The following is a 53,071-nucleotide window of genomic DNA, read 5'->3' as shown; positions in this document are numbered from 1 at the left end:
GATACACAAGAACTGCTCCACGGATGATCTATTAGGGATCTGAACACCTCAGTAGATTTGAAGTAGTGATGAGTGAAGTTATACTTCAAGATATTTCTAACAAGTGAGTTGGATATGAAAATATCTGTGATTTCTACTAGTGAAAATGTCATGGGTTCTGTGAAAACTCCTGGAGTTTGTTGCCTACATTCATTATTGAAAGAAATGCTCAATTCCATTTTCAGGCTAGTGACCATAAAGGTGTATTTTCCCCTCATTCGTGTTCTTGGGACCCAGTTTAGGACTCTGTTGTAGAGCTTTGCCACTCATACTTCCTTTTCCATGGTTAGGCACTAAGGTGACAGTGAATGACCCATGAGCTTAGTTGTCACAGTTATAAGTACCTAACCATGGTGATGTCAAGGGTAATAGATCACAAGTATACTTCTAACATAGGATTACAGAGAAGGGAAATGTAGGTATGCTCCCAAACGTGTGACTTTTCTAATAGTTCCAGAGTATGCAGGAGAGTGATCATACAGGGTTAACCTGAGCTGGGCCAGCAAGGGAAGGATGCTTGGGACATTACAGGGGCATTCATGGCCAGAGTCCCATTAAGACCAGCAGAGACCTTGAGACTGAAAAAATGATTTCTCCCTTCTCCCCCTTCTATGTAATTAAAATTTAAAACTATAGCAAATCATACAATAATTATTAGGCAGCCAAGGTTTTGATTTTTCCTGTGGTGACAAATTTGATACTTTGGGGAAAATATCTAATTATATTACCAAAACCATTGTTTGGATACCTCTGCTTTAAGTAGCCTATTGGGTAATTCAGCTCTGGTTAGGGTATTGCAAATGAGAGAAATCCAGTTTCATTTTGGAGCTCAGTCAAGCTCACTGCCCAAAGGAGCAGAGTTCCAGTGATGGTACCTGGCTGTGATGGTTTCTCTTCCTGGATCAGGCATCTGCTGGGTGGCCTGGACAAGGAGGGCTGATCCAGAAAGAGCACACTTTGGTGTGAGGTGTTGTTCCTGTCATAACCAAGGCACCAGGACCTGTGTTCTCCAAAGGTGATGGAAGAGCATAAGCTTTACAGAAATCAACAGATAAATGGCACTCAAGTTAAACATTGAATAATCACATTGAAAAAGCCCAAGAAAATGTGCAAGTAGTGGTAAGAACTATGAACCAAGGAGGCCCATCCCAGTGTATTTGACATAAGCCTTGGGTAGCTTGACAAACACCTTATCAAAACTGAGAGAGGGTGGTCAGCAGGATCGGAGTAGTTCACCTGGAAACAAGGGTGATTCCTTTAGACCCCCAGGAGACTAGAAGAAAGGTTCCCACCAGTTCCTAATAGGAAAATACAGATATGTACTCTAAAGCCAGCACTTCTCAGGCACCTTAGGTGGCTCTGTTGGTTAAGCATCTGACTTTGGCTCAGGTCATGATCTTGTGGTTCCTGGGTTTGAGCCCTGCTTCCGGTGAGCATGAACCCTGCCTCTCTCTCTTTCTCTGTCTCTCTGACCCTCCTGGGATTCTCTCTCTCTCTCTCTCTTCCCACCCCCTGCCGTGGCTCACTTGTTCCATAGATCTGTCCACTGAAAGAGTCTAGAAATAATGATGCTCCAGTAGCAAGAAGTATGACTAGTATTCAGGTCTTGGTCTTTAAGAAAGATTCCTCTCAGTAAAAAGAAGCCAGACTTACTTGGAGAAATGGCTGATTCCATGTCTGGGGCAAGGAAGGTACAATGTGAACCTAGGACATTTTCTTGTGCCAGAAAGTAAGGAAGGGTTAAAAGCAAAATGATGAAAACTTCAAAGGACACAAAATCCAACTTGAAGGGGTCTTATTGGCCAAATTTGGAACAATTTAAGCATTAAAAAAAAAAATGAATGAATTATAACTCATTGAACCAGTAACAACCCATGAATCTATAATGTTACTTAAAAAAGGAAGTGGGAGAGGTGCGTGGGTGGCTCAGACAGTTAAGCATCTGACTTCTGCTCGGGTCATGATCTCGTGGTTCATGAGCCTGAACCCCACGTCAGGCTCTGTGCTGACAGCTCAGAGCCTGGAGCGGCTTCAGATTCTGTGTCTCCTTCTTTCTCTGCCCCTCCTCTCCTTGTGCTCTGTTGCTCTCTCTCTCAAAAATAAATAAATATTAAAAAAAAAAAAGGGAAGTGGGGGGAGAAAAGAGGGATAAGAAAAGAGAAAAATAAAAGGGACAAGAAGAGGGAGAAGAACACCAATTAATAATATAGAAAGAATAATAGAATTTAACAAATCATTTTGTGCTCCAAAATAGATTTAGACAGTGACCATCAGTGGATTAGGTGAATTTTCTTAGGGAATGGAATATCCCCATGGTGCCAATGGATCACCCCACAGATTGTTTTCTAATTGCAAAGGGGAAAAGTACTGTTACCATAGACAGACCTGGCACTCATCATCTTAGACAAGTGACTGAACTTAGTATCGTTAACAATGGGGCATTTTGATCTTATGCTTCCCGATGAAGTGCGGCATGAAGCTCAGGGCATCACTGATGGAGTGCAGGCTTCCCCCTCTGTCTGAAAGTAGACTGTTCCTTATGAAACCTTTTGTAAACCCAGATGGCTTAAAGTGGGAAGTATCTCCCGCTTTCTGAAAGTTTGCCTTATGCCTCTTCGCCTTTTTATTTTATTTTATTTTAAATTTTTTTTCAACTTTTATTTATTTTTGGGACAGAGAGAGACAGAGCATGAACGGGCGAGGGGCAGAGAGAGAGGGAGACACAGAATCGGAAACAGGCTCCAGGCTCCGAGCCATCAGCCCAGAGCCTGACGCGGGGCTCGAACTCACGGACCGCGAGATCGTGACCTGGCTGAAGTCGGACGCTTAACCGACTGCGCCACCCAGGCGCCCCTACTCTTCGCCTTTTTAAAAGACCGTGCCATTAGTACAGTAATAATTCTTTACATAAAAGAAAAATTCCTCTTCGAATTTCTTTTGGTTAGCTAAACAGGTACTACGCTAGGTCTTTCGTGAAGTGGCATAATGTGAACTTTCAGAAAGTAGGGAATATTGTATTCCCCTCCCCCCCAAATTAGTTTAAATCAAGTTAAATTAAGCCTTCTGACCTCACTTCTAGTTTGAAGTTTACAGTCTTGTGATTCCATTTTAAAGAATCAAAGGCTGGGGCACCTGGGTTAAGCATCTGACTGCAGCTTGGGTCATGATCTCTGGTGTCTGAGCCCCATGTCAGGCTCTGTGCGGACAGCTCAGAGCCTGGAACCTGCTTCAGATTCTGTGTCTCCTTCTCTCTCTGCCGCTCCACCACTCACGTCTCTGCCTCTCTCTCTCTCAAAAGAAAATAAACATTAAAAAAAATTTTTTTTAATGTCAAAGAGAGTAATTATTTACACTTTTGGTTTTTAGTCGGATTCTTATTAAATCTCTTAATTTAAAAATCACTGTATTTATAAGTTTGATTTATTAGATTTGTATTCATTATTTAGATTCCCAGGAAAGCTTTAATATTAATCAAATTGTTATATACTTATGAGGAAAATAAAATATCAGATTTATAAATGTACCTTAAAAGGTGTTAGGGAGTTTATGTAATAACATTTATAAGTGGCACCAAATAATATTTAAAGACCTTCAAAGTCATTTTTAAAATTTGTTATATTTATAAAAGAACAATAAGAATTCTAAGTTGAACTTAAAACCTTAAAGTAAGCTAAGTTTTTAAATTGCAACACCAATACATTAAATATTAATTTTTAAAACTGAAGTAACTTCTGGGGCACCTGGATGGCTCAGTCGGTTGAGCGTCCAACTCTTGATTTCAGCTCAGGTCATGATCTCACGGTTTGTGAGATGGAGCCCTAGTCAGACTCTGTGCTGACAGCGTGGAGCTTGCTTGGGACTCTCTCTCTCTTTCCCTCTCTCTCTCTCTCTCTGCCCATCCCCCCCATAAATATAAATAAGTAAATAAATAAATAAATAAAGTGTCTCTAAACTGTAGCCACCACAAACTCCAGTCTTAAAAACAAACATATAAAAACAAAAAACTAAAGTAACCCCTGAATAATCTTTTTCTTTTTTTTTAAATTTTTATTTTATTTTATTTTATTTTATTTTATTTTAATATGAAATTTATTGTCAAATTGATTTCCATACAACACCCAGTGCTCATCCCAAAAGGTGCCCTCCTCGATACCCATCACCTACCCTCCCCGCCCTCCCACCTCCCATCAACCCTCAGTTTGTTCTCAGTTTTTAAGAGTCTCTTATGTTTTGGCTCCCTCCCTCTCTAACCATTTTTTTTTCCCTTCCTCTCCCCCATGGTCTTCTATTAAGTTTCTCAGGATCCACATAAGAGTGAATAATCTTTTTCTATGCACAAAAGCTAACCTCAAGGGCATCAAAAGACTCACACTGACAATTTATACTTGAGGTCTGTGGCTCCTGGATAATGTGCACAGCATTGCATGCTGGAACAGGAGGGGCCGGGTATAACAGGTTAAACTGCGCTCAAAGGAAGAAAAACACAGCCTTCCTTCTTGTAATTATTCTCTTGTTCTGAAAGTCCCATTTCCTCTCTGATGGGGAAGTGGGATGGTGGAATGAGGGCAGATCACCGAACATAAACTTTCCAATTCGTGATAACCAAAGACAACTTTTGAGTTACCCAATATTTTCTGTGTTAGGTGCTCGGTCTTTCAGGTATTTTCCTCTCTCCCCTATCCCTTAGCCAAGATGGTGTCTGGGAGGGGAAAAGTTTGGGCATCCACATGGCATTTGGTGAAGTGATGACTGGTCCAAATCAGGATTTTGTTTTGCCCAGTGGGCCCTTACTAGGCTCTGGTTGCACTGCTGTATCCCATTTAGACCAGGATATTGGTCCCTGCTCTTGCTGAATCCTCTTGGCATCCAGTGGCAATCTGGCATAGACTTGGGTCTCTGCAGGTTCACTAGGCCTTTCTACTTTTGATGGCACACAGGAGGCACCCTACAAAAGGATACCTCCCATTGTCTCAGGGAGCCCTTCCAGACTCTGCTTCTGAGCTACTCTCTTTGTTCTGCTTATCTCCTACTCCAGACATTTCCCTCGGGATTAAGTTCTCCTGCCCTTGAACCATGTCCTGTGTATCAGACTGAGAGGTGCCTTATTGGTCAGTAGGTCTTAAGTCTTCCTTTGCTCCTGCCCCAGAGTCCGGGGCCAACCCTTCTTATTCCAAGCAGAGTCCCTGGCCTGGCTCTGCAGAAATAAAATATATCAAATCTATGAATGCCCTGCATTGCTTAAGAATTCACAAAACAGCATTTGACAAAGATGTAATAAAAATTGTTAGGATCTATGAAAGTTATAGGATATTAATTCTTTTAAAATAAAAATGCTAACTTTCTTCCTGATAAAATTAAAACAAAAACAAACACTTAAATGTGAAATAATTTGGAAGAGACGTTTACCTATAGATCAGAGCCACTATTAGCCAAATCATGCCTCTATGAAAATTAGAGAGGAGCTGTTGCCTCTGAGGAGGATTGCAGCCTTAAGCGGGGCTCCCACGCTGGCAAAGGAGGTGGAGTCCACACTAAATTCAGTTCCCACTCAGCCTTCAGCTGGTTGCCCCTAGGCAAAACATCCTGCGCAACAGTATACTGTGGCCTGATGAAAATGATGTCTCAGAGCAGAGTTTTATTAACTGTCTACCTTTGGGCAAACACCTCAGCCCTTAAGACTTTTCTATGTTTCATATAACAAAGTGGAGCACTCATTACTGACCTCAAAGGCCCTTTTTATCTAAAAAATACCATGTTCTAAGTGTCAGCAATTTTTTTAAGTGGAAATCTTCTCAGAAAGCAGAGGAAGTAAGTACCAAACACTAGCCACAAGAAGGAACTGATTGGAGAAGTAGAAGTGATATGAACTCACAGGAAAAAAAGTGATCCGGTTCTTCTAGGGTTCATGGTAGTCAGCAAGAATTGGGCGTGATCAGATACATGTCCTAGACTTCGGTGAGACAGATTTGACATTTTTTGATAAATGTGAGGAGTCCCTGAACAGGGACCCGGAAAGGGAAGATGACAAGTGTCCGGAAGAAGTGCTTCAAAATTAAGTTCTAAATCTTGTAAACAAGGATGATGTTGGGTAGGAAGAAAAGGGAGAGTTATCTAAAGAGGCATGCTTGGCAGCCTAGTTCTCTAGAAAACTCAGATATCAAAGAACATTTGCAAAAGATGGAAGAGGATTAATTTCAACTGCCCCTGAACTGAAAGGCAATTGTCAGGAAACTCGATCCTTAGAATGATGTGATACTTGTGAAAAATTTCAAAGGCAATAAAAAGGACTTACAAATCAAACTTATTGAGATATAATTTATATACAATAAAACACATACATTTAAGCGGGCAGTCTGATGAGCTTTGACAAGTGTATACAGCCATCAAAATACAGAACATGTGCAATGACCTGAAAGTTCCCTGTGCCCTATTGCACTCAGTCCTCCCCCAGGCTTCCTGGGAGACCACTGATCTGGTTTCTATCACTATAGATTAGTTTTGCTTATTCCAGAATTTCCTGTACATAGAATTATACTGTCTGCATGCCCCACTTTGTTTTCTTAGCATAATTGTGGAAAGAACTAAGAACAAAGAAAGGTTTTGCCCTTGGGGCTGAGGATTTGGAGTTCATCAAAAATGAAGAAATGTGGAATTCCTTTATATTGGGTTAGGATGGTCTGAGATGAAGGAGGACTTTTGAGGCCATGTGTGTAAAGCCCATGGACCTTAAAATTGAAGCCTCATAAAACTTCATCAGCCTCTGGCTGCTGCCCAACAAACTTCCACCATTTCCCCACTGATAAGAGGGAGGGAGGAATTGGTAAGAGATTATTTAAAAACAGTATGGTACCACCAAGGCCGGCTGTTGATAGCTGGTTTCAGAGTTTTGACCATAGATATCACATAAGGAAGAGACAGCCTCTAATCTAGTAGATTTTCAAGAGGAGCTGAGTTGGTTTTTTTGTTTGTTATTTTTATTTATTTTTTATTTAAAAAAAAATTTTTTTTAACGTTTTATTTATTTTTGAGACAGAGAGAGACAGAGCATGAACGGGGGAGGGGCAGAGAGAGAGGGAGACACAGAATCGGAAGCAGGCTCCAGGCTCTGAGCCACCAGCCCAGAGCCCAACGCGGGGCTCGAACTCACGGACCACGATATCGTGACCTGAGCCGAAGTCGGACACCTAACCGACTGCGCCACCCAGGCACCCCTTGTTTGTTATTTTTAAAGTAGGCTCCATTCCCAGCATGGAAGTCTGGCCTTGAAGTCACGGCCCTCAGCTCAAGACCTGAGATGAGATAGAGAGTCAGAGGCTTAATCAAGTGAGCCACCCAGGCACCCCATCAAGAGGAGGTGAATGTTCATGCTATTTGACCAAACCAATTGCAATTGAATGCGGATACATTTTGCTGTGAGTGTCCCCTAAGAAATTGGAAAGAAACTTCCCATCTTGTCCCCTGCCCTGAGTACAAAGACACTTAGAGTTAAGAAATCCGAAGTATCTCAACTGGGAATGATGGCTCAAGTAACAAAGGTTCTAGGACCTCACTTAATGGATTTCGAGGCAAGAACCAAAGCTAATGTCTTGTATGGTGGAGCAGTGTTCCCATGGGACACCTGGCTCTGATCCCAGGACTGCAAGCCTCACATAGGATTTGCCACTAAGAAAGCCAAAGAAATATCCTAGGACAAGGTCCAAGAAATTCTGAATATTCTAAGGCATTAGAATTTCACAAGAGAGGACTTTCCTCAGACGAGAAAAATGAACAGCTAACAAATAGGAAGTCGCCAAAGTGTCATTCCTATTTTCTTAACTTTTCAAGTTTGTTTTGAGATCAGGAGACTTGGAGTCCTTATCTCACTGTGTCCCCTAATTTGAAGAGTGTGATTAATTAAGGTGTCAATCAGGACATGGTGAACCATCTTGAGATACCTGAATATTTTGCCATCATGGAAACCCACAGCTACCTCTGGACTAATTATTGGGAGGGAATTGTGAGAGAGGATAATGGGAAAAAAGAATCTCTAAGGCATCATCTTTGGGTAGAAAGAATTTCTTCAATAAGAACTTACATGTGTATATGTATGTTTGGCATGGAAAATACTTTTTTTTCTGTAACCCCATTTTTAGTATTAGTTTCTTGTAAAGAGTTTCCTAGAAACAAGGTGGGGATTTTACTAGATTATGATTTGAGGACTATCTTATTTTGTGATGCTTTGAAAGATTGTCCCCTACTTGGTCAATTTTGCCATTAAGACCTCTATGTCTTATTTCCTTTCCTGTTCCCACAATAAAGATGGGATTTCTGTATCATTAACTATCTTCCTAGCACACACATCTCTAAAAAAGAAAGCTTTCTCGGGAAACAACAACAACAACAACAACAACAACAACAAAAGAAAAGCTAGACTAGGAAATAGGAGCTTTGATTGTCAGTAGATGCAATGACAGAGAAAATATAAACATGGCTGCTGCTCCCAAGGAGTTTATAATTAGAATTGTAATGCATATTGAGAGTTATCAAGCTTAAGAGTGTACTAATTAGCAGAAACAGAATATTATTCACTTTCTTTCAAAATTATAAGTCCTATTAATGTTAACCAATTGCCAGATTTTAGTTACCACTTCTAAGAAAGCATTGTCAATACCACAATTAATTTATTCTAATAGCAATGTTAAGTGTTGGATTGTCACAGACTATGAGTCTAGAGTTCTCTCTTGTCCAGCAAGAGAACAGATGCAGAATTGAATACAAGAGAGGCTAACGTCCGGGAGGAGACAAGAACCTGGAGCAGAATGGCAAATTTGGTTGTTGTTGTTGTTGTTGTTGTTGCTGTACCAAATGTGGTTTTATTGATTCAACAAATTTGTTTAAAAGAAATACATTGAGGGGCGCCTGGGTGGCTCAGTCAGTTTAGCCTCCGACTTTGGCTCAGGTCATGGTCTTGGGGTTTGGTTTGTGAGTTCAAGCTCCACATTGGGGTCCCTGCTGTCAGCGCAGAACCCACTTTGGATCCTCTGTCCCCTTCTTTCTGCCCCTCCCCTGCTCGCACCAGCTAGGGTGAAGAATCAGACTTCAAGCACCAGAAGATGGTTGTACAATTATTATACATCAGCGAGAGGTTACGTTGTTCCTAAGAGGAAAAAGATGGGAAAAAGGGGAAGAGACAGAGGATGTAAAGTAGAGAGGCAAGAAAATGCTGCAATACGGGACAGTCGGGTCTCTATCTGTGGGTTAGGGTAGGGGCATGACGGGCTCTGACTGGCCCTGGAGAGATGGCTGTGCACTTCCATCAGTGACATCATGTAGAAAGCTCAAAATAACCCAAGGTTGAAGTATTTATACCACAGAAATCAGTAAATGCTACAAATCAAGGCTCACCAACTTCACCCATCCTCCAAGTGTTTGTTAGAACACTTCTGGGTCTGGGGTAGGAGTATAAATAGAAGCCAACATAACATATGTCTAAGTATTTAAGAGTTGTAAGTCAGGGGCGCCTGGGTGGCTTGGTCAGTTAAGCGTCCGACTTCGGCTCAGGTCATGATCTCATGGTCCGTGAGTTCGAGCCCCGCGTCGGTCTCTGTGCAGACAGCTCAGAGCCTGGAGCCTGTTCAGATTCTGTGTCTCCCTCTCTCTCTGCCCCTCCCCTGTTCATGCTCTGCTTCTCTCTGTCTCAAAAATAAATAAACGTTAAAAAAATTAAAAAAAAGAGTTATAAGTCAGGGTTTATTTAACAAAACTGTTAAATAAAATATATGTTACCCTCCTACTTTGACAAGTATACTTTTAGAATGATCTGGGAGTGTAGGTTCCAATTTAGCATCCTCAGACTACTTGGGCTCCATAACAGAATATACAGACCCAGCTGGCTCCCTGTATGAGCCTCCCTAGGTTGTAGGCAGTGCCTCTTCTATTTCTACCCATGGCCCACTGTGAAGGGCCTTGTGTACACATATAGGGACAGCCTGAGCTGCATATCTAAGCTCTGTCTACACCCCCTTCATAAAACATGTGTCTTTGGCACCATTGGGGGCTATGAGTGTGTACTGTCCCTGGGAAGCCTGCCCTTGTGAGGACTGAACCAAGAAAGAGGCTGTACAAGTCCTGAGGTAGGCTCAGAATTGTTTGGGCAGATAATCCTGGGTTCTCAGGCACCCGGAACATGATATAGAAGGGAGTGGTGCAGGACCCACGTGGGCATGTCTCCTCAGCTTCACAGACTCCTTGGCCTGTAGGGAGGGTATAGTCAGAAGAGGGCCAGAGTAAGTCTCTCTAAAGCACAGGGTATATAGTGTAGGCTCTCTTCCTGCTACGTCTAAGGAGGTATTGTGCTGGGCATTGCTCAATGGACTCGTCTCTATGGATCCTCCAAATTCTAAGCAAACTGTACACAAATTATGAAATGCCTGGGTTGCTAGGTCACCCCCCCCCACACACACACACACGAAACTGGAGAACAAGTGAGTTCTGAGTCCTTGGTTGAGACAGAATGAAATAGAGGCCATATATATAGACACAGAGCATCAGGAGCTAGAAGTTCCAGCTAACCTGAATTGAAAAAAATTATTTTTTTCCACCTGTTCTTGCTTTTTCGGGGACCTCAGTCCACCAACCATCTTCTTCCCTATATCTTCCACCCTAATTCTTCAATGGTCCCTTCCTGTCAGTATTTACATATGTTTAAACTTTTCTCATTTGAACTCAATGACAACAAAACTTCCTTAGACTAGTTCTCTACTGTCAAGTCTTGTCCTATTTCTTTCTGAATACTGAGAGCCAAAATTCTTGAAAAGTTGCCTCTATTTCTTTCTTTAACTCTTACCTTAAATCTGGCTCTTACTGTCATTATGCCATCAAAATTCAGAAGACCCTTCCTTTGTTTGACTTCTCTCTGGAATCTGGAACGATGCACTGTTCTCTCATTTCCTGATATTCCCCCTCTTTAGCTTCCAGGAACTCATTTTTCTGATTACTTTCTAATTCCCTACCACCTCTCCATCTCCATGGCAGCCTCTCTTCCTCCCCCGTGCCTTAAATGCCTGCTGTCTTCAGGGCTCTGCCCCAGCCCCTCTGCTCTTTTCACTCCATTCTGTCTCTAGGGTAATCTCTGTATGTGGATGAGTCCCCAGCTTTTATCTTTAGACCGGATCTCTTTCTTTTGATTTCTAAGCCTGAATATTCCACTCTGGGTCCACCTGGAAATCTTGCAGTCACCTGAAACTCAACATATCCAAAACTGAACTCATCTTCTTTCCCCTTCACTTAGCAAATGCCATCCTGTCTCCCAGTTGCTCCAGCCAGAAACCTATTCCTGGTGTCCCCCTCTCTCTCACTGAGCTCACACTGAGCATGTTGCAAACTGACCTAAATCTAATTGGCTTTTAACAACTGTTAGATTCTCAGTGGCAGATGTTGAAGGTCTTCAATAGTTAAGAGGCTGGTGAGGATTGCATGTTGTTGTGCCTGAAATTTACTTAAAATTTGGCATGTTACTCTAGTATCAAGCCTCAGACTAAATTCCGCTCCACCTGTCATTTTAGCAAGCAGGCACCCTGTTTCCATAAGCTCAGCTCAATCCATTAGGTATTGTACTAGTTGAGATAAGGCGAAGCTGATGTAACAGAGACCCAACAATATTATAGTAGTTTAAAGCAACAGCTTAAGGTGAACATTTCAAGTTGGCAGGTGGCTCTATGCCATGCAGTCACTCAGGGACTCAGGTTCCTTCTAAAGTGATGCCCCACCATCTTGAGAGACTTTTGTTCTCCGCAGGGCCTAGGTCCTAGCCATCCAAATGGGAAGAAGGGAAGTCTTAGGTCTTAGGGTTTAGGCCCAGAAATCTAGGCACACATTCTTTCACTCACATTCCATCAGACAACATGTAGCCATGTGACCACACCTGTTAGGCAGGCTGTAATGATTGTGTAGCCACACACCTAGGAAGAAGGGCAGAATGGATTTTTTGATGGGCACCGGCTGTTTCCACCACTGGCACACTGCCAAATTATCTTGTATGAAAAGGTTAATCAAAGCAGATGCGATAACATTGTACAGGCAAGTTCAGCTCACTTACGAGTCAGAATAGGTAGCAGAATCTTCCTTCGGGTCTAGATCAGAAGCAGAGCCAAGAATACCATTATAAAAGAATTGGTCTTCTGGGCTTATAAATTCATATCTTCCTGTACATATAAGGGCAGAGGTACCTTTACAGTATTGCTAGTTGATATACATATCTTAAGTATCACTTGCTTTGCCAATTAAAAATTATCCTATCATTTCTTAAGCTTATTAACAATTAGTCTATTGAAATGGAAAGTGTTGAAACACTTCTAATAGGTCCTCTGGAATATGAAGACCCGATAAAGACATTTCAAGTATAGCCTGGAGAGTAAATTCCTGATTAAGGGACTTTAAATGCTGAATTACTTTCTCTAGATTAAAACTAACACACACACACACACACACACACACACACACATATATGACAACATTGTCCATGCTCTTAATGTATATCGAAAACATTTACACACACACACACACACACACACACGGGAAATATAGAAGATAAGGTATCACAATAAAGATAGTAATTAGCAGGTAGGGTCCATTCTGTCCAGTTATCAACATAAAAATATTTCTAGAGAGATTGTATAATTCAGGGTCTTATGAAGACAAAGATCTATATGGAAATATGTTGTGTTTCTATACACTAATAATAAAGTACCAGAAGTAGAAATTTAAAAACAATCCCATTTACAACTGCACCAAAAAATAATAAAATACGTAGGAATAAGTGTAACTAAAAAAGGCAAAAAACCGGGGCACCTGGGTGGCTCAGTCGGTTAAGCGGCTGACTTTGGCTCAGGTCACGATCTCACGGTCTGTGAGTTCGAGCCCCGTGTCGGGCTCTGTGCTAACTGCTCAGAGCTTGGAGCCTGTTTCAGATTCTGTGTCTCCCTCTCTCTCTGACCCTCCCCCGTTCATGCTCTGTCTCTCTCTGTCTCAAAAATAAACAAATGTTAAAAAAAAAATTTTTTTTTAAAGGCAAAAAACCTGTACTCTAAAAACTATAAAACATTGATGAAAGAAACTGAAGGTGATACAAAAAAATGAAAAGATATTCCATGCTCCTGGATAGGAAGAACAAATATTGTTGAAATGTCCATACTACCCAAACCTATCTACAGATGTAATACAATCCCTATCAAAATGCCAACAGCATTTTCCACAGAATGGAACAAATAATAATAAAATTTGTATGGAACCACAGAAGACCCCTAATAGCCAAAGCAATCTCGAGAAGGAACAAAGCTGGAGGCATCACAATCCCAGATTTCAAGATATGCTATAAAGCTGTAATCAAAACAGTATGGTACTGGGATAAAAGTAGACACATAGATCAAGAGAACAGAGAGCCCAGAAATAAACCTATGCTTATATGGTTAATTAATTTATGAAAAAGAAGGAAAGAATATCCAAAGGGAAAAGACTTATCTTCAACAAATGATTCTGAGAAAACTGGAGAGCTACATGCAAAAGAATGAAACTGGACCTTTCTTACACCATACACAAAAATAAACTCAAAATGGATTAAAGACCTGAAAGTGAGACCTGAAACCATAAAACTTCTAGAATAAAACATAGGCAGTAATTTTATTTGGCATTGGCCGTAGAAACATTTTTCTGGATCCATCTTCTCAGGCAAGGGAAACAAAAGCAAAATTAAACTATTGGGACTACACCAAAGTACAAAGGTTTTGCATAACAAAAGAAACCACTGATGAAAAAACCCAAGGCAACCTACTGAACTGGAGAAGATATTTGCAAATGATATATCCAATAAAAGGTTAATGTCAAAGTATATAAAGAATTTATAGGGGCTCCTGGGTGGCTCAGTCTTTTAAGCGTCTGACTTTGGCTCACTCAGGTCATGATTTCACAGTTCATGAGTTCAATCTCCGTATAGGGCTGTTAGCACAGAGCCCACTTCAGATCCTCTGTCCCCTTCTCTCTTTGCCCCTCCTCTGCTCATGTTCTCTCTCTCAAAAATAAATAAACATTAAAAAAATTTTTTTAAATGGACCTGAATAATCACTTTTCCAAAAAGGACATACAAATGGCCAACAGACACATGAAAATGCTCAACATCACTTATCATCAGGGAAATGCAAATCAAAACCACTATGCAATTATCACCTTACATCAGTCAGAATGGCTAGAGTCAAAAAGATAAGAGATAACAAGTGTTGGCAAGGATGTGGAGAAAAAGGAACTCTCATACACTATTGATGAAAATATAAATTGGTACAGCTACTGTGGAAAACAGTATGGAGGCTCCTCAAAAAATTAAAAATAGAATTACCATATGATCCAATAATTCCACTATGGGGTATTTATCCAAAGAAAATGAAAACACTAACTTGAAAAAATATATGCACCCTTCTGTTTATTGCAGCATTATTTACAATAGCCAAAATACGGAAGCAACCCAAGTGTCTATCAATAGATGAATGGATAAAAAAGATGTGGTATATAAATACAATGGAATATTACTCAACCATAAAAAAGAATGAGATCTTGCCACTTGCAACAACAGGGACGGACCTAGAGGGTATAATGCTAGGTGAAATAAGTCAGTTAGAGAAAGACAAATACTGTATGGTTTCACTCATATGTAGAATGTAAAGAACAAAACAAATGAACAAAGAGAAAGAGATAAACCAAAAAACCAAGACTCCAAAGAACAGAGAACCAACTAGTGGTTACCAGAGGGGAAGGGGGTGGGGGATGGGTGAAATAGGTGAAGGGGATCAAGAGTGCACTTGTCATGATAAGCACTGAGAAATGTAGAGAGTTGTTGAATCATTATATTGTCCACTTGAAATGAATATAACACTCTTAATTATACTTCAGTTAAAAAAACTGGAAGAAGAAGGAGGAGGAGGAGGGATGGGGAGGAGGAGGAGGAGGAGGAGGAGAATGAATCCACTCCTCGCTTTACACAATTCTAAAGGTCTTTTTGTCAATTTCCAGTTCCTCTCCTCTAAGGAACTGGCCGTAACTGTTAACCTCTGTGGCCAGAGGAATATTTCCGGGATGGCCTGGATCCTTTGTTCATTGTTTTACGCAGTTCTCATTGCAGTTTGGGGATGTCCACTTCCTATTTCTGGATCTTTATTATAAGTAAAAAGTGATTCTTGCTTTTTTCCTTCAACCCTTGCTCAAAATACTCTGCAGCCACTGAGTCCTTCTTGATTCCTTTGTGTGTAATTGTATTATTGCCTCTGAAGGGAAAATCTGACTGATGGTCAAAGCAAGGACTCTGGACCCTGATCATGGGTGGCAAAATCCCAGTGTTGTCATTTACTCCTTGCATGACCTGGTGCCATTACTCAACTCCCTCTTCCACTGTTTCCTACCTGTGAAATCAATTAATAAGTGCATAGTGCTTAGCCCTATAAGGGTGTTGGCTACTTACTTTCTCCTGATAGACCTATAGGTTGTGAGACCTTAAATCTTCTCCACATTTTACTTTTATTTTAAGAAGTAGGGGCGCCTGGGTGGCGCAGTCGGTTAAGCGTCCGACTTCAGCCAGGTCACGATCTCGCGGTCCGTGAGTTCAAGCCCCGCATCAGGCTCTGGGCTGATGGCTCGGAGCCTGGAGCCTGTTTCCGATTCTGTGTCTCCCTCTCTCTCTGCCCCTCCCCCGTTCATGCTCTGTCTCTCTCTGTCCGAAAAATAAATAAACATTGAAAAAAAAAAAAAGAAGTAAACCAGTAACAAATACTTTATACTTTATCAGTCTTAATATGTCACATGACCTACCTCTCCATTAAGTAGCTGCAGGGTGTAGGTGATGGCTGCTGGGGTTTTTTTGAAGTTTAACAGGCTTGAACATGTAATTCTAGCATGAAAGAAAATTGCTTTTTTATTGCCCTTTATCTGTTGTTTGTCTTCTAAATATTTACCTGAGTATTAGTCTTTCTATACGAAGAAATAAAGGGGTAAAAAAAAAAAAAAAAAGAGAACTGAAATAATTTTTTAAAGAAAAAAGCCTCAATGGGCAGTTGTTGAAAGAAAGTCTGAAAGTTTCCACGTTGCCTATGCATTAAGTTTTCCTATATACTATTTGTTCCCCTTAATAGTCGTAGACTTTTACTGGTGCTAAGATATGCTGAAAATTCTGAGGACATTTTGAAGTCAAGTTTGTATATGACGGACTTTATGTAATTTGGGCCATGAGGCTGCTTCACATTAACTATTCATCCATTGAGTTTATGGTAAATATTTTACTATCTGATTGGAACCAGTACTAATGCCTAAAAGATATATAAAATTTACGGTGTACTTTATCAAAGAATTACACATAGATTAACATACTTAATTCAATTCTGAATTAGAGCCCAAATCAGGTAAGATCTCAGCAACTCATTTTTCTGTTTTCTTGTATTCCTAGGCAATGCCGCTGTTGGAATCATGGCAGGACAATGGATTAGAAAGATTCTGGTTTGCCTGGGATTTCCCTAGTGGTAGCACAGAAAGTCTCCTATTGCAGGAAATCCCTCAGTCCCAGGCAAATCAGGACCTTTGGTCACCTAGCTAAAGGGTAAGGAGGCCTTGCATGCCAGCCTCAAAAGGTCTGAGTTTATTGGTACAGCAGCACTGTGAACAAATAGGCATCAGGTACTGTCCTCCAAACACAGGTTCCTAGAAGCCTCTTCTCCCGAAGGAGAAAAGAGGAGAAGTAGCCATATTTATTTCCCTCCAAATTGCAAATTTGCCCCCAAGGATCTTGAATGCCGTGTACCTTCCTCAACACTCACATCATGGCGACCTTCAGCTGGACTTACATGTCTTTCAGACCAGGGCTGAGGTTTTTATCACCTTGTGCCCCACACGGAGACAAAAGATAATAAAGGTTAAGAGTAGGGGAACTCAAGCCCCCGCTCTGCCCCTTACTAGCTCAGAATTCCTCTTCCTATGAGGCTCTGGTTAGATCCACCCTGCATTTGAGGACCTCTGAGTCTGCAAATTCACTTGGCTCAAGAAACTGAGTAAAAAAAAGGCAGTGACTTGCCACTGAAATAACTCAAGCCCGGTTTTGGCTTCCACACTTAGAGTACTCCCTGTAGTGCAGCTCAAGCCATATGGCAGCTGCCCATCTATTTTGATCACTTAGCTGCTGCCAAGATTTACGAGCCAAAGCATTCTGATTACTGATATGTCCCTGCACCCTTTGTGATAAATATGGCCACACACCTTGCCTTTGGCTATCAAATGCTGCCAGTTGGCCTTTGATACTCTGGGATCCCATCATCCCCGGTGAAATCCCCAACCCTTCCTCATGATGACACCTCCTACAGTCACGGCTCGCCTATAGAAAGAGAGCAACGGCAGAGCTTTTCAGGGATGCAGTTGCCTCAGTGAAGGGAGTTGTCTTCCAGGCATTTTCCCAGAACACAGATGGGAGGTGGATGTGCAGGTTTATACCGTAAATCCAGTCCAACATTCCTAACTCTCGAGGGCTTTGCCTGGCCTCCTCCACATCATGCCAGGAAACTCTTAGTAAGTGCACTCCTACCAGTGAATTTGGCCTGACTCGGCATTGTATTCCACACTTCTTGTTCTCATATTTTTAACATGAACTCCCACATACATTCCTCGGGTTTCTGAAGCTATATATTAGAAAAATATGGCCGTTCTTTGGGTATGTAAACTATTTCTTCCTGGGTCAGAGTGTGTACCGGGCCTGTTGAATATGCTGAGATTTAACTCTAGTTATGCATCTAGTCATAATAGGAGGTGGTTGGGCTGGGCCTTGAGGAGAATGGAGTTGAAGATCACTTTCAAGAAGTCTGCCCCAGATGAGGTTTTCACAGGTTAGGCAAAGGAAGATTAGTTTGCTTGGACTTAGTTTGCAAGCTGCTTCCATAGGAGAGAGGCTCAGAAACTGTAAATGCAACCATTGTCTTAATTCAGCAACCCATGCAATTAAATTTTATGTTACTTTTCAGCAATATCAGCCCTCTGAGTAAAAAGAAAAGATTATTTTAGGGCCGTCAGGGAAGTTTTCTGGTTCTCCAACTGTGACTTGAGCTGAGAGCTCAAAGAGTCGAGTTTGTCATTTTCTGAGTATTCAAGTGCACTCCCAAAACTCGATCTCACACCACACTCCTTAGAGCCGTCAATTGCTACAACAGTCAAATGCGATGACCACTTGGGATCCTAAGACACGCTTCAGTTTGCATTTCATCACAATTAAACACAGGTGATAGTAGGCCTGTGAGGTCCCAGCATGCCAGGGATCAGTAGCTTCCCATCTCCCATTGGCAACAAGCTCAGCACTGTGCTATAACCAAAAGGCATGACCAAGCCAACCCCCACATCCCACCTTTACAGGTCTACCTCCTGGGGCTGTGCCCAGTGCCAATTCTGTGTCAGTCAGACTGTAACGGGAGAGTCCAAGCAATGTTGGACTAGGGAAAAGTTTACTATAAAGAATTATTCATTATAACAGGGTGATAACTATCAGGAATAAGGAGAACGCTAAAGAATGCCCTAGGGAGGAAAGTACCCAAAGAAGACACCAACTTGCAAGGAGTTCCTCTCCTGGAGCTGGGACTCAAACCTGGTTGGGGAGTGGTTTCAGCCCACTAGATGGTGGCCAAGTTGCTGGGTGGCCCTTGGCCAAAGCTGGTCTATAGATACTGGACAAGCAGGGAAAACCCTTCTGGAGGGTAGGAGAGCTGGACTGGCAAGCAGGAAACATCCTCTGGGGTACATGTGGATAAGGCTGACAAACCACTCCAGAGTGCAGGAAAATGGAGGCTGGTAGATGGGACTGTGCAGGATTTAGGCCATCACGAGCCCATTTTCCAGCTGAGAGTCTTGAAGCCTAATGTCAGGATGGTTGCAGCTCGGTGGTCGCTGCGATGGGGCTGACAGCTTGCTTTAATGTGCACTCTGGTTCAAGGCTGATGCTCTTGCTGTTCTTTCTTCCTGGAACCTTGTTGCTCTGGCTTTCCCCATCACATCATTCAAGCCTCTGTCCAACTGCCACTCAGAATTTGTTCCCTGGCACTCTATCAAACAGCCTGTGTTCCCTGTAACTCTTACCCTTTATCAAGCCTTGTATTTTTCTTCATGAAAACTTACCACTATGCCAAAATATATTATTTTAAATAGCATATTTATTTATTTATTTACCTATGCACATTTATTTAATGATTCACTCATTCACCAGCTCTAGGAAGGAAGGGACACATCTTGTTTGTTGAGGCATCTTCAAAACCTAGAACAGTTCATGGTATGGAATAGGTATCCGATAGACATTGATTATGTGAATGTCTGTAGGTGTCAAAAAAGGGGTAGTTCTTCTGCAATATAAGGCCATATGCAGACAGACCTATAGCCATAGAATTTTAGCCCTTAACTGAATTAGCACAGCAACGAAGTGTTTGCACTTCGGTTATTCTCACCCCAACTTGATGAAAATGAGTTCCATTTGCTTTGTGTGCGGTATAATTAATATACAGTAAAATTTACTTTTGTGTGTGTGTGTGTGTACAGCTCTCTGAGTTTTGACAAATATATACAATTTTGCAAAATCACTGCAATCAGGGTATAAAACAGGGGTGCCCAGGTGGCTCAGTTCGTTGAGCATCTGACTCTTGATTTTGGCTCAGGTCATGATCCCAGGGTCATGGGATCAACTTCCAAGTCAGGTTCCATGCTGGGTGTGGAGTCTGTTAAAGATTCTCTCTCCCTCTTCCTCTGCCCCACTCACCCACTCTCTCTCAAATAAAATAAATAAATAAATAAAAATTTTAAAAAAGATATAAAACAGCTTCATCATTTCCCAAATTTCCTTGTGCTCTTTTGTGTTTAACCTTTCCCTGAACTCCAGTTACTGGCAACCACTGCTCTATCTTCTGTCCCCACAGTTTTGCCTTTTCCAGAATGTTCTAAAACTGGAATTCTACAGTTCATTGCTTTTGGAGCCTGGCTTCTTTCACTTAGCATTTGAAATCCACGCATGTGACTGCATGTATCATCAGTTTGTTCCGTATTATTGCTGATACACACACATACAGCACAGCACAGTTTGCTAACCTTTCACTAATTGAAGGACATTTGATTTTTTCCAACTTGAGCGATTATGGATCAAGTTACTATTAACACTCATGTACTGGTTTTTGTGTGAACCTAAGTTTTATTTCCTCTTGGGTAAATACGTGGGTGTGGGATTGCAGGGTCATATGGTCAATGCATAGTTAACTATAAGAAACTCTTTTTTTTTTTAATTTATTTTTCAAATTTACATCCAAGTTAGTTAGCATATAGTGCAACAATGATTTCGGGAGTAGATTCCTTAGTGCCCCTTACCCATTTAGCTCATCCCTCCCCCCCACAACCCCTCCAGCAACCCTCTGTTTGTTCTCCATATTTAAGAGTCTCTTATGTTTTGTCCCCATCCCTGTTTTTTTTTAATTTTTTTTTTTAACATTTATTTATTTTTGAGACAGACAGAGAGAGACAGACAGAGACACAGAATCGGAAGCAGGCTCCAGGCTCTGAGCCATCTGCCCAGAGCCCGACGCGGGGCTCGAACTCGCGGACTGCGAGATCGTGACCTGAGCTGAAGTCGGACGCTTAACCGACTGAGCCACCCAGGTGCCCCGACCCCCATCCCTGTTTTTATTGGACTGTTTTCCAAAGTGACCACACAATTTTGCCTTTCTGCCCGCATTTTCACTACCACTTTTTATAATGTAGCATGGCTATGGAAATAAGATCAGAAATGTGACCTTTTTGTTCTGCTTGATTTGTCCCTATTTCAAGGCTTTACACTTGTGGTTCCTTCTTTCTAGGACACATTTACATGTGTTTTTGTAACTTTCATTGACTTTTGACTGTAGACAAGGGCCTGTCTACACACATAATAAAGACCAGCCAGAAACAAAATGAAGAAAACCAGAAACATGAATGGGGAAAAATTATAAAGCCAGATATCTTTTTCCTAGATTCTTCTGCATATCCTGAGACCACAACAATTTTCAATGAATAATTAGTTTGTGCTAAAAACTTTCTCATTGGTAACATGTTTTAAAGTGAATTTAAAATATTTATAGAGTATTTAGTTTTAGTACTAAAATACTGATCGCAAGTAGAAACTCACTCTTGATTCTAAAGTGTTAATGTTGTCCTTATCTATCTTGGAGGAAGTAACATAAACCAAAAGCAATCTGTGTTTATGAGGCTTTCCCGAAACACGGCCTGACCTTGGATACCAGTAATTCTCTCCCAGATACAGTTTCATATTTTTGTGGCCTCAGTACAAAGGAAGTAAGAGTCATGATAACTTACTTTCGTTACATTGCTCAATGATGCCTAAGGCAAAAGTTAAATAATAACCTTAATTTTTAAAAGAAGATTCTTAGAGTTTCAAACCAAGGAAAACAAATCCAATTAGCATTTGCATTGTTACTTTTGATTTCTTTACACTGAATTTACACTTTATTAGTGAGTAGACTATCCCCTTGAAAATTCATCCATCATCTTAACAAGTTCTTCATTTTGTGTTCCACATTCCCCATTGCCAATAAACCAAAACCATTTAAGAAGCTCAGGCTTAGGAACTGAATGTAAAACTGTTCTCCTAAAATAGCACCTTGAAATCAGCTGTCTCTTAAGTAGTTCTTCCTACATGTCTTTTAAAAAGAGAGAGAGTTTGGACAGGAAAGCAAACCTGAAAATGCCTGCAAATGGAGACAATATTTAATGAACACATCCTGCGCTATTAAAAGCTTCACATATATGATTCATTCAACAAATATTTAGTGAGCACTTACTCTGTGCTAGGCACTACTCCAGACTTTGGAGATAAAGTATTGATCAAGACAGAAAACATCTGTGCCCTCACGGAAATTAGATTCTAGATGATGAGGTCAGACAAGAAAGAAGTAAAAACAAATTATATTGTATGTCCTGCTATGGAGAAAAGTAAAGCAGAAAAAGAGAAAGGGACATCTGTCTATGGAAAGTGTGAGGTTTTAGAGAGGGGAGACAAGGTTTCACCGAGATGATGCTATGTGGGCAAAGACTGCAGACTGCAGGAGGGGGAGGGCAGCCTGGATGGAAACGGGGAGAAGCCCCTTCGTGGGAAGGACAGTGATGCGAGGGAAGGCTGGAGCCGCTCTACAAGGCAGAGAGGGATGGGGTGGCAGAGTCAGGAGGTAACAGGTGGCTGGGGCAGACGGGCCCTGACGGCCATGCATAGGACTTTGGCCTTACACTGGCAGAACTTGGGAGCCACTGAGAGGTTCTGAGTGGAGGCATGGCAGGTGCTGGCTTATGTTTTAACAGGATCCCCCTGGCTCTTGTGGTGAGAACAGAATGCAAGGGGCAACAGAAGACCAGTTAGTAAGTGCTAATCCGGGGACAGGGGGTGGTACAGTTGGTAAAGGGGAGGTGCTAAGAAAGGTGGGGTTCTGCATACCTTCTGAAGACGGAGCCAAGAGGCTCTTCTAACGTCTTGGATGTGGAATGTGAGAGAAAGGGAGGAGTCGTGGACTAACCCAAGGTTCTGGCCAGATCAACGGGAAGCATGGATGCCACTACTGAGATGGAGTGAAGGGTGGGAGGAGGTGTGAGGGGGAAGGTCGGGAGTTCAAGCAGGTTAGGCTAGAGGTGCCTCTTTGGCATTCAAAGAGAAATATCAAGTAGGCAGTTCAGTATCCAGTTCTCCCCAGTTCAAGTTCAAGGGGGGAGTTTAAGCAAGATTTAGTTGGGATTAATAAACATATAGACTGCATTTAGTCCCGAGACTGGAGTTTATTTTCTCGCGCAACCCTCACACTGCCACCGTGAGGTAGATATTATTTTAATGCTCATTTTAGATATTAAAGAAATTGAAGCCAGAAAAGTTGAAATATTTTGTTCCAAGTCATACAGTTAGAGACCATATGAACTTAAATGGTCATTCTTGGAGTGCCCAGGTGGCTCAGTCAGGTAAGCCATAGAGTATTGATTTTGGTTCAGGTCGTGATCTCAGGGTTCCCGGGATTGAGCCCCTGAGGGGCTCTCTATGCTGGGCATGGAGCTGCTTGTGATTCTCTCTCTCTCTCTCTCTCTCTCTCTCTCTCTCTCTGTGCCTCCCCTGCTTGCTCACTCGCTCTCTCTCTCTCACAAAATAAATAAATAACCTTAAAAAAAAAAACTCATTCTTACCTCAATTCTCATCTGACAATAACTTGTGACTATAAGTAAATTATTTCTCCAGGCCTTAGCTTCCTCACAAACAAAATTAGGGGATAAACAGTTTTCAGATGGGACTGTGTGAGAATTAATTTCGAGGCTCCGGAGAAGTCCAGCGGGGGCTTTTTTCAACAAGAAAGGGGTGCTCAGAAGGGAGGATTCAGGTATCTCCATCCTCTGCTTTCATCTGGGTTCATACATTGGGGCCATGTGTAAGATTTTACTTGAAAAATGTACTGCTGCTGCCTGTTTCACAGCAGTTAGAGAAACCCACTGGTCTCGGTGGTCTCTATGACCCCTACCTGCTGCAACAGTTCCATTTCTTCACCCGAGAAGCAGTCAGTGCCTGCTCATGCTGGTCTAGTCACTGTGCTCTCTGCTCTTACGATTCTAGCTCAACGTTGAGAGTGAAGGAAAGCTGGGGAGCGTTTCCTATTTTCTGATTAAAGTGTCAATAGATGAGGAGGAATAACTGAATATCTCTATATCTAAGTGGAACAATGCACTATCTTGCCTTGTAATTGGCAGGGATTCAAAAATTGTGTCTTAGTGTTGGCCAGACTCTGAGGAAAGAGGCCCCCATGTACCGCAGGTACAAATATAGACCCTTTCTTAAAAATGTGCACACCATCATGCCTCACCCTCTACCCCCACCATACACTCCCTGGAAATACGCACACAGAGCTATTCTGCTTCTAGGAAGTTATCCTACGGAAGTAACCAGAGATGTGCCCAAAGATATGACTCTGTTCGCAGCACTAGTGTTTGTGAGGGAGGAAAAAAAGTAAAAATCCTATGTAATCAATAATAGGATTAATTAAATAATAATAGTACATACATATGATAACCTATGCAACCAATAAACGCTCATATTTTGAAAGGTTTAGTGACATGGGAAAATATTAAGTAAAAATAGATTTTGAAAAAAGTGCAATGTGACTCCAATTTTATTAAAAATATGTCTATATGCCTACTAAAAATCTAGAAGAGTATCAGTCTGGTAATAGTGCGTACCTTTGGACGATGAGGTTAAGCCACCAATTTTATTTTTTTGTGCTTCTCTGTGGGAAGTATTGCTAGACTTCCCACAACTTACATGTTACGTTTGCATTAGGAAAAAAGTGCAGTAAATATTATTTTAAAAAGAAGGAAAGAAAGCTATGGGCAACATTTTATTTCATGCCTTTTATCAATTTTTCCCGAGGACAAGAAGATGGTGTTGCTATTTCCCGTCATATGTTTCTGATAATGAGGAAGGTGTGGCGATTCATTGCCCAACATTACAAGAAGACTTTGGACATCGTTGGTTAAGAAACTATGTTGGCTTCACAGGGAGATGAGGAAGTGACTGTTCTACAGTGTGACTTACTGGTAGCCTTTAAAAGCGTGTCTCAACCTCGGTACTCTGTTGGGGTTTATTTTCTTTGTTAGAATTATAACTCTGCTGCAGATGTGGGCAAGGATTATCACTTAAAGGAAGACACGGAAGTCTGAAACTGCAGTTACAGACCTTCTGTTAGTACACAATCTCATCCTTTATTTTGGAAAGAAGTTACTAAAATAATGATAATCTTCTTTGTTTTTATAGGGGTTACAAATAGGTTGCATTGAAGTCTATTTTTTAAAAGTAAATATTAAAAAGTGAAAATAATACTGGAAGAACTGGTACATTCATAGATTAGCTTGAAACATGAAATTTAGGACAAGTGCCCCCCTAATTATATTATAAAGCATAATAACTTATTAACCCATGACATAGCTTTCTATCTGCTTCTTAGGCCTTCATTAGATATATATTTCTACATAGTTCTAATCATGTGTACATGAAAATGTGTATTTTTATTATGGTGTCTCACATGGTGATTTTTTCATATGTTGTTGAATGGCATTAATAATTTTTTTTTTAAGTTTATTTTGAGAGAGAGAAAGAGTGCATGTCCACAGCAGGAGAGGAGCAGAGAGAGAAGAGAGAGAAGCCTAAGCAGGCTCTGTGCTGTCAGTGCAGAGCCTGACATGGGGCTCAATCTCACGAACCATGAGATCGTGACGTGAACCCAAATCAAGAGTCAGTTGCTTACCTGAGTCACCCAGCCTCCCTGGCATGAATAATTTCTAATGGTTGTACCTAGCACTAGGTCTTGGAAGTACTCAAATATTAGCACAGTAGCACTGCGTAATGTATAGAATCGTTGAATCAACTGTGTTATACACCTAAAACTAATACAGTGTTGTATGTCAACTCTATTTCAATAATAAAAATTTTAAAAAGTTAGTAGACTAATGTATGATAAATTACAAATACTTATTGAGTGCTTACAGTATGGTGTGTTGGGGCTACTTTAGTGACTAAGACAAAGTCCCAGTTGCCATGGAATCTATATTCTAGTAGATGGAGACTGATGATTTCCATGAGAAGGGTAGCCCCGTTTGAGGGACTGAACCCACAGAGAGATCACTAACTGACTCAAGTTCATCCAACTGGCAGGCAGAGATTCTAACCCATACAAGCTATTTCCTGGACTTGCATTCTTAGCAATTGTCCCACTGGTACCAACCAAGTGCTCTGGCAGGTCAGAAGACAGGTCAGTCAGAGCTGGAATAGTTGTTACATTAGTTTACTTTTGCCTCTATAACAAATTACCACGAACTTAGCGACTTAAAACAACACAAATTTACAATCTTACAATTCCAGAGGTCAGAAGTTCAAACTCTGTTTCACTGGATAGAAGTCAAGGTGTCAGTTGGGTTGGTTCCCTACAGTCTCTGAGGGGAGACTCTGCATCCTTGTCTCCTTCAGCTTCTAAGAGCCACCTGCATTCCTTGGCTTATGACTCACCCTTACTTCACTCTAACTTCCTACTTCCGTCGTTTGACCTTCTTGCCTTGTGATTACGGTGCGCCCACCTAGATAACCAGGATAACCGCCCTCTCTCAAGATTCTTCTTAATCACATCTGCAAAGCCCCTTTAGTATATAGTACATATATATACATATAAGTACACATACTATACATATACATATATAGTATATATACTATACAGTTAGTATAGAAGGTAACATATAAACTGGTTCTGGAGATTAGGACATGGACACTGGAGGATTTTATTCAGCCTACCACTGTTGTGATTGCTCTAAGGGCTAAAACATGTGCTTTAGGACAAGAAGGTAGGATTGGGTGGAAAAGGAAGAGCTTTCAGGTGAACTGCATTTGAAGAGTTGTCTTTTCCATGCTAGGCTGAGTACAGGGCTTTGTATTGTTTGCTAGGGCTGCTGTAACAAAATACCACGGATTGAATGGCTTAAAAAAGAAGTTTATTTTCTCAGTTCTGGACGCCAGAAGTCTGAGATCGAGGTGTGGGCAAGGTTGGTTTTTTTCTGAGGCCTCTCTCCTTGACTTGTTAAGTGGCCATCGTCTCTCTGTGCCTTCAGTCATCTCTGTGTGCGAGTGTCAATGTTTTCAGACTTCCTCTTATAAGGACACCAGTCACAATGGATTAGGGCCTACACTAATGCCTCATTTTAACCTAATAACCTCTTTATTGACCTCATCACCAAACACGGTTACATTCCAAGTTATTGGGGGATAGGACTTCGATATATGAATCTGGGGCAATACAATTCAGTCCGTAATAGGCTTTAACATATATGCCAACTGTTTCACGCTCTACAACTGCCCAGTTTGGGCAGGTGAGAACGTAGCGGCGGAGGGCAGGTCATCACTTGCCTGAGGTCTCCAGCTGGCAAATACTACAGGGAGGATTCATTCACAGGCCTGCCTGCTCCAAAGGCCAAGCCCTCGTCATGGACCGGCTTCCAGGACAGTGGCAATGGAAGAGCTGGGCAGATGAGCGTGGCCTGTGGATAGCGAAGAGTGGGTGAGAGTGTGTCGATTTGGGGGAAATAGTAGGGTGTGACCTGTGGAAGGCTTTACAGTCTGGAAGAGGCATAGAGCGATCTCGCAAAGTCCAGGAAGAGGAGAGCTAGCACTTGTGACGTGTTATTTCTTGATTCTGTATTTTCTATAGAATAGAAATTTTCTATAGCTCGTATCCCACGTCTACCCTCACCATAAACTCATACTAGGTAACTGTTCAGTTTACAAAGTCCTTTCACATGTCTTTCTGTTTACAACCTCACAACGATTTTGCAGCAGAAAATTAGGGCAAGCACCTTCTCCACTGAATGAATCTCCCAAAATAAGACTGGTAATTTCACTATCTGAAGTTACAGTACCTGCCATGGCCAAGCGGGAGACAGACACCCTGGCACTAGATCACTAGATGGAGGACAGCTGCACTTCCTTCCAATGCTGAATTGCTTGAAGTCCATGATTTTAGAGGCTAATAATCTACTTCCTCTCCCCCCTCCCCCACCCCAATCTGCTCCTTACTTATTAATACTACTTTTTCAGCTTTATACCTGGGAGAAGAAAGAAGAAATGAAATGAAAAGGAACCAAAATAACTCTGTTAAGTTTAAGCAGCTTTTTGAGAGCAAAGCAATCTATGAATTTTAACCTATATTCTCCTGTTCCTATTTATCATAAATGACTGCAGTTTTGCCGATTCTAGGATTTGTCCCATGTTCACTTTCATCAACGAACTTAGGAAAATAAAATCAAAACACGTTGTACTTACCCTCTGTTAATTGGATCAGCGCTAATGGGTTAAGATTCTAAGCATTTTAAAATATAGGGTGATACGCAAATTATGTTAGCTAGTCCAGAACAGATTACATAGACTTTGGCAAATCATACAGCCAGTTCTCAACAGAACTATTGCCCCTTTTAGACACTGGAGCTTTTTCCTACATGCAAAAGGCATTCTGCTTTAAGGTTTCCTTTAGGGTACAATGTAGGGGATGCCGCACCAGGCCTCTTTGTGCTAAGCACAGATCCCCATTGGCCAGGCTCCTCCACCATTTATCCTCGCCAACATTCTTCTAGAGCCCATGCATGGGAAAAGGCATTCAGAAATCAACATTTTTTTTCTATGAGAACTGGTATATTTTTAAGAGGCATAACCCTTTTCTAAGCTCAATTTTTTCCATTTCTCATTTCTTTCAATATTGAAGACATCCCTCCATCTGTTTATACTCCATATTTTTATTATTGCATTTTTTAGAAAAATTGTGTAAAAACGAACGAAACCCAGAAATCAACAGATTTAAAGTTTATCTATTCAGATGCAAATCATAGGAGCTAATCATATTTCCCTAAAAGTAGGGCACATTTCTATTCTCCCCTTCAACTCACTGTTGCTATAGCAGAGTAGAATCATGGATGCTACTTCTATTAAGTCTAAACACTCTTGTGGTTCAGTATTTGCTGAATAAACAGTTCACTACATTTTCCTGTGCTTATTTATCAGGGCCTGCCTGGTGTGTCAGCTACATTTACCACCACGACCATTATCACCAATATGCAATTTAGTGTTCACTGCTGCCCACAATCCACACACACAAACAACCGCCTGCCTTACATCCCACAGTCCACGAGAGCCACTTAAATCCAGTAAAATATATTTTAGGTGAATACTGCTAGGTTCTGAAGAGAAAAAGACAATTTCTAAAGAACACGGAAATACAAAGTGTAGGTAGCATTTGTTATGAAATTTTATAAGCAGTGGCTGAGAAAAGCCTGAGAAGGTAACATTTAGGAAAAGACCTGCTGTGAAGGACTGACATAATTCAAGGACAGCATTCCAGGCAAAGGGAAGTATACATGCAAAGGCCCTGGGGCAGAAGTCCACCAGCCTGATGAGGAACAGTGAGGAAGCCAGTGGAGCTAGAGAGGGGTGTGGGAAAGTAGTCTCAGATGAGGCCAAATCACGAAGGGCCTAACAGGTGACAGGAGTTTTGGTTTGTCCTGAGGGACCTCAGAAGATCCTGGAAGGTTCTGAGCAGAGGAATGACAGAACTTCGTATAGGTTTTAAGAAAATCACTCTGGCTGCCGTGCTGAGAACATGCCGTGCTGAGAAGACAGCAAGGGAAGAAACTGTTAGGACATTTAACCAATATGCCATTATCCTATAAATCGTAATCAAGTAAGATAAAAAAAGAAATCAACAGGAATTAAAACAGTCCCTGGTGACTGCCTGCCTGCCTACTTTGGTTACCATGGCTGTACCCACAGACCAGATGTGTGAAATAAATGTCAGGACTGGTAACAACAGAAGTCCGTATGGATATTGTAGATAAAAGCTTTTATTTACTTAAATTCTCCTAAAATATAAAAACAGAATGGTTTCCTAACTTACAGCTTTTGGCAGTGAGTAAAGGTCATAACAAAGCACAATAAACCCCAACTTGCCAGCTTTTGTTTTTTCCCTAAAAGTAAAGTCCATTTTCCTGCATTCATTCATTTAGATGAGATACAAATCAGGTGTCTTTTAAAGTGCCCAAACTCCTACCATTACCGTAACTGCAGATGGGAATTATGAGCAGTTAGAATGCATCCACTTAAGTACTCAAGGTCACTCAAATGCTAAAGAGTTCCTGGTTCCTGAGACAGGGGAAGGATTTTCCTAGAAAATACTTGAACTAAATCCAGGCAAATATGGTCTACATCTTCATCTCGTGGTTCTTAATTCTTTAACATATTGCAAGACGGTTTATTCAAATCTAATTATGTGGTAACAAGACCTGAGAGTGTTTTGTAAAATTTGTTTTAAACATTCCTAGATCCACTTCATTTGCTAATTTTCTATTCTACTATCCATACTTTCCTTTGCTTCATCTGTCTTCTTTTCTTTCCACAAATTCCCGAGGACAATCCCTAACAAAACTATTAGTCCTAGTGTTCGGTTGGAGGTAAATTTATCCCAACAATCCTCAGGTCTGTGGATATCTAGAGTGTAAATCTGTAAGAGAAGATCACAATGCTGCATTAGTATTTAATATAAATTTTCTGGCATCACAAATAAACACATCAGTACAGAGAAGAAAATTGCACTCTCTTACAGGATTTTAAGCATCAGGAAGCCCAAACTGTTTCCAGTGTAGAAAAATCTACCGTTATCTCTCACTGGCTAGGTATTATCTAAGCTGTGTCCTAAAAATTTCCACTTGAGGGGTGCATGAATGCTTTGAAAGGCAACCCACATTATTTTTAGTTCCAACTAATTAGAAAGCTCTAAATATTTAGACTGATCTAAAATCTGCCTCCTACAATTCCTAACCCTCCAGTTCTAGCGTTACTCTTTGGAGCAATGGTTCCCAGCAGGTGAACAAATCCCATTTGGGAAGGACAAGTCTATTGTGCAGGGCTGTCTAGAGCACTGAAAGGTATTTAACATACCTGGCCCTCACTCACTAAATGACTGTGGATACCCCGCCGAGTTTATTTATGATAACTGAAAATACCCCCATGCATGTGGAAATCTCCTTCCCATCCCCACATAGAGGAGGGGATCTGCAATCTAGACCTGCTGTTAGTGACCTAGAACAAATACGTTCCTTTTTCTCCATGGCAGTCCTGCAAATATATCAAAAAAGTGTCATGTCCCTGTCTTATTCATTCCTAGGCTTAACCGTTAGCATCCCTCATTTCCCCAAATATTCTTTATTATGTGGCCTCCAGACTTCAAATCATCATGATTTCCTTTTTTCCAAATACTAGAAGTCTATGTCCATCTTAAAATATTGTGGCAAGGACTGGATAGAAGACCACAAATGCAATTTAGAATTTCAAGATGGGTTTAAATATTGCTTACAGTATTTGTAATTGCCCTCGTAATTTTTGCCTTTGTCCACTAATATCCAGGTGCTTAAATATGGCTAAACATCCATTTTCCTGGCCAGACAATCAATTGATGGTGACAACCCCCACAGTGCTGCGTTATGAGCAAAAGGGGATGCTAAGAAATTCTGAGGAGGAAAATGGTGAAATCTAGAGAATTCTGGAGAATCACCAATTCCTACCATTTAAAATTTCATTGTGAGGAAAACCATGAAGGTGATACAGCATGAGGTTTACTTTGTGGACATTAGGTTTTGGTTTCCTTCTTACTATGTTTTGCAAGTCTTGTTTACACTGGTAAGTAATCTGCAATGATGTGTATAAAACAGATCATCTACAGAGAGGCTAACACCTTTTTGAATCCATTCAAAGAAAGTAACAGTAACACTGATACAAAAATAGAGTCCATTTAGAGGCGCCTGGGTGGCTCAGTTGGTTAAGCGTCTGACTCTTAATTTCGGCTAAGGTCATGATCTCACAGTTCGTGAGTTCGAGCCCCACATCGGGCTCTGAGCTGACAGTGCAGAGCCTGCTTGGGATTCTCTCTCTCCCCCCTCTCTCTGCCCCTACCCTGCTTTCTCCCTCTCTCTCTCAAAATAAATAAATAAACTTAAAAATTTTAAGAAAAAAAAAAAAAGAGTCCATTTACAAGCAACCTACTTCATTAAAATTAGATTTGGTTCATTCATTTTACAAAAGTAAATAATGTAGATCCCAATATAAGCTTGTGGATGATGGCTGAACACGCTGAAATGACAGTTTCCCACTATGTAGGCAGAATTCTGTCTGACATGTGAGCACTTCGTGTCCTATCTGGCCTTGACTGCTAATGCCAGTGGAACCCATCCTTATGAATGATTAGTTTGCTAACCATCACAGCAGCCCACATATTAAAAATACAGTTATGTTGATCAGTTTGCTTTCAGAGCAATTCAGCTCAACCCACAACCTTTAGACATTGCTGAAATTTTCCCAGACATCAATCAGAAGTAATTCCAGAAAAATCAGAGGGGAAAAAAAAAATCTAGGTTTAGTTTTAGATTATTTCTCTAAACTAATACAGTGAGCTTTTTTAGATGATATGTTGAGGCGGGGGGGGGGGGGTGGTTCAAGATAGTATAAGCCAAGTAGTTGTTTGTTTTAAAGAAGCACGTTGCTTGGTAAACAAAGAGGTTGTTTCTGTTTAAATAGTTTTTACAATTTATAACCCAAGGAAAAATGAGGGAAAGCGTAAGAAAACGGTCAAACCTGGTGTGCCAGATGGGCTCCTACAGCAGCCAGAGCAGTGTAGTAGGGCACGGTCTGAGCACTGTTCACTCCCACCAGGCTCAGCGCCCCCAGCATCGCCACACCGAAGCCACTAAGCCACCGCTTGGTGTTTTCATGGAACCGCAGCGCCGTGGACTTAAGACCAATCAGAGCATCATCTCTTTTGTCCTAACATCAGAAAGTAAAAATAAACTGTGTGGTTTTTATCGGCATACCACAAAATTCACCATTCTGGTTGTATAACTATCACCATTATCTAATTCCAGAAGAAAGGGTCTTTATCTTCCTCCCCCCACCCCCCCCCCCCCAGAAGAAACGGTCTTTCAAAGGACATACGCTGTGAAAGCTGACAGTAACTTGGAAACACAGGCTGATCAGTAATGAATGTGCAGGCCAAATCCAGGTTAAATGTCCCTGCTAAAATGATCTTCCAGCTCTATACATTGCTACATGTCACTGTATTGCTTACCACCCTATGAATGACTTTTAACTCTACACGGACCACATTAGAGTCAAACTCAAGTCTAACTGTTCACATAGCTCCTTCTTCCCTCTGAGTTCTCAAGTCTCAACAACTTCTTGTACATTTTAGTTTCAATCTTGAAGCCGCAGATGCAGAAAAACGCTCCACTGGCACCTGACCACATCTATTCACATTTCACTACTAGTGTGGTTTATTCCTCACCTCTCCCATCAAATCCTCTAAGTAAAGGTCGATTCTGGTGATACACTCCCATCTACCTGCCCGATCTCTTCCAGCAATTTTATTTCTAAGAACTTTCACATACTGTTGTGATTACAGCCACATGATGTCAGAGGCTGTAATGCCCAACTCTGCACCCAGACAGCTGTCTGATAGGCTATCTTTTGGGCTTCCAAATCCAAGTAACAACAAATGCAGGATTAACGTATGTTTTTCCCTTCATACTGTAAGCACCTTCAGGTGCAAACTGTCTTTCATTACACGCAGTACCAAAGTGTGAATGAGTGCGTGGTGTTTTACTGAAGAAGTGAATCTAACTGGAGTACAGATATCCTCATCATTGGTTCCAGACATTACTGTGAAAAGTATAGGCATCTCTTCCGAACTGTCAGTCAAGTTTCACCTCAGGAAATCAGGCTGATTAGAGACCTAGCAATCTTCTTCATGACAATACAAACTCAGTGGGGGAGAGGGGTAAATGAAAGAAAGCACGATGAATTCCAGACTGGAATATCAGAAAACATTCCATCGAACCAACACATATTCTTCAAGTAAATAATTGAGAAGACAGTTACATTTCAGAAAAATACTGAGAAGAAACTGTTTCAAAGTTCGTAATGTAAAAGGAAAATTAAGAACATAAATCAAGAAAAGCAAAAGTGGGGTTTTTTTATTAGCCATATGAAAAAGGCAGTATCAAAAGCTATAAAAATGTTTATATTCCTTAACTAAGTAATACACTCCTAAAAATTTATCCCCAAACACATAAAGATATTGGTGATTAGAACAACATTATTTATAATTGCAAAAACTCTCAGAACTTAAATGGCTCAAATGGACAAATTATTGAAAAGATTTATGGCAAAAAAAAAAAGATTTATGGCATATTAAATCAATGGATTATTATTCTGCAGTCTTAGAGTGGTAATGACAAACAATATGGCAAAGTGCTTACTACCCACACGACTAGGAAAAAGATCTGCCTGGTAGAGGCCTCCACAGAAGGGAGGAGAACGTGGCAGTTAAAAGTGCAGACTGTAGAGACTGTCTGGGTCTGAATCTCAGCTCTGCCATCCACTAACTGTGTGACACAGATATGGTTCTTCTCCACATGTTTCCTCATCTATAAAATGAGGATAATAAAAGCACTTTCCCTCCCAGGTTGTTATGAGGATTAAATTAGTATTTGTAAGGTTTTTTTTTTTAAACTGTGCCTGGCAATACAGTATATACAATTTAAATGCTTGTAAATTAAAGAGTTGATCTCTTTGGTAAACATACATATACAGGAAACAAAAATATCTTGTTGGTGCCAAAGAAGTGTGAATGATTTTCTTTTCAGAAAACAGACTTTCCCTTTGATGTGGTTCATAAAGTTCTTAAACGGCGATAATAACTAAACCAGAGTTAAGAAAAAAGACATTTTTTACCTGGTGAGCATAGATAGTATCATAAATTAGCGTCCACATAATTCCAGAAAAATAAAGAGGCAGACAAACAGATGGGTCGCAGGAGCCCTTGATAGCAGACCATCCAAGTAATGCTCCCCAATTAAAAGTCAACCCTACAATTGGTGAGACAGAGGGAGAGGGCAAAGACACTTTAGACTCCCAAAGGGGGGAGGGGGCATTGGCATGTACCAAGTGCTTCTGCACATCAGGCTCTGTGCACTGTTTGCTACTAGGTCGATTCCTGAAATTCTCTCAGCTCTCTGTGGTGATGACGAGCTACTCTGCACAAAAAAGGAAACGGGTTCAGAGAGGTTAATTGACAATTCAAATAACACAGGTAATAGAAAAAATACTATCACCCTAATACGAGGTTTCACGAGAACATTCCCCCTACCTAGCACGGTGCCTGGCAGCCAATGAATGGTAGAAGCTGGGGTTTCAACTTAGACCTAGCTGAGCCAAAACCTTGTGGTCTGTCCTTTAATCACTCTCCTTCCCCCATAAGTGACAGAAACATGAGTACAGACAGGAACACTTATTCGTTCTGTAAGCCCATCCTGAGGACTGAAAACGAACATCGACATGCGGACGACTCTCAAATCTCTATGTGCACTCTGATCAGCTCTACACTTCAGACTGGACCTGGAACTGTCTGCTCGACATCTCTACCTGCAAGTCCCTCAGGTACCTCATACTCAGTGGGTCTCACAGGTCTTTTCTCAGAAACCCCCTTTCTTCTTTTATTCACTGAAAAAAATGGTTCAAGCATCTAGAATACCTTTAGGAATATTCTAGCTTATTCTAGTAGAAGGTATTTTTGCAATAGATTTTGATTTACCTACCCGTCTTTTGTTCGCTCTACCAACAAATATTTATTGAATACCTGTGATGTGCCAGGTGCTATGGTAGGTGGTGGGCCATCCACATGCAAAGAAACCTTTATCTGTTAGGCATTTATTATTTATAACTGGGGAGACAGAGGAAGCTCCCAGCATCTTCTTGTTTAGTTACTGCTGGTGAAATGAGGAAGTGCCACTCCGGAGTGTTGTGGGAGCCAGAGGCGAGACTGGCTAACTTTCTCTGGGAGGGCTAAGGAAGACTTCACAGACAGGGGCTGTCTAAGCTGTCACATACTAACCCTTCCTGCCTGAGTGTGCTTTTCACCCCAACCCTCCAAGTGCTCAGGGCATCCAGGTCAGTCACCTAAAGAGAAGGGTATGGTCAAATCTGTTAATTTTCTTCTTCATGACATACCAGATTTTTAAAAAAGCATTTCAGGAAATAATAATGATCTTAATAAATATATAAGGTTTCTTAGCCAATAAAAATGGCTAATTACCCTCCCTTAAAATATGAAATTCTATTCTTGGTTTAGAAAACTTTATGACTGACTGGACATTTTATCACTGCCACATTACACACACACACACACACACACACACACACACACACACACACAAAGAAGTTTGAGGGTATCCAAGGAAATACTTGTAGTTATTTCAAGCTCACCCAAGGCTAATTGAGGCCAGTATGTAATTCTTTTCATTAGCGGGTAGGTGATGACAAGAAGTAGGGATGCTGCTCCCAGAGCTATACTGAAATCAAGAAAAAACATTAAAGATTAATGTCACCATCTCTTAGAAATTGCTAAATAAGACAACAGTAATAATACTAATTGGAAAATGATTGATCTTAAACTATATATTTTGTTACGTAAAATTATTTTCCTGGACCTTGATTAGGATAAAAGATGATTAGAAGGTATTTTAAGTATTATAAAACAACCAAACAAAATAATAATGCATATAGAGCTTTCATACATTAGGTGCTGTTCTAACTGCTTTACATATGCTAACTCATTATAATCTTCACGACAAACCTAAGAGGCAGTTTTATTCTACTTGCTTTTGCAGATGAGGAAACTAAAGCACAAAGAGATTAAGTACTTTCTCGACTGTCACAGAGCCAGTCAGTAGCAGGGCCAGGATTCAAACCTAAGGCAGGATGGCTCCAAAGTCCAACTTAACACCCACTCTATGCTAGTGCCTCTCTAAATGTTGTTTTAGATTACTGGAAATGTCCAAACAGAATCAGAGTCAACACACTCCTCCCTATGTGCACGATGGGTGCTACTCCTCAGAAGAGGACAAGGTCACAAAGCACCTATAAAAGGATGACAACATAAGATGTTCTTAGGCACCAGCTCATCTAACACCGCCCTCCCAGGACAGACCTTCCAAAAGCATTTTCACGTGATGCTATCAGGGCAAAGTACGCAGTTAAGTCTAGTTTCTATAAAGTGACACTTATTTTTTGTCCTTTTTTTTTTTTTCTCATTTAAGTACTTTCTAAGCAGCCATCTGACGCACAAAAGTTTAATTCTGTCTCTATTTAAGAGACATAGGAATGAATTCTTCCATTTTTTTCCTTTGTCATTGATAATGAACATGACTCTCGGAAACACCCAGTTAATCTTTTTGCAAAATGAGTATAATTACTTCTATCTACTTTAGAGATACTGTCAGGATAAATAAAATTACACATAAGGGTATATACACACATCCATGTATGTATCTGGAAAAGCTATGAAGGTGCCATGTGTTCCCCAGGGAACATGCAATGAAAGTATAATGGTGGCTCAGGATAAATTAAATGCTGCTCTTCCAATTCCTTTGGCTGAAAACATTCCTGATTTTACAACATGCGGCGACTTATTTATACTTGCTAACTTACAGATGCTCAATAGGTAAGCAATAAACAATTCTGTGACAAAGATACTTCTATTTTACTTATTTCTACTTTCTCCACTTCCAAAAGAGAGATTTTTATACACGATTCTGAAAGAGACATTCACTATACCTGTAGTAATTCAGACACAGAAGAACACCCAGTGCCAAGGTCAGCTGTCCCCCGAAGAAAATAAAGGATTGAAAAATTGAGATGTCTCCAGCAGCTATTGGACGATTTGCTGTTCTTACAACCTTAATACATAAAACCAGATACCTTAGCCTCATGTAATGGTTCCATCATGGATTTAAACATGCAATCAAGAGAATGGCCATGGAAAGCACTAAAGCAAAAATAGGAATAAAAAGTGAAGTCAACATTGGAAACACTGCCAAAAATGAAAACTTCATGTTTAAAACAGCTTTGAAAAGTACCAAAAATTCCCACCACTCATTCCACTTCCTTTCCTTCTCCCATCTCCATCTCCAAACAGACAAAACAAAGCAACTTCCTTATCTGGCTATTTAGCTACCCAGCTTATTAGCAAGTATATGCCTAATTTTCAGAGAGCAAGGAGAGACAATAATAATGATAATTCTCAGGAAAAGGGAAATTGCAGTGAATGTTTTGATTACAGGAAGCACTGCAATTAGAAATCAAATGTAAATACAGAAAGAGGACAGATTATCTGGGTTTGAAACTGGGAGTGCTTTTGCCAGGCTATTTAAGAATGCGTCTATAATCTAATATTAATTGTACCCAAATGTAAAGAGCAGACCCAATGTAAGAATATGAACAGACAGAGCTATTATTTGGACAAATAATATACATTATTCTTTTCCTGTGTAGAGATCATGAAATGTGATTATTATACACTGAACCATTAAAAAAAAAAAAACATAACCAAAATTGTCATCATTGTTAGAAGAACTCAGGATCTGGGATCCAAGAGCCCAGTGTTCCATCACCTACTGGCTGTATGAATTTTGGCAAATTACTTAACCTCTCTTGGGCTTAGGTTACTTTCCTGCTAAAAGAAAAACACAAAGAGAGAAGGAGAAGAAGAGGACAAAGGGGTACTAAGAACGCCTACCTCATACAGTAAATGCAGTGTCTAAAGCATGTGAGTATGTAATAAATGTTAGCTACTATTAATATAACATATTTTTGTTTTGATTCTGATTTATATCAAGGGTTAGCAAACTATGGCCTGTGGGCCAAATCCAGCCTACTGCCTATTTTTGTTTGGCCCATGAGTAAAAAGAATGGATTTTACTTTTTTAGACAGTTGAAAGTAAGTTAAAAAAAAAAAAAGAGTAATGTATTATGATATGTGAAAATAATACGAAATTCAAATTTCAGCATCCATAAATAAAATTCTATTGAAACGAACATATTGTTAACATATTGCATATGGCTGCTTTTGTGCTCCAACAGAATCAAACAGTTGCAACAAAGATGGTATGGCCCACAAAGCCTAAAATATTTACTATCTGGTCCTTTACAGAAAAAATTTGCTGACCCAATTTATAAGCATGCCTCACTGTGCAATACAACAGTTTGTCAAAAGCTACAATGACTCACCTTGGTTAGAGTGCCAGAATCGGATCTTTTATCTCTGATTTTGTCCCTAGAGTCTTAGTTGGAAATATATTTATGTCTTATATTTGTTGTAGGATGTTACAATTATTCCGGCTAGTACGTGAGTGCTCACAATGTGACACTATTCTGACAACTATGTATGCATCACACCACTGAATCCTTACAACAACCCTGACTTCTAGCCACTCACAAGTTCCTGCCATTTGTTTTAGAAAACTGAGGCAGAAGAAGCTTGGTAACTTTCCAAGGTCACAGATGGTTAGTAGAACAGTCTGTCTAGTCCCACTGACCACACTACTAACCACAGATTATACTGTTGCTTCAGTGGTGATAATTAATTAACCTACCTAAATTTGAAATAATTAACCTAGCTAAATTCGAAAGCTGAAAATAAACAAGCACTCCATCAAAAGACTAAAAATGATGTAATATGATGATCAAAACATATTCCATGTGGTTTTTATGAAACCAGATTGCTCACAGCTTATAAAATTAAATCATTAATACCTGTGCCTTGAGATTATTTTAATGTTTATGGACCTAACGTTCATTGCATGGTTGGCAGATTATATTGTCAAAAAAACACATTAACCCATATATCCGAATAGTAATTCAACTTATCATTTAATATATGAGCAATTTACTTATTATCTAATGTACTAAACAAAACCCAAGCCACAAACATATTAGAGTTTTTAAGAAACTATGAGATAAGCATGACAACATGGCCAAGCTTTTTAACTCATCAACATGCAAAAATCTGTGGGAATGCAAGCTGGTGCAGCCACTCTGATAAACAGTATGGAGGTTCCTCAAAAAGTAAAAATAGAACTACCCTATGACCCAGCAATTGCACTACTAGGTATTTACCCAAGGGATACAGGTGTTCTGTTTCGAAGGGACACATGCATCTCAATGTTTATAGCAGCACTATCAACAACAGCCTAAGTATGGAAAGAGCCCAAATGGCCATCGATGGATGAATGGATACAGAAGATGTGGTATATATATACAGTGGAGTATTACTCGGCAATCAAAAAGAATGAAATCTTGTCATTTGCAACTACGTGGATGGAACTGGAGGGAAATTAGTCAGAGAAAGACAAATATCATATGACTTCACTCATATGAGGACTTTAAGAGACAAAACGGATGAACTAAGGGAAGGGAAACAAAAAGAATATAAAAACAGGGAGGGGGACAAAGCATAAGAGACTCCTAAATATGGAGAACAAACAGAAGGTTACAGGAGGGGTTGTGGGAGGAGGGATGGGCTAAATGGGTAAGGGGCATTAAGGAATCTACTCCTGAAATCATTGTTGCACTGTATGCTAACTAATTTGGATGTAAATTTTAAAAAAATGCAAAAATCTTTTGTGTTAGGCTAATAATGAACTATCTGAAACAGAAATTAAGAAAACAATCTCATTTACAATTGCAGTGAAGAATAAAATACCTAGAGACAGATTTAACCAAGGGGGTGCAAGACCTGTATATTGAAAACTACTAAACATTAATGAGAAAAATTAAAGAAAACACAAATAAATGGAAAGATGTCCCATGCTCATGCACTGGAAGAATTCATATTGTTAAAATGTCCATACTACCCAAAACAATCTACAGATTCAATGCAATCTCTATCAAAATTCTAATGGCATTTTCCACAGAAATAGAACAATCCTAAAATTTGTAAGGAACCATGAAAGACCCCAAATAGCCAAAGAAATTTTGAGAAAGAAGAACAAAGCTGGAGGCATCACACTTCCTGATTTCAAACTAGACTACAAAGCTACAATAATTAAAACAGTATGATTTTGGCATAAAAACAGATCAATGAAATACAACAGAGAGCCTAGAAATAAATCCACACATATATGGTCAGTTGATTTATGATCAAGTAGCCAAGACTGTAGTATATTCCCTATAAAATGGGGAAAGAACAGTCTCTTCAATAAATGGTGCTGGGAAAACTGGACAGCTACATGCAAAAAGAATAAATCTGGACTCCTACCCTATAGCATACACAAAATTAACTCAAAATGGTTTAAAGACTTGCATGTAAGACCTGAAACCATAAAACTCCTAGAAGAAAACACAGCAATAAGCCCCCTGACATAGGTCTTGGCAATGATTTTGTGGATCTGAGACCAAAAGCAAAAGCGACAAAAGCAAAAATAAACAAGTGGGACTACATCAAACAAAAAAGCTTCTTCACAGCAAAGGAAACCACAACAAAATGAAAATCAACCTACTGAATGGGGGAAAATGTTCGCAAATCATGTACCTGATAAGGGGTTAATATCAAAATATATAGAGAACTCATATATAACTCAATAGTAAAAAAAAAAAAACCTAAAAAAAATCCAAATAAAAATGGGCAGAAGATCTGGATAGACATTTTTCCAAAGAAGACATATAGATGGCCAACAGGCACACGAAAAGATGCTCAACATCATTAATCACCAGAGAAATGCAAATAAAACCACAATGAGGTATCACCTCACACCTGTTAGAGTGGCTAAGAGACAAAGAGACAAGAAATAACACCTATCGACGAGGATGTGGAGAAAAGAGAACTCCTGTGCACTGTTGGCAAGAGTGTAAATTGACACAGCCCCTGTGGAAAACAATATGGAGGCTCCTCAAAAGATTAAAAATAGAACTACCCTCTAATCCAGAATTCCACCTCTGGGTATTTATCCAGGGAAAACAAATACATTAATTCAAAAAGATACATACACTCCCATGTTCACTGAAGCATTATTTACAATGGTGAAAATATGGAAACAATCTAAGTGTCTGTTAATGGATGAACGGATAAAAAGAAATGTGGTACACACACACATATACACAAAATGGAATACAATTCAGCCATTAAAAAAATCTTACCATTTTGCACCTCAAGGTCTTTATGCTCAGTGAAATAAGTCCTACAGAAAGACAAATACCGTATGATCTCCCTTACATGTGGAATCTAAAACAAACAAAACAAAAACTCAAGCTCATAGAAAAAGAGAACAGGTTGGTGGTTGCCAGAGGCCGAAGGGCTAGTGGAATGGGAGAAATGGGTGAACTGATTTTTTTTCCTCCAGTTTAAATAAATTGAACAACAATTTTTTAGAAAAGAACTTGGATTACAAAAGAGAGACGCAGATAACATTTTAATGTCTTTTTTTTTTAATTTATTTTTGAAGGAGAGAGAGAGAGCATGAGTGGGGGAGGAGCAGAGAGAGAGGGAGACACAGAATCTGAAGCAGGCTCCAGGCTCTAAGCTGTCAGCACACAGCCCGATGCGGGGCTCGAACCCACAAACTGTGAGATCGTGACCTGAGCGGACTGAGCCACCCAGGCACCCCCCAATAACATTTTAAGTCATGTTAGCAAAATCTCTTTAATAGTTATAAAATACTCATTTAAGAGCTTTGTTATATGTCTATATAGAATCTGGACTCAAGGCGCCTAGGTGGCTCAGTTGGTTAATATCCAGTTTCGGTTCAGGTCCTGATGTCACGGTTCCTGAGTTCAAGCCCCGGGTCAGGTTCTGTGCCGACAGCAGGGAGCCTGGAGCCTGTTTCGGATTCTATGTTTCCCTCTCTCTCTCCCTCTCCCCTGCTCACACTCTGTCTCTGTCTCTCAAAAATAAACATTAAAATTTTTAAAAAACTAAATAGAAACTGGAATCTTCTAATCAGAGAAAAATGTCATGGGGGAGATATACCTAATCAATAACCCTTTACCTAAGGAGAAAAAAAATCACTTAAAGGGAAACTAAAATCGTTCTATTTTGTTCATTAAAAACTGGTTGGTTTGAATATTTTTTTAATTAACCTTTTTCTTTTGAGATAACTGTAGATTTATATTCAGTTTTTAAAAACATCTCTGCATTTTGGGGTGCCTAGGTGACTCAGTTGGTTAAGCATCTGACTCTTGATTTCGGCTCAGGTCAGGATCTCGTGGTCATGAGATCCAGCCCCACATCGGGCTCTGCACTGGGCATGGAGTCTGCTTGAGAGTCTCTCTCTCCCTCTCTTTCTATCCCTCCCCTGCTCTTTCTCTCTCTCTATCTAAATAACAAACAAAAGAACCCCCCCCTCAAATCTCTAGTTTTTAAAAATATAGAGATTGCATATGCCCTTTATCCAGTTTCCCCCAAGAGTAACTCACATTTGCAAAACTTTACAGTAAAATACTACAGCCAGGACTTTGACATCAGCTGCTCTAAACACGTTCAAGAAGTATTTTGAAGCGATACATCCCAGAAGCTGCAATCCTATGGTTATGCAGAAGGAAAAACTAACCAGATGTAGGAACCCCAAATCAACCAAGCATGCTTCTCCTGGCATGGACTAACCTATCCCAATGGGGACAGCGGGACAGAAATGTGTTTATCAGGCAGTTCCTGCCACTTGCCACTATCCTATCTTCCAGCCACACACCAACCACAATGCTCCAGTTGTTAAGCTTTATACTTCATCTCACAGCCAAGCCTCCGTATCTACTGTTCCTTCTGCACAGAGTGACCTTCGCCCTACAGCCCACCCTTTTTTGCCATCTTGTTCTGACACAGTTCAAAGTTCACGCCCCTGGAAAGAAGTTCTCTCTGCTTCTTAGGCTGAGGTAGGTGGTCTTCCGTAAGTTCGTTGCGGACACCACTTTCACGATAGTGCTGCTGTAGTGTAACCATGAAATTGTGAGGTCAGAAATACTGTCTCTCATCCATGCAATCCTAAAACTTGTCACTGCGTCTCACACACAGCAAGTATTCAATAAACATTTTTTTCAATTAAAAAATACATTATGATACCGTTCTTATGAACTAAAAATCGTTACAGGTGTGCCCTGCTGAAGGAAAATTCAGACCAGTATGAAAGGCAAACTAGGGACGATTATTCACTTTACATAAATGTATAGAAGAGTATTCACTTTATATATTCACTATGGCTTTATTATTTTTTTTAATGTTTATTTATTCAAGAGAGTATACGCACGTGCATGGAAAGGGCAGAGAGAGAGAGAGGGAGAGAGAATCCCAAGCAGGCTCTGTGTTGTCAGCGCAGAGCCGGAGGCAGGGCTTGATCTCATGAATTGAGAGATCGTGACCTGAGCTGAAATCAAGACTAGGATGCTTAACTGATTCAATGACCCAGGGGCCCCCACCATGGCTTTCTTCTAAATCAAAGTTTACTGAGGAGGGCACCTTTTGGGATGAGCACTGGGTGTTGTATGGAAACCAGTTTGACAATACATTTCAAAAAATAAATAAATAAATAAAGTGCTTTTTAAAAAATAAATAAATAAATCGAAAGTTTACTTGATTATTTATTCAAAGATTTAATGAATGATCTTGTACTTGTTATGCACAATTGCTAAGATAAAAGGCAAACGAGATGGATGATTCCCTTGAGAAAATAACAGTCTGTTGAGGAAGAAAGAAATAATTATACACATGCATTAGAGTATGCATAGAAAATAATCGAGAGAAATACAGTGCATCAAATGGTTACATGAAGTTTCTCTGGGCGTTTGGGAAAGGAAATAAGGAACACTTATACTTTCTATACTTTCTATTTTGGTACTGTCCGGATTTTTCAGATTAAACAAACAAGTACTATTTTTCTAAGGAGAAAAAATAATAAAATTGCATTTTTTAAAAGAAATAATCATAGCAAATGCTAATGGGGGCTTCCTTGGCTTGTTTAAATTAAGATTTGATCCTGCCATTTGCAACAACATGGGTAGAACTGGAAGGTATTATGCTAAGTGAAATATGTCAGTCAGAGAAAGACAAAAATCATATCACTTCACTCATATGTGGAACTTGAGAAATTTAACAGAAGACCACAGGGGAAAGGAAGGGGAAAACATAGTTTCAAACAGAGACGGAGGCAAACCATAAGGGCTCTTAAATACAGAGAACAAAGTGAGAGTTGATGGGGTGTGGGTGAAGAAGAGGAGAAAATGGGTGATGGGCATTGAGGAGGGCACTGGGTGTTGCATGTAAGCAATAAATCACAGGAATCTATTCACAAAACCAAGAGCACACTGTACACACTGTATGTTAGCTAACTTGACAATAAATTACATTAAAAAAATTTTTAAGTAAATAAATATTTGATTTACAGAAGAATAGTTACAACTCTAATATATATCTTAAAAAATATTTTTAAATGTTTATTTATTTTTGAGAGAGAGAGAGAGAGAGAGAGCGTGAGCAGGGGAAGGGGCAGAGAGAGGGAGACACAGACTCTGAAGCAGGCTCCAGGCTCAGAGCTGTCAGCACAGAGCCAAATATGAGGCTCAAACTCAGGTGGTAAGATCATGACCTGAGCCGAAGTCGGTGGCTTAACCAACTGAGTGATTCAGGCACCTGTGTAGTTAATTACCACTGCCTCTTGTATCCCACATATTTCTTCTGTGGTTTACTTTTGATTTTGCCATTCTTGAATAATAATTTTTTTTAAGTTTATTTATTTTGAGTGAGAGAGAGAAAATGCAGGGAGGGGCAGAGAGAGAGGGAGAGAGAAAATCCCAAGCAGGCTCCACGCTGTCAGTACACAGCCTGAAGTGGGGCTTGATCTCACTATCGTGAGATCATGACCTGAGCCGAAATCAAAGAGTCCGACACTTAACTGACTGAGCCACCCAGGTGCCCCGAGTAACTTTGTTTTTTAATGTTTATTTATTTTGAGAGAGAGAGAGAGAGAGAGAGAATGAGTGAAGGAGGGGCAGAGAGAGAGGGAGAGAGAGAATTGCAAGCAGGCTCCAGGCTCTGAGCTGTCAGTGCAGAGCCCGAAATGGGGCTCGAACTCACGAACTGTGAGCTCACGACCTGAGCCGAAGTCGGAAGCTTAACCTACTGAGCTACCCAGGTGCCCATGACTCTAATATATATCTTACAGGAAAGAATGATGGTTGTTTTGGATCCCCGAAGGTTCAGGATGAACTTTTCCTTCGCTCCTCACATCCATACCTTGGCCGTCTAAATTCTAACTCATTTTGTAAAAATGAAGTACACACCCTGCCTACATGGCTGCTCCTGTCGAGAAAGGAAGTACATTGCACTTTGCGACACCCGCCATTCAACTGAAAAACGGCACTTATTATGCTGGTACACTAAAGTACACTAAAAAAACCTTTGTTTTTTGTGGAAAGTGATGCCACCATGTTACTCTGCAGAATTGAGAGGAGCCTCCCTATTCCTTTCCAGGAAGAAACTACCTTTTTTTTTTTTTTTTTTTTTTTAACGTTTATTTATTTTTGATACAGAGAGAGACAGAGCATGAACGGGGGAGGGTCAGAGAGAGGGAGACACAGAATCCGAAACAGGCTCCAGGCTCTGAGCTGTCAGCACAGAGCCCGACGCGGGGCTCAAACTCACGGACGGTGAGATCATGACCTGAGCCGAAGTCGGCTGCTCAACCGACTGAGCCACCCAGGCGCCCCAAGAAACTACCTTTTTATCATAGTCCCGGTCCCACATGTCATTAATAGTACAGCCTGCTCCACGCATCAGAACAGCTCCAGTGCCAAAGAGGGACAACATGTACCAATCTGGAAAACAACCTGGTTCAGCTGCTAAACCAATGCTCCAAGTACATGGCAGGTACAACAGCCAGGTTCCTAAGCAAAGATAAAAGACAAAAAAGATGCATATTCAAGTTAGTTATCTGTCTTTAGTTTAAACACTACATCCCAGAGAAGTAAAGAACACAAAGTCAAAAACACATGACAAAACCGTGAAAATAAATTTACAACTCATATCACAAAGGAATCTTCGGCCCAAGATGTAGGGTTCCTAGAAACTGGAAAGAGATCACTAGTCCAATGGAAAAACAGACAAAAAAGATAAAGTTCACAAAGAACTACAAATGATTCTTCTTTATGTGAAAGATCACCTTTGAGAAATACACATCAAAATTACATTGAGATAACATTTTTCACGTGTCAGATGGGCAAAACCCAAAGTCTGACCACACACCCCGAAGTGTCTGATACGCATTTCTCATGAGGTCACCAAGTGGTCCAACCCATATGGAGGACAACCAAAAAATTTTTACCCTGTGTGCGCTCACCCCCACTCACCAAATACATGTATTTGAATGTCAGTATGTTCATAGACCGTGTCAGGGAGGATACATTAGAAACTGATAATAATATTGGTCTCTGGGGAGGGGAACTGGGTGGCTGGGAAACAGGGGAGGAAGACTTAGTTTTCATTCTACGTCTTTGCACTTTCTGAATTTTGTGTCATATGCATGCATTACCTCTAAAAAAAGTTAGTAAAACTTCCTTTACTGTTGTTAGCACAATAAAATAAAATAGGCTGGAGGGAGGGAGATCATTAACCTACTGTTTTTTAAATATTTTGCAGCTACATGCACAAATGGGATTCGTTCTTGGCACACAGCCCAAAAGCTAGATGAAATTAAGCTAAAACCAAATAGACCATACAGATGGGAGACTTCACATGTGAACTCTGATATTCTACTTTCAAAAGAAAGTCTTTCAACAAATGTTTGGCTATGGTGCCTATTAAGATAAATCCTGAGCTTTCCTTCCCAATTCAGCCACGTAAGAGGAAAAGGGGATGTGGCTAAATAAAGGTGAGATCCTATACAAAAATGGCCAAATGACAAAGTGCCTATAATCATATTTATGCTTCATAAGTTTAACCTTTATTCATTTACAGGAATTTATAAAGCACATATGGGAACTAAGAATACAACAGTGACTAAAAGAGAGAGCCTTCCTGCCTTCACCCAGCTTATAAATGAAAAGGAAGAAATACAACTAAACAAATAACAACAACAAAATAGATCAATTCAAAAACAGGGCAAATACAGGATCCTATAAAGGCAGAAAACAGTGCCACCCAAGTCACTGGGGGAGGGATCAGGGAGGACACAGAAGAAAAGATAAGGAGAGGCTGAAAACAAGAAATTTGAGTCCAGACTCAAATTCGGGTTCAGGGTGTCTGAGACTGACTCATATTGGGTGTGTCCCTTATAAAACAACAGCAACGACCGCTCACATTTACTGCAGGTTCAGGAAATGTTAGCCACTGTTTTAAATGCTTTATTCATGCAAACTCATTTAATCCTCAACCACACCCTTACAGAGTAAACTCTATTACTGTTTCTATTTTACAGATGAGGAAACAAATGCACAGAGAGGTTATGTGAAACAAGTGAAACAACGGGTTGAACTACTTCCTTTTTCCTGGACCTACCAGGACCGCTCAGAGGGGCAGGGTTACTCTGAAACAAAAGAATACCACTTGAAAGGCATTATTTTCCTGGTGCAATTAGAATGAGTCTATTTAAAAAAGAATTCTGGAGAGAAAAGATGTGTAATCACCTATAGCATTTCGTGTCAGGAACAAGACTTCCTTTGCCATCAGTCTATATTATAGGTACTATAGGCACTTACCTATAGGAACCGGTAGGGCATCCCTGTGGATGAGGGGGGTTTCTATAATCAAGGGGAAGGTCAGACATTCGGTTTGATGTCTGCCACTAATAAGTGGAGTGATGCTGGACACTAAAGTATACTAAACTTTAAGGTTCAGTCTTCCTCAAGTACAAATGAGGGGAAAGAATATCTACTTCTCAGAGTTGTTAGGAGGAAACAATACTAGTGATGATGAATATAAAAATAGTAATAGCAAATACACAGCTGTTACTATGTGCTGTCATGCAACACTTGATTCTCACGACAAACCTATGAGATAGGCACTATTTTCAATATACCCACTTACCAAATACAAAAGCTGAAGCACAGAAAAAGTAATTTGTCCGAGGTCACAAAGGCAAAAAGTGGCAGAGTTGACATGTAAAGTTAGGTTTGTAGACTTTGGTCTGGTTCTAGACTGTCCAAGGTCAATGCTGAGTGAAAACTCAGTATACCTAAATCTCTACAAACACTTGAGTTCCTATTGCTCCTTTGTGCTCCTGATTCTCAGCAACAGCTCTTTTCTTTCTTCCCTATTACACTGTCCTTATTCTCTCTTCCATGAAGAAGGATGCAGAGGTGACGAGGACGCAAACAGAAAGAAAGGCCTATTGTAGGAAAAGGAAAAATTCTCTGGGAGATGAAATAAAATGAGCAAGTTCTGAGAGGTGTGGGCAGAATGGGCAGACCAAAAAGCCTGTGTAAACTGACTCCAAGAACTTTACTAAATTACATATTATCTTCAAGACAACGTAATTACCCATAAAGGCAGTAAAACAAAAATTACACCATCAATTTAGTGTAAAGAGTGCCACCTGCTGAAACTTTCTGGAATACTATAGTTTGTGACACATCTGAAAGAAGCTGCAATCCATTCTGAAAAACAATGAAACCCACTTTGGTTTATAAAAACAAATCAACTATAGCAAAGTAAAACAATGAACATACAACTTACCCCACAAAAGAAGAATTTAAATGAAGAAATACCAAACTTATAAATTCTGTCAATTTATTGTTCCTGGCATACAGTAGGGCTCAAAAAATGTTTGTTGAATGAATTGCAACACAGTACTATTAGTAAATTGTCTTAAAAAACCCTACAATTATCACTTTATTTAGAACTAGAGCGTGCAAGCTGGTATCTTCTTAACATACATAACTATTACCCCAGCCTTCTCCAATTCCCTCTTCTCAGGTATTAATGCCAAACATTTTCTTGAGCACTTATTATGTCAGTCATTGGTCTAAGGACTCAACACACATATATATAAAATAATTTTCATGACAACCTTATAAAGTCCGTATTATCAGTATCTTCATTTTATAGATGAGAAAAGAAGAGGTCTGATTCCAGCGTTTTACTTGGAACAACTATGTAGCTAGCCTCTTATGTGGCGGGATGGTCAGCCACTAATGCAAAAAGCCAGAGGTTTATGGCTATGGGAATAATGGCAGCTGTTGATCTGTCCTGGATGTCTGTAAGCCTACACTGCAGCTCTGTCAGACACCAAAACAGAATTATAGTTATGCTTTAGATTAGACCTAGGCTTGGAAATTTATGCGTATCAACTTGTATCTGGACCCAAAATGCAAGGGGTCATGATGGCAGGACTGTCCCTATTATTTAATTTGCTTTTATACTTTAATAGCTAATCGTTACAACTCTTAGTGCTCTGATCCCAAATAAGTAGTGCATAAACCTAGAATACCACAAGCAAGACTTACATTTGGGTCTTGGCTAGGCCAAGGTGGAGTGAATGCATCCAGGCATCTGAATGTATTTCCCTGCATTGCAATGGCAAATGCTATCATCTTAGATGACCTGGAGTTTAAGCTCTGCCCCTCTCTCACCACTGTCCATCCTTCTTTGGTTCAGCTCTTATCCAGCCTCGCCTCCCAGTATTTTCTACGCCCACCTGCCAATCTAGATCAACTCATATTCTTGATGTTCCAACTCTCCACCCTTGAGTCTTTGCAAAAACATTTCCCCCAACCATGAATATATCTCCTCTGCAAAATCTACCTGTCCTCTGAGATACAATTTGCTCTTGACCCTTTCTAACAATGGAGATCCACACTACTTACTCCTTTTCCTACAGCACTTGGCCATCTGTACCACTAACGTTTGATCTCCTTTCCCAGCTCACCCAATAATTTGTCTTTTTCCACCAAGACTAGGAGTTCCTTGAAAGCGGTGAGTGTGTATAGCTCTTTCCGTCCCTGAGGCTAGGTGATACGGCCGGAATTGGTTTGATACTATTGCCAAGCTATGTAGGAGGCACTAGACAGAAATGTCCCATTTTTGTGGCGCTTAGACTGTATTGGAGACTCAATCAACCAATAAATGCATCAGGTTAGTTAGTGGTGAGTATTGTGAAGGAAAATGGAGGGTACAGATGTAAAGAATGAGGTGGCAGATGTTATTTTAAATAGGAAGGTCACGGAAATCTTCGGAGGCGACAGTTAGCTGATAGGCGGTCCATAAGTGCTGTACCTGCTGCATTCACCTGAATTAAATCTTTCGTGTTACGGGTGGTGGAGGGCAAAGCTAGGACTCAGCATCAAAACTCGGTTCACCTGGTCTGGCTCTGCTTCCCTCAGTTGTAATGACAGTTCCAGGTTTTTGCTTTGGGAGCCTTAAAGAATTACAGGAAGGATCAAACATAATGAATGTGGACGTGTTTCGATATTGTAAATCTGTGCACAAAAAGGGACACAAGAACGGAACTTCCACTCGATTCACTGTTTACACAAGGGCCAACTTTTTGCCCGTCCCGAGGGGATGTGAAGGCCCGCGAGCCACTTCAGGGACCTCCCCTCCGGGCGTTCCGAGACTATCGGCCGCCTGGCAGCTTCTCCGCTACTCCCGCTTCTCCGCTATTTCCGCTTCTCCGCTATTCCCGCATCCCCGCGGTGCGTCCGCTCGCACTCACCAATAGGCTTGTCCAAACGCATGAGGCGCAAGTAGGGCTGCAGGGGGCGGGGCGCCGAGTTCACGACCGCGGCGGCCGACAGGCTGAGCCGACGCCTGCGCGGTCCCGGCCCGGCAGAAGGCTGCCAGTGCCTGGCGCGGGGCGTGCCGGCCGCGCGCGCGAGGGCCAGCGCGCTGGAATCCCGCAGCCACGCCTGCGTCATTACCCGCAGGCTCCGCGCGAGCCCCGCGCCGCGAACACCCAGCATGGCGCTCGGGAGGGCGTGGCTCCATACAGGACTGAGGTCGCTCTCTGGCGTCAGGTCGCGGCAGGCTTGCGGAGTGACGTCAGTGGATGACGGTCCACGCCTGCCGGACTGGGTGGGGTTGCGGTCGGAGCCTTTCTAGTTATGGTGAGGTAGGGATTGTCGTGGTCGCTTTAACCCGGGGCGGTTTCTTAGTTAAGGGGAATTCCCATTATCCGCTTTCTCAATAAATGAACAAGGATGGTGTTCATTTATTGGGAACAGTTGTACCAGGAAAAAAAAGAAAGCCTCGGAAAACCTACCAAAACATTGATTGCGGGCAGGTGTTTTCTTTTTAAAGCTAAAAGGGCGCCAAACGCCAAATGTAAGAATGTAAATTAAAACCGCACTCAGAGTTAAGGGACATTCATTACACAGTGAAAATCTTAAATGTGACAGTCAATTTAGAGGACTTTTCTGCAATCAAGAGGCAGTGAGCCTTGTGGGATGGTAAGAGGCTGCAGCTAGAACATCTGGTCATGCTCTTAATTACAGCCAATTCGTGGATAGCGCTGTCTGCCAGGCACTGTTACGGGCACTATGCACGGATTATCCCATTTAACCACTTAGTGACCATGGGTAAGTCACTCATCTGCATTGTAGTATTCTAGAGAATTGCGTTAGTCTTTTTTTTTTTTTCTTTAATGTTTATTTGTTTTTGAGGGAGAGAGAGCACAACCAGGGGAGGGGCAGAGAGAGGGAGACACAGAATCCGAAGCAGGCTCCAAGCTCAGCTGTCAGTACAGAGCCCGATCAGGAGCTCTAACTCACAGACCATGAAATCATGACCAGAGCTGAAGTCAGACGCTCAACCGACTGAGCCACCCAGGCACCCTCAATTGCTTTAGTCTTTAAACCCCTTTCCTTAAAACCAGAACAGTGATTCTGTGATATCGTGAGGTTCCAGTGGTGGTAGGAGGGGACAGTCCTTGATAATTCTACAAAACTAGCTCACAACTTGTTCACTGCCGACAGAGGGATCAAGGCATCAGGAAGTTTTACTATGTAATTGTAAAGGAAAAAACACACTTCCTCCTGTATGTGTTACCTCTACTCTCAGTACTCGGCTACAACACTACATCACTTCTGAAACCAGATGTGTGGGTTTTCCACATATCAAGTACTTCTGTGACAAAATGTGGAGTCCTATCATTTAACTCAATTCTGGCACCTGCTATCTAAAGATACCATCAGATCCCACAGGTTAAGGGTTTGGCCCCACAAGACAGTTCCTTGCCCCACTTCAGATGCTAAATGCAAGTCCAGGTTATGACCTGTGCTTCTGACCTATTGGCTGTGGATTGGAGGTTCTGAAGACCCCTTCTTCTGTTTGATTAATTTGCTAGCGTGGTTCACAGAACATAGGAAAATATATTACTTACTGTATTACTGGTTTATTATAAAAGTGTGTAACTCAGGAACAACCAGATAGAAGAGATGCTTAGGGCAACATATGTGGGAAAGGGTCCAGAGCTTCCATTTCCTACTCTCCCTAAACTCTCTTCATGTGTTCGCCAACCCTAAAGCTCTCTGAACCTTGTGGTTTTGGGTTTTACTGTGGACACTTCATTACATAGGCATGATTGATGACATCCTTGGCCATTGATGACTGAACTC

The 53,071-nt window shown here is 40.7% G+C and overlaps 1 protein-coding gene across 3 annotated transcripts; it reads right to left on the bottom strand.

Annotated features, from left to right (window-relative positions):
* Nucleotides 1-28,879: 28,879 nt before the first annotated feature.
* COQ2 (coenzyme Q2, polyprenyltransferase) lies at nucleotides 28,880-51,462 on the bottom strand. Of its 3 annotated transcripts, none has more exons than XM_043572290.1 (7): nucleotides 51,172-51,443; nucleotides 46,242-46,408; nucleotides 37,319-37,440; nucleotides 35,969-36,054; nucleotides 34,439-34,572; nucleotides 32,285-32,473; nucleotides 28,880-29,269 (listed from the first exon to the last, which is right to left on the bottom strand). In XM_043572290.1, the coding sequence occupies exons 1-7, from the start codon at nucleotides 51,416-51,418 to the stop codon at nucleotides 29,237-29,239; spliced, it is 978 nt and encodes a 325-aa protein (XP_043428225.1). In that variant the 5' UTR covers nucleotides 51,419-51,443; the 3' UTR covers nucleotides 28,880-29,236. The 3 variants fall into 3 exon arrangements, with proteins under 3 accessions (XP_043428225.1, XP_043428222.1, XP_043428223.1); XM_043572287.1 differs by lacking the exon at nucleotides 28,880-29,269 and adding an exon at nucleotides 29,485-30,158 and having other exon boundaries at nucleotides 51,172-51,462; XM_043572288.1 differs by lacking the exon at nucleotides 28,880-29,269 and adding an exon at nucleotides 29,485-30,158 and having other exon boundaries at nucleotides 37,319-37,362; nucleotides 51,172-51,444.
* Nucleotides 51,463-53,071: the final 1,609 nt, after the last annotated feature.

This window comes from Prionailurus bengalensis, chromosome B1 (genome assembly GCF_016509475.1).
Source record: "Prionailurus bengalensis isolate Pbe53 chromosome B1, Fcat_Pben_1.1_paternal_pri, whole genome shotgun sequence".
NCBI lineage: Eukaryota > Metazoa > Chordata > Mammalia > Carnivora > Felidae > Prionailurus > Prionailurus bengalensis.
This window is presented reverse-complemented; position numbering and strand designations above follow the sequence as displayed.

Bases quoted from the DNA above. Each gene is read 5' to 3' on its own strand.
- COQ2 (XM_043572287.1), bottom strand. From the start codon at position 51,418: ATGCTGGGTGTTCGCGGCGCGGGGCTCGCGCGGAGCCTGCGGGTAATG. The intron at 37,441-46,241 runs GTAGTTTCTTGG...TTATGTATTAAG, and splicing joins ACCGGGACTATGATAAAAAG to GTTGTAAGAACAGCAAATCG. The intron at 30,159-32,284 runs GTTTGACCGTTT...CTTCTCTTACAG, and splicing joins GAGCCCATCTGGCACACCAG to ATTTACACTCTAGATATCCA.